General features: G+C 40.2%; 1 pseudogene; it reads left to right on the forward strand.

The window, feature by feature from the left end:
- The first annotated feature begins 5,255 nt into the window (after positions 1-5,255).
- Positions 5,256-5,368, forward strand: LOC118555305 (U4 spliceosomal RNA; annotated as a pseudogene).
- The last annotated feature ends 66,721 nt before the right edge of the window (positions 5,369-72,089 follow it).

Here is a 72,089-nt window from a genome sequence, read left to right on the forward strand (position 1 = left end):
GGCTCCCACCTCTACTTTTTCAAATGATATACAGATGAAGTTCCAAGGTGAAAGCAAGCTTCCTACATTGTAGTTCCATTATGAAGAGAGGGCTCCAGAACAATACCAGCAATGGCCTCCAGCTGAAGACCATCAGGGACACACTTGTTCAGCTTGAGTGGAACAAGGTGGGTTTATTGCGAGCTGCAGCCAGGGAGAAGGTGTACCTTGCGAAGCTGTGGGGCGTCTCAGTGAGGGGGTTAGAAAGGACTTATTAGTGAACTGGGCTTGTGTTAGGATATTTGGGAAGGAGGTAAGGAACTGGGAGCTTTGCTTTGGATTGGATGCTGCCAAGAAGAGGGGATTTTTTATGATTGGGCACTTCTTGCCAAGGAGGACACTAGAATGAGGCAAAGAAGCAGCAGTCACTCATTTGCTGGGAGAAGGACCGTTTCCTATTTTGTGGTTTGGACAGTATTCGTGTTTTGCCTGTGTTCAGGCAGGATTATAGAGTGGGTCACTTAGCGACCATGGTCACTAAAGTGGGCTTGTCTGATACTCTGTGACATTGTTTATGGTCACTAGGAGAACAGCCAGGACCAGCTGTGAAGGCCTGACCAGCTTCTGGATGTCAGAGCCTGCTTTTTTTCTTCTTTTTTCTCTACAGTTAAAATTTATTGTTTATGTTGTGCTAGGCACTGTGCTAAGTACTTTACATATGCAGATTGAATCATCTCCACCTTATGAGGTGGCATTATGATCATCCTTATTTAACAGATGTAGGAACTGGCACCTGCATTGCTAACCAGTTTGTCCAAGGTTGGGGTGTGAGTTCAGACTGATGCCAGAGTCCACGGTGTCTTAACCCCTCCTCTACAAAACCATGAGGCTGTGCCTGGGCATTAAGACTCAAGTCAGGGCCGCTTTATAAATAGCAAGGGTATTAATATATGTGGTGCCTAGCTTGAACTAGAAGCCAAGCACAAATCCGAAACAAATTATAGCAGCACACCTATACTATGAAGCCATTTAAAATTATGTTGTAGAAAGATACTTATTGACATGGAAAAACCGTTAATGATATAGGAACAACAAAAAGCATTACAAAACAATCTGGATTTCTGCTCACCTGAGGAACTTTTTTTTTTAAAGATCTTATTTTTTTAAAGATTTTATTCATTTATTTGACAGAGACACAGTGAGAGGGAACACAAGCAGGGGAGTGGGAGAGGGAGAAACAGGCTTCCCGCTGAGCAGGGAGCCCAACTCGGGGCTGATCCCAGGACCCTGGGATCATGACCTGAGCCGAAGGCAGACACTTAATGACTGAGCCACCCAGGTGCCCCCTGAGGAACTTTTTTTTTTATTTTTTTTTATTTATTTTTTATTTTTTTAAAGATTTTTTATTTATTTATTTGAGAGAGAGAGAATGAGAGAGAGCAAGCACATGAGAGGGGGAGGGTCAGAGGGAGAAGCAGGCTCCCCGCCGAGCAGGGAGCCCGATGCGGGACTCGATCCAGGGACTCCAGGATCATGACCTGAGCCGAAGGCAGTCGCTTAACCAACTGAGCCACCCAGGCGCCCCCCCTGAGGAACTTTTTAAACCTGAAGTTTAGACCCACTGAGACAAAATATTGACGGTGGGGCTCCAGCATCTGTATACCCAGGAATTTGAACTCTTCTCGTACAGGCTAAGCCTAGCATTTTGAGGGGCAAACTGAGGCAGATGCTCGTCAGACTTTACTGTTGTATGATCAAGAACATTAATGGTTCTCAGAAATTCAGAACTGTGGGACACGGCTGTTTAACATTCTTTCTGGACATTTTACTTAGCGAGGGTCTGCTGGTGCGCTTGAAGATGCTCCAGGTGATTATTTACATCCGTGGGCAAGTTTGAGTAAAGCCACTATTTGCATTAGATCTGCCCCTAGTGATAAGTACAAAAAATAACTTTTGGTTCTCAACCAAAATTAATATTAAGTGTTCAAAGCTGAGGCTTTCTCCTTGTAACAGAACCAAATAATAATAGTAACTATTTATGAAGTTACATGGCCACATACCAGGGTTTTCATTCATCTTTTTATTTATTGCCACAAACAGCCCTCTGGTGTAGCTATTATTACCTCCACTTAAAACAAGAAAACTAAGGCACAGGGACAGTGAGGGACTTGGCCAAGGAGGCATGTCAATAAATGTGTCACTCTGAGTCCAGTTCCCAGGTCCTGCTACTTTCTCAGTTTACTTGTTAACATCCCAGCAAGTTTTACAAGCTTTGAAAAGGCATGCAAAAGTCTAAAGAGATTTTAAATGTCTATGTCTTTATACTACTCTGTAATCTCTGCTTTCTGCACCTGTGATATATCAAATTAGCCCTAGCACAGAGAATTCATTTGCATGACAAGAGGACACTAAGTTTACAGTCATAGAATCTTTTCAGTCTTCAGGATATTGAGAGTCAGATCAGCTACAATAGCCAGATTAAAAGTCTCCTTAGAGTTGGAATTCCAGAGAAATTTACAGAAAATAGTTTTATACAAGGTCCAAAATATCAAATCAGTTTTGGGGCGCCTGGGTGGCTCAGTCGTTAAGCGTCTGCCTTTGGCTCAGGTCATGATCCCAGGGTCCTGGGATCGAGCCCCTCAGCGGGAAGCCTGCTTCTCCCTCTCCCACTCCCCCTGCTTGTGTTCCCTCTCTCGCTGTCAAATAAATAAAATAAAATCTTTAAAAAAAAAAACCAAATCAGTTTTTTAAAAATTTGACTTACATGATAGAGTCCAAATGCCAAGGCCTCTGGAGTATTAAAGCCTAATTGAAGTTTGGTGCAGTAATTTTAAAGGGAGCACCGAATGTCTTATTCATGTCAAATTTGCTTAAGACTCAGATAACAATTCTAAGTAAAATGACTATATTTTTGGCTAATTTTACATAAAAATGACTTTGTATTTTGAAAAATAAAACTACTTTAATTGTATATTTTGAATTATTGGTGAACCTTGACTGGGGAACAAATTCACATAAACTACATTTTGTTTTTAAACATATTCTGAAATTTATTAGTTTCTTGATCATTTAAGCATTCACATTTTGGTTAGTGAATCTTGCAAACAGTGTTGTTTGGTTTTATCATATTTGAAAAATGACTTTTTGGTCCCTATAATTAATTTTTTTTTAATTTTTGGTTTTTGAAGAAGGACTGATAAAGAGAATTGAGCTACAGTAAATGTTTATTATTAGCTTTCAGTTCTCCCAGGAATCATGGCTAGAGGTATACTTCCTCTTTTTTTTTTAAGATTTTATTTAATTATTTGACAGAGAGAGACACAGCCAGAGAGGGAACACAAGCAGGGGGAGTGGGAGAGGGAGAAGCAGGCCTCCCGCCGAGCAGGGAGCCCGATGCGGGGCTCAATCCCAGGACCCTGGGATCACGACCTGAGCCGAAGGCAGACACTTAACGACTGACCCACCCAGGCGCCCCGAGGTATACTTCCTCTTTACTCACATCTGTAATTAATGTTTATGTCATGGTGATGTTGTTTTTAAAAAACAGAAGCTCACGGGGCGCCTGGGTGGCTCAGTTGGTTAAGCCTCTGCCTTCGGCACAGGTCATGATCCCAGGGTCCTGGGATCAAGCCCCACATCGGGCTCCTTGCTCAATGGGGAGCCTGCTTCTCCCTGTGTGTGCTCTCTCATCTCTCTCTCACACTGTCTGACAAATAAATAAGATCTTTAAAAAAAAATAAAAAAATAAAAAACAAGCTCATGAAAAGAATACCATATGAGTATGTGATTAATGGATCATGAAAAAGATTAGCTCAATCACCAAATTAAAAGTTACTGATTTAGATTTTTCTTTATTATACTTGTATTGCATGTAGTAAAACCTAGACTAAAGATGGCAAATTTGAGGGACGCCTGGGTGGCTTAGTCGGTTAAGCGTCTGCCTTCTGCACAGGTCATGATCCCAGGGTTCTGGGATCAAGTCCCGCATCAGGCTCCTTGCTCAGCTGGGGGCCTGCTTTCCTTTGGCCTGCCGCTCCCCCGCTTGTGCTTTCTCTCTCTCTCTGACAAATAAATAAATCTTTAAAAAAAAGTAAAGATGGCAAATTTGAGTTCAAAAGTAACTGAAAATGATTTTTACATCCTATTTTTTGAGATTAACATTTACTACAAATATGATATTTTAGGGATGTTCAGTGACATACAGACTTCTGTCCCCAATCTTATTCTGTCTACATTCACAATACTCCCCAATGAGAATTAGCATTCACAAGAATGATTCTGAGGTATTGTCACAGGTTTTTTCCATGCCACCCAAAAGATAAGATTTTCGGCATCACCGTTGTGTTGATTGTATGGTAATGATTGGATTGTATGGTAATGATTTTATTTGGTAGATCCCAAAAGATTTGCCATATTCTTTATTGTGATAGCAGATCTCTCCCTCTGGCCCAGGCCTGACCCGGTGAAATATCTCATCTCCCCACCAAACAGAATCATTCCTTGTTCTTGCTACTTGGACATGGGGAAAGAGCAACGTGAGTGGAAAGGAAGCAGCCAAACTCTGACTGGGGTGACATGTTTCCCACCCCACGGAGAGGATGATATATAATAACAATGTATGAAACTAACTCATAAAGAGAAGCAGAAACAAGTTGAAATCCCAATGGGTAAGGTGTATTGGTTGTGGTCTTCCCTGATTTCTCAGATTCTGCAGCTTTTTCTTAGATTCAGTCAGTGAGCTACCTAAGCTATCAAAGGCAATATGTTCTTTTTTCTTTAAGTTGCTTTCAGGTGGGTGTCACTTGCAACCAAGAGTCCTAAAGAATGTAATAGTCAACATACTGAGTACCTGCTGATATGGCCACTATTTTGTATGTAGCAAAAGCAGGAAAGTGAGCCAAGTTATTTTAGACACACTTAAAAAAAAAAAAGATCGATTTATTTATTTTTTAGAGAGAGAGAGTGTGTGCGGGGAAGGGAGGGGCAGAGAGAGAGAGAGAATCTCAAGCAGACTCCCCACTGAGCATGGAGTCTGATGCGGGGTTCCTTCCACAACCCTGAGATCAGGGCCTGAGCCTAAATCAAGAGTCAGTCGCCCAATCAACTGAACCACCCATGTGCCCCAGACACATTTTTTTTTTATATCAAGTGCCCTTTTTAATGCTCATCACCCACTTACCCCATCCCCCCCCCACCTCCTCTCCAGCAACCCTCAGTTTTTTTCCTGTAGTGCCCCTAGGCACACTTTTACCAAGGTTTGAAATATAAAGGATTATAGCTTTGTGCAGTGACAGTATTGTAGCCAATGAGGTTTATCCAAGGTGCAATTATTGCTAATTGAAAACTTTCCCCAGTACCCTGCCGTGATAACTTGAAATATAAAGATTGTACCAGAGGTGGTATTAGAGTGGTACAAGGCTCTCCACAAGCCTTATACCAAATTTAATTTTTCATTCTCTTGGCATGAAATTAAAGTTTAATAATGAAAAAATAAATATTAGGTATAACGATAAATCATATCCCAGGTTTGCAAATGGTTTTCTGAGAATGGTACACACAAGCCTGGCTTGTGCATATTGTTTCACAAATATTGGTTTGTTGCAGTAAGAGGCTAGAAGGATGGAGAAAGACGAGTTCTCATATAGGAACAGAAAGTTTGCAAAAGAGGCTGAAATGTTAAATTCTTCTGCTTTTCTTTACTCAACACTTCATTTCCTTTGGAGGAAAATAGTGAATCTGATTCTCAGTCAACCCTTCCTGGGTTATAATTAAACCTGGGGAGGTTACACAGACAAGATATGATTTACTTAGGGGTTAGCGTGTGGCTGAAAGAAGGTTGGGTTCTAATTAACATAAGAGATGGGGAGACCTGCAACCCTAATTCTTTATGGTAGTACTTACCCAGAGTCCCATCTCCACCCCACCAATGGGGCCAACTATAAACTGCAAAATCATGAATCCCACTCCTTTGTCTCTACTCCACACACACTCTACTACGTTGTCAGAACTCTTGTCTCTAAACTACCTGCTTGTCTTGTACCCATGGAGTACTCAAAGTATCTCAAATGCAATGAGTCCAAAATGAAACTCATCACATTTCTTCCTAAACTTCCTGCTGTGTCTCAGTGAATTTCTGTGGCTAAATCATTATGCACTCTATTGTTCAAGGCATGTGTCTGGATACCACCCGTTCACTTTTCTGCCTCACTTTCAACATTCAATCAGTTTTTCCTAAATAGCTCTTAAAATTTGTAGTCATCCTTGACACCCCCTTTCTCTCTGCCCTCTCAGTAATCCTGCACCAAGTCCTAGCACCTAAATACCTGTCCAACTCATTTATCTTTTACTCTATCTCTGCTGCTGCTACTGTGGTCTGAGCCACTGTCCCCTCTCTCCGGGATCAGCATGGTAATCTCCTAACTGGATTCCTTGTTTCCATTCTGGACTCTGTACAATCTTTTCTCCATGGTGCAGTGGGATGGGCTGTTTAATATGTAGATCTGCCATGATACCCCATTGCTTTCGATCTTTCAGGGGCTTCCCTTTGCTCTTAGAAAGAAGGCATTGTGTAGTCTGGACGTGGCATTTCTCATGGCACTCTCCTCCCTTTTTTTACATTATCTATGCTGATCTTGTCTCAGGTCCTTTAACATCCTACCAGAATGTTCTTTCATCCCCCTCACTTTTTTTTTTATTGAAGTATAATTAAGATACAGTGTTATATTAGTTTTAGGTGTACAGTGTAACGATCCCACAATTCTGTACATTACTTGATAAGGGATTAATATCCGGAATATATAAGGAACTTACACAGCTCAACATCAGGGGAAAAAAAAATCCAATTAAATTTCCAAAGAAGACATCCAGGTGGCCAACAGACACATGAAAAGATGCTCATCATCATTCATCATCAGGAAAATGCAAATCAAAACTACAGTGAGATCACCTCACACCTGTCAAAACGGCTACAATCAACAGCACAAGAAACAAGTGTTGGCGAGGATGTGGAGGGAAAGGAACCCTTGTGCGCTGCTGGTGGGAATGCAAGCTGGTGCAGCCACTGTGGAAAACAGTATGGAGGGTCCTCAAAAAATTAAAAATACAACTACCCTATGATGCAGTGATTCCACTACTGAGTATTTGCCCAAAGAAAATGAAAATACTACTTCCTTCATCCCTTTGCCTAGTTGCCAAATTAGTCTTTCCAGACCTCAAGGGTAGGCTCATTATATGTCCACTGGTCCTTTCATTTTATCTTAGCACTCATCTCAGATTATCATTATGCGTTCATTTGTATAGTTATTTGTCTCTCACTAAATTGTAACTCCTAGGAGATGCAGGTCTGTGTTTTCTTTTACAGTGTATCCCAAGAGCCTTACATTTTTCCATTCACTTGACATAATGGTGATTCAGTATATTTGAAATAGGACTATTCATGCTTTACACCATGTGCATTATGCATTAAGTAGGCTTTGGGGGCCAGAGGGTAAACCTAACCACCATTTATAATATAGTTTCATGTAGAAGCTATTGTTTAAGAACAACCAAACTAAATGAATTTCTGAGACCTCCCACTAAAAAGTTAGAAACTCTTAAATTATAGTTATTTAATATACATATTATTAACTTTTGTCTTAGTAATATAGCAATGTGCAGACTATATTACCAGAAAGTGTTTAGAAGTTAATGGATATTTAGGGGCGCCTGGTGGCTCGGTTGGTTAAGCGTCTGCTCAGGTCATGATCCCAGGGTCCTGGGATTGAGCCCCATGTTGGGCTCTCTGCTCAGCGGGGAGCCTACTTCTCCCTCTCCCTCTGCCTGCCAATCTACCTGCTTGTGCTCTCTCTGTCAAATAAATAAATTAAATCTTTAAAAAAAGTTAATGGAGGGGCGCCTGGGTGGCTCAGTCGTTAAGCGTCTGCCTTCGGCTCAGGTCACGATCCCAGAGTCCTGGGATCGAGTCCCACATCGGGCTCCCTGCTCCGCGGGAAGCCTGCTTCTCCCTCTGCCGCTCCCTGCCACTCTGCCTGCTTGTGATTCCTCTCTCTCTCTCTCTGTGTCAAATAAATAAATAAAATCTTTAAAAAAAAAATAAAAAAAATAAATAAAAAAAGTTAATGGATATTTAGACAAAAGGTCTTATGTGTCATAAATGCCTCTTCTCCTTTATGTTAGAGCTACTCAGGAGAGCAGGGACTATATCGATTTTTACTTATCAGTACCTTGTGCCTAATACAACGTCTGTGACATAGGAAAACCTCAGTAAATTTTTGTGGAATGAATGAATGATGCTGTTTAGTTTGCTTACTTTTAGCCCTTTACTCCTGATGCCATATTTCTACGTCTATTCCCCTTTTACTTAATTAACTTATATTTCTCTTTTAAGCTTCAGTTCAGGCATCACCTCTTGTGCCAAGTCTTCGCAGATGCCAACTGCCCTTCTGTGTATGATCACGTGCGTGTGTATGTCACTGAGCTTCCCATCCTCTATGACCGGTGTCTGGGTTTCAGTCTCCCCCTGTGTACTGGGACCTCTTTGAGGAGAACTCTATATCTCCAGTGCAAGGCCCAGGTGGACCATAATTTCTCAAAAAAATACTTAAGTGAAATAATTAGTTAATTAATGAATGTTCAGTCTTCAAAGTTCCTGGAGCATAGCATCATTCTTGGTACATTGTAGTTGCTCTAAAATTGCTTCTTAAATGAAAGAAATGAATCAGTGGATCTTTAGCCTTCAAAATTTATCTTGATCTCAATTTATTTTATTTTTTTTAAAGATTTTATTTATTTATTTGACAGAGGGAGACACAGCAAGAGAAGGAACACAAGCAGGGGGAGTGGGAGAGGGAGACGCAGACTTCCCGCTGAGCAGGGAGCCCGATGCGGGGCTCCATCCCAGGACACTGGGATCATGACCTGAGCCGAAGGCAGACGCTTAACGACTGAGCCACCCAGCACCCCTCTTGATCTCAATTTAAATTAAAAAACGTAGTGGGGCACCTGGGTGGCTCAGATGGTTAAGCGTCTGCCTTTGGCTCGGGCCATAATCTCAGGGTCCTGGGATCGAGCCCCATGTTGGGCTCCCGGCTCAGTGGGGACTCTGCTCCTCCCTCTGCCTCTGCCTCTCCCCCTGCTTGTGCTCTCTCTCTGTCTCTCTTTCAAATGAATAAATAACAAGCAAGGAAGCAAGCAAGCTCGCCTCCCAGTGGGTTGCGATGCACATTGAGGGTTGAGAACTGGAGCCCTGCGGTATTAAAAAAAAAAATGTAGATAAGAGGAGCACTTGGGTGATTCAGCCAGTTAAATGTCCAACTCTTGATTTTGGCTCAGATCATGATCTCAGGGTCATGAGCTCGAGCCCCGTGTTGGGCTCCGCACTCAGCAGGGAGGCTGCTTCGGATTCTCTCCCTGTCCCTCTGCCCCTCCCCCCTTCCCCCTCTTTAAAAAATGTAAGTGACCTGAATATCTTTGCTATAAATCCAAATCTATGTATTTTTATTTTTATTTTATTTCACAAAATGCAATAAAGAGATAATATCCAAACAACAACAACAAAAAATAGAGACAGATCCCTTAACAGGTTTTAGTGAAAGCTACATTGAGACCCAAAATGGAAATCATATGCCAGAAATTTATCAAGTGTTGACCTTTAAAAAAAAAACCCAAGGGTGCCTGGGTGGCTCAGTCAGTTAAACATCCAACTCTTGATTTCAGCTCAGGTCATAATCTCATGGTTGAGAGATCGAGCCCCACATTGGGCTCCTTGCTGGGCCTGAAGCCTGCTTAAGATTCTCTTCCTCCCTCTGTCTCTGCCCCTCCCTCTGCTCACGCTCTCTCTCAAAATCAATCAATCAAAATAAAACCCAAGGTTACCTTTTATATATATAAAAAAGAGAGAGTCTTAAATGCAGCAAACTACCCATGTAATGAATATTAAAGATCTAGGGATAAAAAGTCATTGCTGGAAAAAAAGTCACTGTGGAACATTGCAGCAGTGAATTATGGAAAGCTTTTTCCCTTGAGATTGGGGAATGAGATAAGGATGCCCACTGTACCTCAGTCCTATTCAATACTGAGGTCCTAGCCAGAGCAAGAAGGCAAGTAAATGTGAAGGGCAAATGATTCAAGGGCAGGAAATGAAATTATCATTATTCTCAAATGACATCATTGTCTATGAAAAAAAAACCCAAAGCTCTATCTGTAAACTATGAGAATTAATAAGTTCATTTAGGAAGGTTCTTTCATACAGAGATAGTTGTATTTCTATATGCCAGCAATAAGCAAGTAGAAAATGAAATTTGTAATACCATTTACAATAGCATCAAAAATGTCAGATACCTAGAATAAATTTAATAAAAGATGCAAAAATGCACCATTATTGAGAGAAATTAAAAAGACCTAAGTAAATGGAGGAATAGCTCATGTTTATGGATTGGGAGATTCAGTGTTGTAATGATACCAGTTCTCAAACTGATCTACAGATTCATTAATACAGTGTAATCCTGGGAGTTTTAAAAAAATTGACAAGCAGATTCTAAATTTTGTATGGAAATAAAAAGGGTCATCAATTGTCAGGAATACTTTGAAGAGCAAGAACAAACCTAGAGGACTTATATCAAGACTTATTATAAAGCTGCAGTATTTAAGATGCTGTGGTATTAACATAAGAATAGAAAGGTAGACAAATTGAACAGAATAGAGAGTCCAGAAATAGACACACACATGTCACTTGAATTATGAGAAAGGGGTTGCTTCATTGTGGTTAGGCAAGGAGGGTCTTTTTAATAAGTGATGCTGAGTCAACTTCATGTCCATATGAAAAAGGTATCTTGACCCCCTAACTCAACCATATACAAAAATCAATCTCAGATGGATTGTAGCTGTATATGTGAAAGGTAAAAACAATAAAACATTTAGGAGAAGGCATTGGAGAATGTCTTCATGATTTTGGAGATAGCAAAATATTGCTACCTAAAAGCACTAATTATATATATATATTTTTAATTTAATTTTATTGTTGTTAGTCATCATACATTACATCATTAGGTTTTTTTTTTTTTTTTGATTTTATTTATTTATTTGACAGAGACACAGCTAGAGAGGGAACACAAGCAGGTTCCTGCGGAGCAGGGAGCCCCATGTGGGGCTTGATCCCAGGACCTTGAGATCATGACCTGAGCCGAAGGCAGACGCTTAACAACTGAGCCACCCAGGCGCCCCACATCATTAGTTTTTGATGTAGTGTTCCATGATTCATTGTTTGCGTATAACACCCAGTGCTCCATTCAATATGTGCCTTCTTTAATACCCATCACCAGGCTAACCCATCCCCCCACCCCCCTCCCCTCTAAAACCCTCAGTTTGTTTCTCAGAGTCCATAGTCCCTCATGGTTCGTCTCCCCCTCCGATTTCCCCCTTCATTTTTCCCTTCCTACTGTCATCATCATCATCATCTTTTTTTTTTTTTTTTTTTTTTAACATATAATGTATTATTTGTTTCAGAGGTACCGGTCTGTGATTCATAAGTCTTACACAATTCACAGGGCTCACCATAGCACATACCCTCCCCAATGTCCATCACCCAGCCACCCCATCCCTCCCACGCCCCACCACTCCAGCAACCCTCAGTTTGTTTCCCGAGATTAAGAATTCCTCATATCAGGTGCCTGGGTGGCTCAGTTGGTTGGGCGACTGCCTTTGGCTCAGGTCATGATCCTGGAGTCCCAGGATCGAGTCCCACATCGGGCTCCCTGCTCAGCAGGGAGTCTGCTTCTCCCTCTGACCCTCCCCCCTCTCATGCTCTCTCTCTCTCATTCTGTCTCTCACATAAATAAATAAAATCTTTAAAAAAAAATTCTTCATATCAGTGAGATCATATGATACTTGTCTTTCTCTGACTTATTTCGCTTAGCATAATACCCTCTAGTTCCATCCATGTCGTTGCAAATGGCAAGATTTTGTTTTGTTTTGTTTTTAAAGATTTTATTTATTCATGAGAGACAGAGAGAGAGAGGCAGAGGGAGAACCAGGCTCCCAAGGAGCAGGGAGCCCGATGTGGGACTCGATCCCAGGACGCTGGGATCATGACCTGAGCCGAAGGCAGACGCTTAACCATCTGAGCCACCCAGGCACCCCAATTTCGTTTTTTGTTTTTTGTTTTTTGATGGCTGCATAATATTCCATTGTATATATATACACCACATCTTCTTTATCCATTCATCTGTTGATGGACATCTTGGCTCTTTCCATAGTTTGGCTGTTGTGGACATTGCTGTAAAAGCGCTAATTAAAAAGAAAAAGTGGGGCACCTGGGTGGCTCAGTTGGTTAAGTGTCTGCCTTCGGCTCAGGTCATGATCCCCGGGTCCTGGGATCGAGTCCCGCATTGGGCTCCCTGCTCAGCGGGGAGTCTGCTTCTCCCTCTGTCTGCCGCTCCCCTACTTGTGCTCTCTCTGTGTCAAATAAATAAATATTTAAAAAAAGAAAAAGTGTACTACATTGAAATTAAGAACTTGTGTTCATCAAAGAGCAGCATAAAAATAGTGAAAAAGCAAGTCACAGTGTGGGAGAGGATATTTGAAAAGTGATGGACTTCAGCAGGGAGATGCACATTGCGAAGATACCATTTTATGCTCACCAGAATGCCTTAAATGGAAAAGACCAATAATACCGAGTTTTGGTGAGGCTGTGGAACAACTGGAACTCTCATACCCTGCAGATGGGAGTATACATTGAAGGAACTCTTTTTGAAAATTGGGAGGCTCTACTAAAGTTGAACATAAAATACCCTATGACCCAGCTGCTGTATTCTAGCTATGTGCCCTGTAGAAATGCATAGGTAAGTTTACCAAAAGACATGTACAAGAATGCTCATGGTAGCACTCTTGGCAATAGCTCCTAGACTGTCCGCTATCCCAATAGCCATCAACTGTAGACTGGATACATAAATTGTAACATATTAATACAATAGAACACAATATATCAGAGAACAAACATAGATGAGTCTCTCAATATTACTGAATGGAAGAAGCCACACACTAGGCAGTAAATACTGGGTAATTCTATTTACATAAAGTTCAAAACCAAGCAAAAATAATGCATAGTATTAGGAATTGAGATAGTGTATACCCTTGTGAGAAGGAACAAAAGAGGATATTCTGGGTGCCGTTAATGTCCTACTATGTGATGTGGCCATTGGTTACCTTTGTGAAAATGTACTGACCTGTGTACTTATGATTTGTGTACTTTTCTGTGTGTATATGTCAATTAAAAAAATTACCTGGTGGCTCAGTCAGTTAAGCGCCTGCCTTCAGCTCAGGTCATGATCTCAGGGTCCTGGGATTGAGCCCCTCCTTGGGCTCCCTGTTCAGCAAGGAGTCTGCTTCTCCCTCTGCCCCTCCCCCCTGCTTGTGCTCCCTCCTTCCCTCTCTCTCAAATAAATAAATAAAATCTTTAAAAGAATTACCTAAGGAATTTGCTTACCAGAGAGGAAAAAGATGTCAGAGGAGAATTTTTACAGAATGCTTAGGAATTAGTAAGTAGAAGATTAATGACCTAAAAGAAAAATAGCAAACAATAAATAGGCAGTCAACATGGGAGAAAATTATAATGACAGAAACATTTGAAAACATGTATAATCTCTTTAGTGTTTAGGGTAATAGATATTCAAACAACAGTACCAATTTCATGTTCTCAAATTGGTAAACGTGTAAAAGCTAGATAGTGCAAAGTTCTGGTAAAGATTAGAGGGGAGGGGGGTGGGGGGGTTGGGTTAGCCCAGTGATGGGTATTAAGGAGGGCACGTACTGCATGGAGCACTGGGTGTTACACGCAAACAGTGGATCATGGAACACTACATCAAAAACTAATGATGTAATATATGGTGACTAACATAATAAAATAAAATTAAAAAAAATATTAATTGGGGAGAATTCTTATATGCTGTTAGTGGGAGTGCAAATGGGCAAACCCAGTTTGGAGAACAATTTGGCCATAGATGGTAAAGTTGAAGATGCACTACCCTTTGATTCACCAATTCCATTTTGGGAAGATATCTAGAAAGATTCTTAACCTTATGTAACAGGAGACAAGTATGAGAATGTTCTTTGTAGTATTGGTTATTGCAAAACATTATGAAAATGATCTAAATACATGACAGATGGAGAATGGATAAAATATGTGTCATGTTCATACAATAGAACACTATACAGCAAATAAAATAACAGCCATTGTATTAGAGCTATAAAACATAATTTTAAAAACATGCAAAACAGGGGCGCCTGGGTGGCTCAGTCAGTGAAGCGTCTGCCTTCGGCTCAGGTCAGGATCCTAGGGTCCTGGGATGGAGCCCCACATCGGGCTCCCTGCTTAGTGGGGAGTCTGTTTCTCTCTCTCCCTCTGGCCCTCCCCCTGCTTGTGCTCTCTCTTTCTCAAATAAATAAAATCTAAAATCTTAAAAAAAAAAACGTGCAAAACAGTAGTGTCTAATGATCTATGCTATTTGTATAAAAATGCACAGAAACAATAAACAATAATCATGATGATGATTGCCCACAAGAAGGAGGACAAACGAGGAGGGAAGAGGCACATGTTGGGGAGGGGGTGTTCCACTTGCATAATTGTAGAACTAATTATTTTTTACTTAAAAATAACTGAGACAAACAGGATACAAGGTAAAGAATTGATAAAGCTGTGTAGTAAGTATGCAGATATCTGTTATATTATTCTCTTTAACTTTGTAATCTTTTACAATAAAAAAGTTTTAACAGGAATAAGAAGTGAAATGCTGTGCTGTTTTCCACAAAAGTAGAACTCCCTCAAAAAAAGAGAGCTACTTAGGCATGTGTGCCCGTGACACTTGACTGAATATATCTTACTGATGAATATCTTGTTCCTACATTCAAAAATGCATCCAAAAGCATAGGGAGTTGTCTTTAGACAATAATAGCTAACAGTTACATAATGCTTCCTTTGTCAGGCCCTTCTTTTCCCACCCTCTCCCCGTGGCTCTCTTTCTCCATCTCCCCTCCCCTTCCCTCGCTTCCTTCCTTTTCTCTTTCAGACTTCTTTTTTAATTGCAAAGTATTACATTCATGCAAGCACTGCATAGAACTTAAACATATAGCTTACAAATTATTGTAAAGTGAATGCTTTACAAATGCCCCAGACTGCGGCCGGCCAAGGAACACAGCCTGGTCAGCACCCGGGTCGCTTCTGCCGGGTTCTGTGGTAAGAGGCGCAGAGAGGCAGCACACATGTGTGCACTCACATCTCAATTTCCACATGTGGCAATTAAGAGATTCCTATCTAACTCTTAACTCCTAGGGTTGCTGCGAAGCTTAAATGAGAACATATTATAAAGTACTTAGAACAGTGTGCCTGGCAAGCAGAATTGTTTGCGTTCCTCTGGTCCTGTTTCTCCTCCTCCCTCACCCTCCCGCCTGTCAAATGTAACCCCCAGAGGTAGACACGAACACTATTTTCAGGACTTTCCTTTTCAGTAGGAACGTATAGACAGGCAAACTCACGGAAAATGTGTAAGACAAGACATGTAAACCTTCCTGATCTAATACTGAAATGAATACATAAAAGTTTACAGTGGGCACAATTCAGAAATTGAGGGTCCTCAAGAGACCTGTACCCTTTTTACCCAGCGGTACTTTTACACCAAGGAGAAAAGTTTATGTTGCAATGAATCTGTAACGTGAATTTTGCAATTTGAGAGGTGTGTCCCAGCTCCTGCAAACACAGTGGCTGAGAGGCGAGAGTAGTGAAGAGAGGATTGTGCAGTGTGGTCGTGTTGATCATTAATTCATCCAAAAAGTATTTAGTATGCCCTAGATACTAGAGGGGAGACGGTCTGAGGAGGTGACAGCACCAATGCTCGTTCCCGGCCTCAGGAAACCAGGGACTTGCCTCATGGACAAATTTACAAACACAGCAAAGAAAAAAAAATGTAATGATAAAGCATGTACAGAGCACTAAAGTTGCATCGAGAAGCAAGCAATTTTGTGTGTGAAGGTCAGGGAAGGGTTTTCTGGGGGAGATATTGTGCTGAAAGACAAGGAAGAACAGGAAAGGAAACGTTGGTTGTGGAGCTACATGGGAAAAGCACGTGCAGAGATTTAGATGTGAACAAAGCCCGCTTTGCCTGGAGTCTACACACACATCAGAGGGAGCTCCGGGAGTTGCTTAATGCCCAGCGTGGCCTTTTTGACCACAGTTGACAATGGAAAAATGTGGTCAAGGATGTCACATCAGCTCACTGCATTTCCTAAATCCTCACATTGGATTGTGGCTGATCTAAATCACCTATCTTATAAACATCTTTGGGTTTTCTCACCGAGATGGATGATTAATTGTGGTAACTTTATAGTTTACAGTATTGAATCTTTTCTACCATTTTTTCCTTGTTTATATCCCAGAGGAAAAAATACAAATAATAATGATTCATTTTATAAACAGAAAGCTCCTTGATTCCCTATAAAGACTGTGTCTCAGACCAAATAGGTTTGTGTTATCAAACTTCCCTTTTTTGGAAATCTTTTAAAATTTTCATCCAACAGTGTTTAAAAAAGTTTTTAGGATTATCATAAACTGATGTTGTAAAATAGCACTTGGGACAAGTCATGCATTCTTTACTCACTGTTTAAACTCTGTCATTTCAACTAGACCTAAATATTAATTCACTTTTATTAGCTTAATAACATTTTCTAGGCGATTTTATAATGAGAACTGGTTATTTTGCAGATTGGTCTCTTACAGACTTGAGACCAATAGACCTTCAAAAAGGGTCATGAAAACAACAGAATTTATAGTATTGTGACTTTTAACTTCTTTCATAACTGAGGAATGAAATATATGGAATGAAATCTATATTATATATATATATTTTCAACTAATATAATTTAATCTTTATGCTGTCTGACCACTGAATATCCATAGCAACATTGTTTTTTTAAATTTTTAAAAAAGATTTTATTTTAAAGTAATCTCTGTACCCAACATGGGACTTGAACCCACAACTCTGAGATTAGGAGTCACATGCTGCACTGATCGAGCCAGGCAGATAACCCTTTATCAACATTTTATTTATTTATTTATTTATTATTTATTTTTTATTTATTTATTTATTTATTTATAGTATGCCAGCAGGGGAGGGTGTGGGAGAGGGCGAGAGAATCTTAAGCAGGTTCCATGCTGAGTGCGGAGCATGATGTGGGGCTCAATCTCACAACCCTGAGATCATGACCTGAGCCGAGAGCAAGAGTTGGACGTTTAACTGACTAAGCCACCCAGGTGCCCCCATAAACATTGTTTATATTAGATTTTAAGTTACAAGGGACAAATAAACGTGGCTAATAAATTACTCTGAGCTATCTAATTATTCTGGGAGACAAATGAAGATAGTGTGTTTTAACATGAATTTAGTGAAAGAAATCAAAATAAAATAAATCTCAAAACCCATGACATCACCGTTTCCTCCTAATGACCTTTTTTTAGTCTTGAGAACACTTTAATCCTTTGAATCTCATTTTCCGTATACAAACTAAAAGTAGCCATCCATGTTACCCTCCGAATTACTAGCAATCATCAACCTCTTAAAGACTTTATAAAGACAGTAGTAAAGGACTAGGATTGTAATTTGGAGATAGGAGGCCAGATCTTACTGGATAACCAAGCTATGTCCTAGGAAGTTATATTAGCAGATATGTTCTAAAGCTCAACTGAATAACTGCTCTGCCTAAGTGACTTTATTTCACTTAGCAAGAAATATACAGACTTTTAATAACAGCAGATTATTAGTATGTATGCATTAGCAGTATGTAGGGGTCTCCAAAATGATTTCAATCTTTAGAGTCCATCTGAATTGACTCAGCATTTCAACAAGCAATACAACTTTGGAAAAAAGCACACTTGTGTCTCTTCTTTCAACCCAGTGACCTCTTTGTGTTCTTCAGAGGATGGAGTGTGCATTCCATTAAATTTTCTTTCACCAAGACCTCTGATGACCTTGTTGCTGTACCAAGTGACAAAATTCAGTTTTTCAATTTTGCTCTTGCTTTCCTTAAATACCCTACTCCCTTTGCTTCTGTGTCACTATTCTTGCCTCTTCTTCTCCAAGCTTTCTGGCACTCCTCAGCTTCCTGTCTCTGCTTCTCTTCCTTTAACTGTTGATGTTCCTTTAGGGTTTTCTTCTATGCCGCCTTTTCTTTTTACCGTACACCTTTTAAATTCTTTCTTCCATGAACTGTGTGTGTGTGTGTGTGTGTGTGTGTGTGTGTGTGTGTGTGATATTTTCAGTTGGTACAAAATCCCAAAGGTACAAAGGGTGTTGAGTGAAGACTACTTGGCTTTCTACTCCTAGCCACCTGATTTCTCTTTTTAGGGGAGCCTCCATTATGGATTTCTTGTGTGTCTTTACAGAGTCATTCTATGCATATACAGGCACACAAACATGACACTGTATAGTACTATATACAGTATTATTGTGTGTTATGCTTTTAAAAAATTTATTGAGATATAATTGATAGTTTAGGTGTACAATGTACCAATGCAACATTGTATACATTATGAAGTGGTCACTACTATGAACCTAGTTACCATCTGCCATAAAGTTAATACAATATTATTCACTATATTCCCCATGCCATACATTACATCCCTATGACATTTATTATATGACTATAAGTTTGTACTTTTTAATCCCCTTAACCCATCCCCCCCTCCACCCCCTCTGGCAACCACCAGTCTGTTCCCTGTATTTATGAGGTTGAATTTTGTTTTGTTTTTTAGGTTCCATATATAAGTTAAATCATGCACTATTTGTCTTTCTCTGTCTGACTTATTTCACTTAGTATAATACCCTCAAGGTCCATACATGTTGTTGCAAATGGCAAGATCTCATTCTTTTTACAGCTGATTAATATTACATTGTATATATATGCCACATCTTCTTCTGTATCCATTCATCTATCAATGGACACAGGTGGTTTCCATATCATGGCTATTGTAAATAATGCTGCAGGAACGTAGGGGTGCATGTATCTTTCCGAATTAATGTTTTTGCTTTCTTCAGATAGATACGCAGTAGTGGAATTCCTGGATCATATGGTGGTCCCGTTTTTTATTTTTTGAGGACACTCCATACCGTTTTCGGTGGTGGCTGCACCAACTTGCATTCCCACCAATAGTACACATTAGGGTTTCTTTTTCTGTACATCCTCTCGAACACTTTTTATTTCTTGTCTTTTTGAGTCTAGCCATTCTGACAGGTGTACGGTGATTATCTCATTGTTTTGTTTTAAAATTTTCCTCTCATTTCTTTTTTTTTTTTAAGATTTTTTATTTTTGTGAGGGGGGAGGGAGGGAGGGAGAGGGCGCACAAGCAGGGGGAGGGGCAGAAGGAGAAGCAGATTCTCGCTGAGCAGGGAGCCTGATGTGGGACTCGATCCCTGGACTCTGGGATCATGACCTGAGCTGAAGGCAGATGCTTAATAGACTGAGCCACCCAGGCACTCTCATTTCTTTTTTTTAAGTTTATTTTTTTTAGTATTCTCTACACCTGATGTGGGGCTTGAACTCACAACCCTGAGATCAAGAGTAGCATGCTCTTCTGACTGAGCCAGCCAGGTGCCCCTCTCATTGTGGTTTTGAGTTGCATTTCCCTGATGACTCGTGAGGTTGAGCATTATTTTATGTGCCTGTTGGTCATCTGTAGGTCTTCCTTGTAAAAATACCTATTCGGATCCTCTGTCCATTTTTTTAAATCAGATTTTTGTTGTTGTTATTGAGTTTTATGAGTTTTTAAAATATATTTTGGATATTAACCCCTTATCTGTTATATGATTCGCAAATATCTTCTCCCATTCGGTAGGTTGCCTTTTTGATTTGTTGATGGTTTCCTTTGCTGCACAGTTTTGTAGTTTGATGTATAGTCCCATTTATTTATTTTTGCTTCTGTTTTCCTTGCCTTTGGAGTCATAGCCAAAAAAAAATATTAATAAGGCTGATGTCAAGGAGCTTGCCACCTATTTTTTTTTTTCTAGGAGTTTTATGGTTTTGGTTCTTACATTCAATCAACTCTTTAATCCATTTTGAGTTAATTTTTGTGGATGATGTAATATAGTGGTTCAGTTTTCCCACCACCAATTTTTTTAAAGATTTTATTTATTTATTTGAGAGAGAGAGAGAGAGAGAGAGTGAGCACAAGCCAGGGGAGGAGCAGAGGGAGAAGCAGACTCCTCGCTGAGCAGGGAGCCTGACGTGGGGCTCAGTCTCAGGATCCCAGGATCGTGATCTGAGCCGAAGGCAGCCGCTTAGCTGACTGAGCCACCCAGGCACCCCTTCCCCCACCACTTATTGAAGAGACTGCTACTTTTTTTTGGAAGTAGGCTCCACACCCAATGTGGGGCTTGAACTCACAACCCCGAGATCAAGAGTTGCATGCTGTACTGACTGAGCCAGTCAGGCGCCCTCCCCATTATATATTCTTGCCACCTTTGTAGTAAATTAATTGACCAGATATATGTGGATTTATTACTGGGCTCTCTGTTCCATAGATCTGTGTGTCTGGGTTTTATGCCAATATCATGCTGTTTTGATTACTATAGCTTTGTAGTATCTTTGAAATTATGGAGCACGATACCTCCAGGTTTGTTCTTTTTCAAGATTGTTTTGGCTATTCGGGATCTTTTGTGGTTCCATACAAATTTTAAAATTATTTGTTCTAGCTCTGTGAAAAATATTGGAATTTTGATAGGATTGCAGATAGAATCTGTAGATTGCTTTGGCTAGTATGGACATTTTAACAATATTAACAAATTTAACGATATTCTTCCAAACCATGAGCACAGAATATCTTTCCATTTATTTGCATTTTCTTCAATTTCTTTCATCAGTGTCTTATAGTTTTCAGTGTATAGGTCTTTCACCTCTGTGGTTAAATTTATTTCTAGGTATTTTATTCTTTTTGACGCAATATAAATGGGATTGTTTTCTTAATTTCTCTTTCTGATAGTTTGTTACTAGTGTATAGAAATGCAACAGGTTTTTGTCTATTAATTTTGTATCCTGTGACTTTACTGAATTCATTTATTCTAACAGTTTTTTGGTGGAGTCTTTAGGGTTTTCCGTATATATTATCATGTCATCTGCAAATAGTGACAGTTTTCCTTCTTCTTTTGCAAGTTGTATGCTTTTTATTTCTATTTTTTGCCTAATTGCTGTGGCTAGGACGTCTAATACTATGTTGAATAAAAGTAGGGATAGTAAGCATCCTTGTCTTGTTCCTGATCTTAGAGGAAAAGCTTTCAGCATTTCATCACTGAGTATGATATTAGCTGTGGGTTTGTCATACGTGGCCTTCATTATGTTGAGGTATGTTCCCTCTGTACTCACTTTGTTGAGAGTTTTTATCATAAATGGATGTTGAATTTTGTCAAATACTTTTTCTGCATCTATTGAGATCACCATATGATTTTTATCTTTTATTGTGGTGTGTCATGTTGATTGATTTGTGGATGTTGAACCATCCTTGCATCCCTGGACTAAATCCCACTTGATCATGGTGTATGAGCCTTTTAATGTATTGTTGAATTAGGTTTGCTAATATTTTGTTGAGGATTTTTACATCTGTGTTCATCAGGGATATTGGCTTGTAATTTTCTTTTTTTGTGGCATCCTTGTCCGGTTTTGGTATTGGAGTAATGCTGGCCTCATAAAATGAGTTTGGAAGCTTTCCCTTCTCTTCAGTTTTTTGGAAGAGTTTGAGAAGGATTAGCCATAATTCTTGTTTAAATGTTTGGTAGAATTCTCCAGTGAAACCATCTGGTCCTGGGCTTTTCTGTGTTGGGGGATTTTTGATTACTGATTCAATTTCCTTACTAGTAATTGGCCTATTTATATCTTCGATTTCTTCATCATTCAGTCTTGGAAGATTGTAAATTTCTAGGAATGTATTCCTTTCTTCTAGATTGTCTAATTTGTTGGTGTATAATTGCTCATAGTAGTTTCCTATGATCCTTTGTACTTCTGTGGTATCAGTTGTAACTTTTCATTTCTGATTTGTATATTTGAGCCCTCATTTTTTTCTTGTATCTAGCTAAAGGTTTGTCAATTTTTATCTTTTCAAAGAACAAGCTCTTAGTTTCATTGATATTTTTTATTGTCTTTTTAGTCTCTGTATTATTTATTTCCACTCTGATCGTCATTATTTCCTTCCTCGTATTAACTTTGAGCTTCATTTTTTAAAAAAAAAATTATTTGAGAGAGAAAGAACACGCATGAGCAGGGGGAGGGGCAGAGGGAGAGGGAGAAACAGACTCCCCGCTGAGCGTAGAACCCAATGTGGGGCTCGATCCCAGGACCCTGAGGTCATGACCTGAGCCAAAGTCAGATGCTTAACCAACTGAGCCACCCAGGCACCCCAGGCTTCATTTTTTTAAAAATAGCTCCTTTAGGTGCAAAGTTAAATTGTTAGAGATTTCTCTTGTTTTTTGAGGTAGGCCTGTATGGCTGTGAACTTCCCTCTTAGATCTGCTTTTGCCGCATTGCACAGATTTTGGTATGTTGTATTTTTTTTTATTTGTCTCTTGGTATTTTTTTATTTCTCCTTTGATTTCTTCTATTACCCAGTGTTTTTTCAGTAACATGTTTAATTTTCATGTATTTATAGTTTTCCCAGTTTTTTTCTTACAATTGATTTCTAGTTTCATACTGTTGTGGTTAGAAAAGGTGCTTGATATGTTTTCAGTCTGATTGAATTTATTGAGACTTGTTTTGTGGCCTAACATGTGATCCATCCTGGGGAATGTTCCATGTGCATTTGACAAGAATGTGTATTCTGCTGCTTTTGGGTGGAATGTTCTGTATATATCTGTTAAGTCCATCTAGCCTGATGTGTTATTTAAGGCTGATGTTTTCTTATTGACGTTTCTGTTTGAATGATCTATCCATTGATGTAAGTGGGGTGTTAAAATCCCCTGTTAATATTGTATTGCTGTGTCCTGATCTTGGACTTCCAGCCCCCAGAACTGTGAGAAACAAATTTATATTGTTTTTAAGCTATCCAGTTTATGGTATTTTGTTATAGCATCCCAAATAGACTAAGACAGTTGTTTAATGATATATCATGTAGCTTGTTCCATATATGAACATACAGAGCTGCATCTTTTTTTTCCTTTGGTGGATGTAGAGTATGCCAACATACGGATATACCATAATTAATTTAACCAGCCCTCTTGTATCAGTCAGAATTTAATGCAGAAAGGAGAAATTCACCCTATTTATGGCATAAGTGAAGTTCAGTAAAGGGCTTTAGGTGATAATGAAGTAATTGAAAGGGACGAAGGAGTGAAAGTCATTCTGTTGCCACTGGAATGCTGATTTCAAAGTTACACAATCATAGCCGTGGTACAGAGGTCCAGAAGCTGCTGTTGCCATAGCCACAAGTTATCACTGCTGTCTCATACCCATGAAGCTGGAGAGTATACCTTGGAAGATGGAGGCCAGCAGCCACATACACTCACGCCTCTTTGTTTGTAGCCTGCACAGTATCAGAGAGATGGCCCTTGTCTCACTTTTACTTGGCTACTTTCCAGCTTGGATTCACTTTCTTGTCTAAGAGCAACTCATAGCAGAACCTAAGTAAAATAGAAAGGGAAGTGGAAATGGATACCAAGGGCGGATTGGTCAACACTGTCCACCCTTTTAGCTCTTTAGCGTAAATACCCAGCCTTCCACCTGTCCCTAAATTGCAGCAACATGGTCGTGACTTAAATAATGTAATTTTACCTTATGCAAGTGAAAATATATTCGCCCTTCCTCCATAAAACAGAGAACCAATTCCATCAGTTGCAGAATCCATCCCTGGGTAATTTTAATAGTCTCAATATTAGGTGTGTTGGAACTTTTCTATCCTATAACCCAAGGACTAAGTTATAAAAACAACCACTATTTACATGTCTTGGTATGAAATTAGAGTAGAAAGGAGAAAGTAGAAAAGAATTTGGCTAATATCTAAAGGTATATACATAAAATGGCAAGGAAAAACATATATGTAGTTGTTCCTCAATTTGACAACTGATCATGATGTTGTACTTGGTATTTACAAATGTTTTTCTTCATTTAGCATTCCATGTTCCTTTGGCCTTTGAATAGTGTTTCAGCTGGGTAGGGTGATTTCTACAGCGGGGTGCTGTAAGCTGTCACTGCCTCAAACACCAACCTGGTGACATGTCTAATCCCACTTCTCCGTCTTGGGACCAGATACTGTTGTAGTCGGAGTTACATGCAGAAGAAAACCAGTCCAACACTCTAGATAATTTCAAGTAGAAAGGGATTTACTACAGAAAATTAGGTGCTTGAAAACTCATGGGAAGCAAGTCAGGAATTAAATTCAAGGGTAAGCACTGGGCTGATGGTTTAAAGGTCACACCATACTTGCCGTGATTACCCAGTCAGGCAGCTGCTCCTCCTGCTGTCATGGCTGCCACCACAGCCGAGCCGCTCACGCGCAGAGCTAGCGAGGAGACCCCAGGGTGTAGCGGGGTCCAGCCTCTGCAAGTTCTCATGTCTTGTCAGACTTCCCTTTTCAGACTCCAAAGCATCATCAGGAAGATGTCTCATTTTGATTTTCACTTACATACACAAACAGCTCATTGATGAAATCTAAATCATGTCGCAAATCCTAGCTGCATGAGAGTCTGGTAAGTGCAGTGTTTAGTTTCTTTAAGCCTGGTGGATGCAAAGTTGGAACAAAGAAGGGGTGGGAAAGAAAGCTCTGTGCTAGCACACTTAGGATGACAGACGTTTCTGTTGTTTACTGTTTTTTGTTATTATACCCAGTTTCACAAGGAATATCTGTGTGCACGCACCTTTCCTACATATGCAGGAAAATAAGTAGGATGAATTCCTAGAGATTGTATTGTTAGTTTAAGAGATAAGTGCACTGAAAATTTTTTAAAGTTTTACCACATCACTAGGTCTTATAACACAGAGTGTGATCTGTGGACAGCAGTGTTGGCCTCACCTGGGAGCTGGTTAGAAATACAAAATCTCAGGCCTAACCCTTAAGCCACCGAACCATAATCTGCATTTTCATAAGATCCTCAAGTGATCTGGGTGCACATTTCAGTTTGATAAGCCCTGAGCTAGAGGTTGTAGGTATTGCATTCCCAGTAGCAGTTATCTGTATGATATTCTCTCTGTACCTTCACCAACACTGTACTCTGTCTTCTTGATATTTTACAATTTAATATTTGAAAATGCATTTCTTTATTATAAAACTGAGCATCTTTTCAGATATTAGAATGATTTTTTATCAATTTCTGTGAACTTTTCATATCTATTGAATTATTGGTTTTATCAACTTAAGAATGTGTTTAATACTGAGAAAATTAGCCCTTTTTGATGTGAGTTGCAAATATTCCTTATTTTTTGTCATTTGCCTTGTGATTTTGCTTATGGTTTAATTTCCACACAATACACACGTCTTCCTATGTGGTTGAATTTATCAGTCTTTTCTTTCATGGGTTGGAGATTTTTGTCTTATGTTTAGAAAGACCTTTATCACCTTGATATTATTTTTATTTTTATTTATTTATTTATTTAAAGATTTTATTTATTTATTTGACAGAGAGATAGAGAGAGAGCACAGATAGAGTGGCAGGCAGAGGGAGAGGGAGAAGCAGGCTCTCCGCTGAGCAGTGAGCCCAGTGCGGGGCTCAATTCCAGGGTCCTGGGATCATGACCGGAGCTGAAGGCAGACCCTTAACCGACTGAGCCACTCAGGCGCCCCACCTTGATATTATTTTTAAAACTCTCTCATGTTTTCTTTTCTTTTCTTTTTTTTAAAGATTTTTATTTATTTATTTGACAGAGAGAGACACAGCGAGAGAGGGAACACAAGCAGGGGGAGTGGGAGAGGGAGAAGCAGACTTCCTGTGGAGCAGGGAGCCCAATGCGGGGCTCGATCCCACCTGAGCCGAAGGCAGACGCTCAATGACTGAGCCACCCAGGCGCCCCTCTCTCATGTTTTCTTTTGTGATGATCAAATCTTTGATCCATCAGAATGTGTTTTGGTGAGAGGTGTGAAGAAAGGATCCAACTGAATAGTTATCCTAGATGACTATACACCAAGGGTTCCTAACCTGACATTCATGAATGCTTATAGAGCCCTTAAACCCCTGAAATTGCAGAAATTACATGTGAAGTAGTATATTAATCTTAATTTTTCTGAAGCAAAGATCTGTAGGGTCCATTAGATTCTCCAAGAGGATTAAGGGTCATTGCCCTATGCAATGTTCTGTCATCCAGTATGGCTTCACTTGCTTTCTGTATCTTCAGTACTCCCAAGTGTCCAGTCAGATCCCTCTCTTGACCGCCAGATTTGGGCATACCAGAGTGGATGGACCCAATGTAATTAGAAGGATCCTTGTAAGAGAGAGGCAAGAAGGGCAAAGAAGGAGATGGAATGACAGAAGCAGAGGTTGGAGTAATGCACTTTGAAAATGGAGGAAGGGGCCAGCATAGGAATACAGATGGCCTCTGGAAGCTGGAAGAAGCAGGGAAATGGGTTCTCCCCTGGAGCCTACAGAACGAATTGCCAAAGGGGCTTTTATTTTAGCCCCTTAAGATTCATTTAGGACTTTTGACTTCTAGAACTGTAAGAGAATACATTTGTCTTATTTTAAGCCACTAAAGTTTTGGTAATTTGTTAGAGTAGCAACAGGAAACAAATACGTGGTATACCATGGAGAAGGCAGCAACAGTGTAGCTCCAGGAATTTAACAAATTTACTGGTCTTAAAAGTGCTGGTATCACAGGTCCAGACAGTACAATATCCAAGCCCATCTTAATAGGATACATTTTATAAAGTTTTATAAAGTTAAAAAAAAGAGAATGCCTGGCTGGCTCAGTTGGAAGAGCATATGACTCTTGATCTTGCGGTTGTGAGCTGGAGCCCCACGTTAGGTGTAGAGATTACTAAAAAAATAAGAAATAAAAATAAATAAAGTTGAAAAGAAAAGAAACCCATGACGTACTTGCAGACCAGCCCTCTTCTATTACCTTTTTTTTTTTTTTTTTTAAGATTTTATTTATTTGAGAGAGAGAATGAGAGAGAGAGAGAGCACAAGACGGGGGAGGATCAGAGGGAGAAGCAGACTCCCTGCTAAGCAGGGAGCCCGATGTGGGACTCGATCCTGGGACTCCAGGATCATGACCTGAGCCGAAGGCAGTTGCGTAACCATCTGAGCCACCCAGGCGCCCAGCCCTCTTCTATTACCTTAAAACTGCATCTTATTGCAAGTGACTAGAGCATTATTGGAAGAGGTGGAAGAAACAGGCCTGCCAGTAGAACCTTGGCGGGAAGAGGTGAAACCTCTTGCTCTTTTCCAGGCTAGAATGTGAGGAAGAATGCTATGTCCAGGAGGGTGCAAGAGTACCCTAGTGGAGGAAGGTATGCAGGGGGGGGCAACAGGAAGAGGCTGAGCAGCTAGCCAACCTGGTGTTACAAAGGGACATAGCATAGTGACCAACTAGGTGATTGCCTTTCCATATTCATAGAGCTGAAGAGCAGTATTTCCTAAGATTTAGTGTACATAGAAATCAGCTGGGGACCTTGTTGAGATGCAGATTCTGATTCTGTAGGTCTGCAGTAGAGCCCTGATTCTGCATTTCTAACAAGTTCATAGATGTTGCTGACATTGCTGGTCCAAGGATCACATTTTGAGTAGTGATGGTGAAGAGTTACTTAATGAGAATTAAAACTTGTATGTCGGGCACGGGACTCTGTGCTTTTCCTCTGTGTTGTAGAGAGAGACTGGAGTAGGAGCCAAAACACCCAAGTTCAAATTTGAGTCTGCCACCTATTTTGTGACTTCAGTCTTTTGAGGCCTGTTTCCTTATTTGTTGAATAGGAACAAAAGCACATACTTTATAGGATGTTCATGTGGATTGAATAGTTATTGTATGTGTGATATTTGGTAAGGGCTCAATAATTGTTAGTTAACTCTGAACCAGCCACAGTTGCTAGTATTCCAAGAAGACTCTGAAGTTCTGGCTACATACCACCAAACTATCTAGAAGAAAAATTTTATCAGCCTTCCAGATGGCTGTCGACATGATGCCAAGCATCCAAATGTTTGGACTGCATTCAAAACGTATTCGACAAGCATCTTTCTCCCTTTCGGATGGGTGTTTTGGCCTCAAGAAGACCGAGTGAGGGGGTTTTATGTAGAAAGATGTTATCTATCTAACTTCACTGGCTCTTTTGTATACTTTGGAGCAGCTTACAGACACATTGGAAAACAGTAATGCATACAACATGGATAATCTCAATTTTCAGAAAGCCTTTGATACTGTTCCATCTAGTGGGCTGCTTAAACCCAAGACAGCAGGGATTCTTGATGGAACCCTGGGAAAAAGGAGAAACTGGCTAGAGAACAAAACAAAAAGTTTAGAATGAGACAGAATGGAAAATAGTTAGAGGATGGGGTTACATTCAAAGAGCAGAGGAAGAGGTCCAGATGTTACTATTGTGATTGTGACATAGGTTGGTGTGCAAGTCTGAGCCTATGGGAGAAATGGCGATGAGGACTGCAGCTCCGCCATACACGAGCATCCAGCTTGATGGTGACATAAACTTTTTATGACAGTCTCTTAACATTAGAAGGGCTATGTGTGAGGCTAGAAAGACTGTTAAGGACACTCAAAAGGATATGAAACCAACTAGTTCTGATTTAAGAATAAAAATATCCAGCTGCAGCACAAGACTTTAAGTAGAAATTTTTATATTTTCAATTATATTTATTGCAACTCTGGGGAAATAAGAAATACATATTCCTTTAAAGCAGCGGTTCTTGGGGCGCCTGGGTGGCTCAGTTGGTTAAGCATCTGCCTTCAGCTCAGGTCATGATCCCAGGGTCCTGCTCAGCGGGGAGCCTGCTTCTCCCTCTGCCCCTCCCCTGCTTGTTCTCGCTCTCTCTCTCCAATAAATAAATAACATCTTTAAAAAAAAAGGTTCTTAACTGGAGACAATTTTTTGCCCCCTAGGGGATATTTGGTGATGTCTGGAGACATTTTTGGTTGTCACATCTTGTGGGGGGAGGCGATGTGACTGGCATCTAATGGGAAGACGCCAGGGATGCTGCTAAATGTCCTACAGTGCATAGGACAGCCCATGACCAGAGTTTGGCAGCCCCAAATGTCAACACTGCCAAAGTTGAGAAACCCTGTTCTAAATCATTATACCCTGAAGTGTGAACAGGAGGGAAAACTTCATAAGGTAAGAATGTTCTATAGAAAGCATTTGTCTGAAAAAAATAACTATCATTTGTGGAATGAAGTATTCATTATCACTAAACTATAATATGGTGATCTAAAACTAGAAACAGGAGCAAGGAGGAGAGGCAGGAGAACAACAGAAATTTGAGCAGAAAACAAGACCAGAGGACCAAGACATTTAACCTCTGCTGTGAACTTTTGTGTCCCCCTCAACCCCCTTTCCTCATGGGTCTTCTGCTCAATTCACTTCAAATGAATTGGCCTGAAGCTTGCTACAGAACAGGATCCATAAACAACATCTGTTCCAGTCTGGCACCCAGATGTTTGAGTCTGTATATGCCAGCTAGTCAGTTTTCAGACATCATTTTCTTTTAGAGAAAAAAAGTAGGTCCAATGAGAGAATGAGGGCTGGTGGTTGGAACAAAGAAAGAATTCCAAAACTTTAAAAAATGTATGAAATTGCTTATCTTCTTTTTCTCCCTGAAAGTCAGAGAAGAAAGTAATACTTCTAACTGGATTTTCCTAAAGGTACATTAAAAATAAAAGCAGTCTAGCTTTTGGTAACTACATTCTAGGAAGTTATGGTGTACATGGTATCATTTCAGGGGTTCTGGAGAGGCCCCCAAGTCCTGTTGTCCACCCTACTTCTTGTCATTTCACAGTAATAGCTACTTTCTTCAGAAGTTTAGCCTCCTATTATGGCACAAACTTTCTATTCAAGGTTCCCTTTTTTTTTTTTTTTAAAGATTTTTTTTTATTTGAGAGAGAGCACAAGTGGGGGAAAGGGGCAGAGGGAGAGGGAGAAGCAGACTCCCCACTGAGTGGGGAGCCTGACATGGGGCTCGATCCCAGGACCCCGGGATCATGACCTGAGCTGAAGGCAGATGCTTGACCGACTGAGCCACCCAGGCGCCCCTCAAGGTTCCTTCGTAGGCGACTTAGCTAACTTTATTTATTAGTGTATATGGAAGATGAACCAGAACGGAACACAGCTCGGAAATTGAAGAATCCCAAGGAGAAAAGAAATCTGGCTGAGATTGGATAGCAGTAAAAGCTGCCTTAGTTTGCATTTTCCTCAAAATTGAGCCTTGTTTGTAGGAAGGCAGGGCTGTGAGTCATTCAGAATTCCCTCTAATTTAATGGAAAGGAAAACATACCTGTGACAGGTCCTTGGCTATCAAAATGGCACTTACTGACCTCTGGCTAATTCCACTCAGGAGATTGTAATATACAGCCCAGGAACCTGGTCTGGTCTCCTAAAATGAAAGGATTCATCAGGAAATTGATGAGTTACGTTGAATAATGTCATACCAGAGTTGGGGACCCTTGAAGCAACTTGAACAGGACTCTGCAACTAAGCCCATTTATATGCACAAATATTCACACAGATGGTATTGAGTTTCAGCACCATTGCCAACATTCTTAGTTGGATTGTTTACAAAGATTAATTGATAGCACTCTGTAAATTAATCAGTTTAGTTTTTGAATTGGTTTGTGAGATATGTGTGTGTGGTAACATACACATGCACACGCTACATATGTGAACAGAGGAATTTGAGCACATTTTCATCTTTTTGTTCATATTTCTATTTTACAGTTTGTGAGGGTGTTAATGAATTTAAAGATCTGTATTTGATATCAGGTAGGGCCAGGTATATCCTTTTTCCAGTCCTTACCTGTAGATCCCAGCTCATCATTGAAAAATCCCTGTCTTTGTTCACAAATGGAAAGAAGCAAGAAGACAATGGTGAATCAGTGCCACTGCTTGCCCTCAACTGATCCCTTGGTGATAGGGGTCAGTAAAAGCACCTCTGTACAAAGAGGGGAGGACATTTTATGGATATTTAACATATCAGAAATGGTTCTCAAAGGAGATAGATGGTCAGCATGAGTTTCTAACATTGAGCAGCCAGTTGTTTATCTAGGTGCTAGTCTATCTTGTAACTGTTTATCTAGGTGCTAGTCTGTCTTATAACTGCTGCATGTAGTTTTATCAAAATGGTAGAAGTGAGATTGTGGTGTCCTGAGTATAATGACAGTTCCTCACTGGCTTTCCAAATGCCAGTGGTTTGTTCAGAGATCAATTTTGCATATGCACATGGTTTGGGGCCATTTTCAATTACCTCTAAGACTCTATTTACTTGTGAATGCTTAAAGGGGTAATGAGTAACATTGATAATATGGAAACATCACAAATAGAAGCTGCTCAGTTTGCACATGTGATTGTCATGTTACATTTCAGTGATACATCGTCATCACCATAAAGCATCATATAAGTTTCATTATGTGAAGACAACAATTAACTTTCCACATATAAGGGATTGACTCATGATTTAGAGCCAACTATTCAAAGGAAATATAGAATATAGAGAAAACACACAGGAATGAAGAAGAATTATAGATTTCAAGCAGCTTAATAAGGAAGATTAAACCTTTTTTGGAAGATTAAATATCTCATGCCCTGTTCTTTACCTCCAATAGTAATTTTGTAAATGTGCTATTATCTCTAACCCTTAGAAATTTTTTTGAAGTTGACTTATTTCGCTTTGTGTAATACCCTCTAGCTCAGTCAGAGAAAGACAATTATATGATTTCACTCATATGTGGAATTTAAGAAACAAAACAGAGGATCATAGGGGAAAGGAGGGAAAAATAAAATCAGACAAAATGAAAGAGGGAGACAAACCATAAGAGACTCTTAACTATGAGGGACAAACTGAGGGTTGCTGGAGGGGAGGTGGGTGGGGGAATGCAGTAACTGGGGGATGGGCATTAAGGAGGGCACTTGATGTAATGAGAACTGGGTGTCATATGCAATTGATGGATTACTAAATTCTACCTCTGAAATTAATAATACATTATGTGTTAATTGAATTAAAATTAAAAAAAATTTTTTTGAAATTGATGCATATGTTTTATGGAGGAAAATAAATCAGGGACCTATACCTGGATCATCCTCTAACATAGTGTACTCTTAGATAAAATCAAATTTGATGCATCAGTATTACCAAGCAACTACCATGCATGAAATTCTGACATTGGAGGACACAAAGGTGCCTAAGGAAGAGTCTCTACCCTCAAGGAAACTACATTAATAATGATGGCAAGAAGACATAGATTTGGATAAGTTAGATGGCAAAAAATGTTTTACTTATACACCAAGAAATTAGTGGAAGTTGTGTCATCAGTGACAGGTACAGCCAGTACTGTTGTGCTAGGCAGAATAATGGCTCCCCAAAGATGTCTCCATCCTAATCCCTGGAACCTGTGAATATGGTTCCTTGCATGGCAAATCACACTTGGTGAGTGTGATTATGTTAAAGCTCTTGAGATGGAGAGATTATCTTGGATTATCTGGGTGGCTCTAATGTCACAAGAGTCTTTTTTTTTTTTTTTTGAAAGATTTATTTATTTTAGGGAGAGAGAGCGTGTGTGTGGGTGGGTTGGGGATAGAGGGAGAGAGAGAATCTCAAGCAGACTCCCTGCTGAGCACAGAGCCAGATGCGGGGCTCCATCCCACGACCCTGAGATCATGACCTGAGTGGAAACCAAGACTTGGATGCTCAACTGACTGAGCCACCCAGGTGCTCCACAAGGGTCTTTCTAAGATGGAGGCAGGAGGATCAGAAGCAGAAAAGGAGATAGGAGGGGGGAAGCTGATCAGAGTAAGGCAGGGCCACAAACCAAGAAACTCAGATGGCTTCTAGAACCTGGAAGAGGCAAATAAGTTCTCCCCTAGAGCCTCCAGAAAGAAGGAGGGCAGTCCTGCTGACCCATTTTGGACTTCTGATCTCCACAACTGTAAGATAAATTTGTGTTATGTCACTGAATTTGTGGTAATTTGTGATAGCAGTCATGGGAAGCTAATGCACTTGCTATCATAATCTACCTCATTTCAGTGGACCCTAAAGTCTATAGCTGTCAAAGGGGGGAAATGAGACTAAATCCGTATTTTGCCATCCCAAATCATACCCTTCACTAATGAAATATCTAAATATTCTGTCTTCAGAGAAGAAGACAGGAACAGAGGAAAAGTAGCAGAAGTGCAGAGGGGATGACATGGGAGATGCTGCTCAGTCTGGGCCTCTCCTGGAACAAAGATGGTAGGATTTTCAGGTCTTCTCCAGTTAACTCTGTATGAGGTGAAGTGAAGCCAAGGAGGATTGTCACCAAGTCTACCAAAGCCATAGATTCTACCAAAGCTGGTTTGATTGGTTTGATTCTCAATAATGAGCAAAAGTTTTTACCGGTTTCAGTTTTACCAAAACTGATGTCCCCATTCTCAGCTAAAATTGGGTCTCATGGCACAGATATTTTTTCTAATTATCATTCTATGAAAATTTAGTTGATTTTTGTCTTTTTTGCAGAAGAATAGTATCAATTTATAGAAGACATTGGCATTGAGGTGGGGGTGAACATGAAGGATCAAAGTAGAAGTGCTGATCTAGGAACAATGGCGCAGTGAGGGCAGCAAGTTCCTCCCTGTGAATTAAGCATCTTTTTTTTTCTTTCTGAAATCCACGAGAACAAGATAGAATGGTTATTATCCTAAGCTCTATGAAAAGAAAATAAATAGGAAAGTCCCTTAAGAGTGTGAAACCACTTGGTGTTCAAAGAAATCTATTTTTATTTTTAATTGCTGTCCCAGGGATGGCTAAGTGACATGGGCTTCTCATTTCTTAGAGGTCCCAGGAGGCTCTAACTTCAAGACAGAAAGATAAATAAAAAGAACTCTATGCACACATGAAATTCCAGATATCCTAGTGGTGTTGGAAGATCCAAATGGAATACCTCCATAATGACACGGGGACAGTTTTCACCAGGGAAACTGGCTGTGATGGGGATTCTGTGTGAGATGACAGGGAAAGTAAAAAGAACAAAAGATACCCCCCCTCCTCTGCAAAGAGAGAGAAATTAGAACAAAAATGATTTATGTAGGAACTTTGTGGAAGAGAAGAATACCACCTCAAGAACTGAAGTGAGGTAATCCAAGGTGCCACCTTAGTTCCCAAATCAATTCCACACTGTAGCTGAGATCTTTCATGTGCTTCCCAGTTACAGTAATGGTAACTGCTAACAAAAGCCAGTCCCTGTTGTAAGTCTCCCGTGTATTAGTTGTCACGGTCTTCCTGTGGAAGGTAGATCACAGATGAGAAGATCAAGGCTCAAGCTAGGTGCTCAAGATCTCCAGTTGACCACAGAATCATGATCAACCCCAAATCTGTCTGGTTGCAAAGTCCATGTTTTCAAGCCCCCCACTATACAAAAATTAAACTTACACATGCCTACAAGATTATTTCCTGGAAATATCTCTGCCATTATCCCTACAAGTATTGTCGCCTCTCCTCTCCATCCTTCCAGCTATAATTTCTATTAATTGTATGTTAGAGCTCACCATTTCGTCTGTTTCCTAGCTCCTATTGAGCAACTGTGCATATCTTTGCTCTTCTGAAGTATGATTTGGTCTTTTCTTTAGATCTCTCTTCTAGTTTACAGCTCTTGTTCAGCTGTGTCTACTGTTCAACTCATTGACAGAATCCTTTATTTTAACGATCAAATCAGATTCAGCTGTCTATCCTTGTTATTTCTCATGGCATTTGATTTCCTCACATGCTTTGTAAATTTTGTCTGTGAGCTCATCTTTAGAGAAAATGATCTTCTATAGGGATCCATTACTCAGCCTATTATTTGCTTTTCATGGTTGTCTTTGTTGGGGCTCTACAGGGTTTGAGGTTTCAAGATGGAACATTAGTTTCAGAGCCCCACTTTTCTTTACTATGTGGAGACACAAACAGAAGATACCCAGCACACACATGCAGTGGATATCCTTCACAATCTTCTGAAGGAAGGCCATGAATAAGGGCAGATTGCAGGCTAGACCAGAAGTCTGAAAACTATGGTCAATGGGCCAAATCCTGCCTGCTGCTTGTTTTCACAAGGTCCATGAGCTAAGAATGGTTGTGGCATTTTTAAATGGTTGAAAAAATACAAATAGGGATGCCTGGGTGGCTTAGTCATTAAGCGTTTACCTTCGGCTCAGGTCATGATCCCAGGGTCCTGGGATCGAGCCCCACATTGGGCTCCTTGCTCGGCGGGGAGTCTGCTTCTCTCCCTGTCTGCCGCTCCCCCTGCTTGTGCTCTCTCTCTGACAAGTAAATAAATAAAATCTTTAAAGAAAGAAAAAAAATACAAATAATATTTCATGATGTGAAAATGACATGAAATTCAAATTTCGGTGTCCATAAAGGAAGATTTATTGGAACATACCATGCCCGTTTGTGTACATATTGTCTGTGGCTGCTCTCATCCTATAGCGGCAGAGTTGAGTAATTGCAGCACAGACCATATGGCCCACAAAACCTAAAATATTTATTATCTGACCCTTTACAGAAAAAGTTTGCTGGCCTAGATCATCTAATTGAAATCATTTCTGTTTGAAAGTGAAAGTACACTCCACAGCTGTGTGTCAAAATTCTTCGCTGATATAAAGAAAAGCTCCGAGCACACAAGATAAAAAAGGAGTGGTTGTCCGTCCATTAAGATATCAAGGAAATACTTAAAACTCCTCTAGTTTTAATAGAAGCCACAGCATAGGGAATATAGTCAGTAGTACCATAATAGCGCTGTGTGCTGACAGATGGTAGCTGTACTTGCGGCGAGCACAGCATAGCATAGAAGTTGGATCACCGTGTTGTACACCTGAAACTAATGTCGCATTGTGTGTCAGCTATACTAAAAAAAAAAAGAAAATACAAAACCCAGTTTTACAAATTTGCCTATCATTTTCGTCTCAGGAAAACGTGCCACTCCCTACTGTGACCACCAGATGGCGAGTCCACTGATGGTTCAAAGGTTCCTCAACATTTACTTACAGAGATACCTTATGTGTGATGTAAAAACATGAACACTGGGGCCCCTGGGTGGCTCAGTTGTTAAGCGTCTGCCTTCGGCTCAGGTCATGATCCTGGGGTCCTGGGATCCAGCCCTGCATCGGGCTCCCTGATCAGCCGGAAGCCTGCTTCTCCATCTCCCTCTGCTGCTACCCCTGCTTATGCTCTCTCTCTCTCTGTCAGATAAATAAATAAAGTACTAAAAAAAAGATGAACCTTGTGAACAGTCTGTATTTAGATACCAGCTGAATCATGCCAAACTCAGGATAGTCTCTTTGGGGAAACAGGCTGAGACCCAAATCTTAGCTTTTGGGGTGGTAGGGGTACCCCAGGAGTAAGTAATATATGCTTGACCTAAGGCAGTGGTCACAAACTGTAATGTACAAAAAATAATCTAGAATACTTGCTAAAAGCTATCCTTTACCCTCAAGCCACACTGTTAGTGATTCTCCCTCAACAATTTGAAGAGCCTGCTTTTATTTATTTATTTATTTATTTATTTATTTATTTTTTGATTTTAATTTTAATTTTTAATTTTTTAATTTTATTTTATTATGTTAGTTACCATACAGTACATATTTAGTTTTTGATGTAGTGATCCATGCTTCATTGTTTTCGTATAACACTAGCACTACATTTATTTCTGATGCAGGTGGTCTGAGGACAACAGATTTAAAGATCCCAGTTTTGGGAGATTGTCCCTAGGCCTGACGAGAAGGGTGGCTGGTTGTCCAAATTAAAAGGTCCAATGGGGAACAAGAACCTTGTGGCCTACTTCAGGGCAGGGGTTCAAATGGGCAGGATGGGCATGTTGTTTGATCTCTCTTTGCCTCAGTTTCCTTAGCTAAAATGGGGATATTAATGGCATCCACCTCAGAGTGTTGTTAACATTAAATGAGTTAATATATGTGAAGTGTTTAGAAGACTGCCTGCTTCTTAGAAAGTTCTCTGTAAGAGTTAGCGATTAGTACGAGCCAGTTGCTCCCATTACGTAGCCTCCAACCTAGCGCATGAAAGTTTCAGGCTCTGCTTCCATGCCTTTACTCACGTTGAGCAACCATGCCACTTCAAAAGATAAAATGATGTGCATCAGGAATAAGTAATTAAGATGGAGGAAAGACTAACAGAGCATATATTGGGTCTGTGTCAGACATGTCAGATGTATCAACCAGCAAAGTGCAGAGTTGCTTTCTAGTTGGCCACAGCCCATACACAGCACCCTGATGGAGAAACAGTGATGGCCTGTTCTTAGCTCAGGGGTAGCCCAAGAGCAAAGCACAGAGTCTCCACAGGCTGGAGAGTCCCCCAAGATGACCTGGTGCAAAGGCTTTGCCTAATAGGGCTGCGGGAACTAGCTAAGCTGATGAGACTAGCTCCGGGTGAAATCTGGGTGGGAAAATACAGTGAGCACGGACTGGTCAAGACATGGAGAATAATGGAGCATTTGGAAGGAGGCAGAGGGGTCTATGGCCATACCACCCTGAATGCGCCCGATCTTATCTGGAAGGAGGCAGAGGTGCCGTGAGGGAGGTGCCATAGAAACCATGGGGAGACCAGAAAGAGAAGCAGGTCCTGGAAGCAGTCTGGGGGCCTTGCAGGGATGAATAGTTCCTGTTCTAGTATTTTTTATTGCCTCTTATAGTAACTCCTCCTTTTCCAAAGGAGCCCTTCTTAGAATCCCAAGGCTAAATATGGAGGATCACTTTTAAGAAGTTCAAGGAACAGAGATGGAGAAGGACATGCACTGAGATGGAACTGCTTCTCAGAAAGAGTTTGGATGAGGTCAATGAAATCATGACCAAAGGGCTCTTTTTCTCCAACCAGCTCCCCTCCCCTTTCCTCCACCATCAGCCATGCTTCCTTCAGCAAATATAAAGCAGAGATACTTAAGAGTCAAAGGTAGACAACTTGTGGGCCCAGGGAGTTTTCCCATGACTATTGTATACTACATAGTTCTAGAGGTCAGAAGTCTGAAATCAAGGTGTCTGCAGGGCCCCCCTCCCTCTGAAGATTCTAGGGGAGGATCCTTCCTTGCCTCTTCTAGCTTCTGGTGTTGTCAGCAATCCTTGGTGTGCCTTGGCTTGTAGATGTATCACTCCAATCACCGCCTCTGTCATCACATAGCTGTCTTCTTTCTGTGTCTCTCCTCCTTCCATACGGACACCAGTCATATTGGATTAAGGGCCCACTCTACTCTAGTAAGACCTCATCTTAACTCATTATATCTGTAATGACATTACTTCTAAATAAGGTTATGTTCTGAGGCCCTGGGGCTAGAACTTCATCATATCTTTGGGGGGACAAAATTCAATCAGTAACAATTACTAGGTCTTTTTTTTTTTTTTTTTCCCTCAAACTGCTTTGAGTTAAAGAAGTGTATTCATTATGGCAGGATGCTAGCTGTCCACCAACAGTTGTGCTCCCCTTCGGTCATGTGGTGTGACCACCGAAAGGCAGCTTCCCAGCCCAGCACTATGTTTTCCAGGTGCCCTTGCTTCTGATGTGATCATGCCACTAGTTGTCACCAATGAAATGTGGATCCAATTGAGTTTGTCAGTTCGGATGGGTCTTGAAAGACTGGTACCCTTCTTATTCTCTTTACCTGAGGCCTCAGGGAATGGCAGGTCCCCATGGAGGAAAACTGCCTGCCCAGTGACCAGAAATATCCAGACTGGTCTGTTACAGGAGTGAGAACTAAACTTTGGTCCTGTTTAGCGTAGCTGTTCAGTTTGAGTGGTTTTTTACAGCAGCCAATTTGCTCAAAAGGCACAATTGGCTTTCCTTTCCTTGTATTCTCACAGAATTTGATATTCTGCTAAATACACCTTTAAGGTGTATTAGGGAAGAAAGTGAAAAAATATATATTATCCCAACTGTAGATATGCTATAGGAATAGATACTATATACTGTTTCCTCCAAAGTAAAAAGTTGGAATGTATTCCAGATATATTAGTTATATTAGTAATTTTTTTTTAAAGATTTTATTTATTTATTTGACAGAGAGAGACACAGCAAGAGAGGGAACACAAGCAGGGGGAGTGGGAAAGGAAGAAGCAGGCTTCCCATGGAGCAGGGAGCCCGATGTGGGGCCCGAACCCAAGACGCGGGGATCATGACCTGTGCCGAAGGCAGACGCTTAAAGACTGAGCCACCCAGGCGCCCCTATATTAGTAATTTAAAACTATTTTTTTTGGCTTTTATATTGCTACTAATAGTGAAGTAGCTCACAGCCTTTATATTGCACAGGTAAGGAGAATATTAAGGAGATGGAGGAGACAGTGGGTATTTTATCTTCATGGGTGTTTTCTTTTCATTCATCACTCCAGCATCATGTGGTGCTGTCCTGGTTTTTGGATGAGAATGAAAGGATGTTTTAGTTTCCAAATGCATAGACTTTCAGCCAGATATCTTCATTATGTGCCTCTTTGTTCAATCCTATTGGCTCAGACGTTTCTGGTGACTGGTTCTGGCACCATCCACATTTTGAGATCTCAAGGACATGAGGAAGCTTAAGAGACTTCTCAGGAGAAAACGCAATCTCACCTTATATATACATTTTAAAATAAAACACTCATGCTGAAGGGAGAAGGTCTTTATAAAGGAATATTTTTGGTTCAGACCTAGAGGAGTTTTTCCACCTTGGGCAGTTCTGCCTGCCAGGGGGAAGTTGACAGACATGTTTGGTTGTAACAACTGTCAGTGGGCGGGGTGGGGGGGGCGGGGTGGTGAGTGCCACTGGCATTTAGTAGGTAGAGATCAGGGATGCTCCTAAACGTTCTACAACATATAGGTCAATCCCCTGATAGAAAATTATCCAGTTCTGGGTGCCTGGGTGGCTCAGTCGGTTAAGCGGCTGCCTTCAGCTCAGGTCATGATCCCAGGGTCCTGGGATCGAGCCCCGCATCGGGCTCCCTGCTCAGTGGGGAGCCTGCTTCTCCCTCTCCCTCTGTCTGCTGCTCTGCCTATCTGTGCTATGTCTCTGTCAAATAAATAAATAAAATCTTTTTTAAAAAAAAGAAAATTACCCAGTTCTAAATTTCAGTTATGCTGGGGTTGAGAAACCCTGACCTATAGTAACACATGTGAAAATAATTAATATTTAGGCTCTCCTTTTATGAAATTTGCTTTATTCTCAAAGCTGAAGTTTCGAGTAGAATAATCGCAAGAAGTCTAAGAATAATACTGACTTTCATTGAAATCTGACAAAGTGCCAAGCACTGTGATAACTGCTTTCCATAAGCAGGAGAGATTTACATCAGTGGTACATTGCAAGGAGTGATTCATAAATTCCCAAATCTGTTATGTTTTTGATACAGAAAATAAAGATGAGACTCTAAGAAATAAAAATTAGAGGCTTTTTAAAATAGTAAATTTAGAACTTAATTTAAAAATCGTAGAAACACTTTGGGTGGCTCAGTCAGTTAAGCATCCAACTCTTGATTTAGCCTCAGGTCATGATCTCAGGGTCGTGAAATCCAGCCCCGCATCAGGCTCCACACTGGGTGTGGAGCCTGCTTTAGATTCTCTCTCTCCCCCACCCCTGCTCACATGCACTCTCCCTCTCTAAAAAAATGCACCAACACTGTTTTTAAAAATAATAAATCATCAAATAAGCTTAATTCTGTGAGTGCTAATACTTTTAGGAAAAAAGAATGAATACAAGTAAGCATAATATTCCAACATGAACAGGTTGAGAATATTTTATTTTTTAAAAGGTTTATTTATTTATTTGAGAGAGAGATACAGAGAGACAGACAGAGAAAGAGAGCATGTGCAAGAGAGGCATAGGGAGAGGGAGAGAGAAGCCCAAGCAGACTCCATGCACAGAGCCCAGGACCCCGAGATCACAACCCGAGTGGAAATCAAGAGCCGGGCACTCAACTGATTGTGCCACCCAGGCACCCCACAAATACTTTATCTGTTTGAAGAATATTTAGTCCTAGGAGAACATGTGCACGATATAATGTTCAATAAAAGATTCAGCTATAAAACTTAAAGCATGGTCTCAAGTCATACCTATGCTTTTTTGACAGATGAATACGTTGACAAACATAGGTAGAGAAAACATGCTATAATAAATGAAATACCCTAGAATATTGTCTGGATTTTGAGATTAGCTGCCTTATTTTGGTTATTTTGTAAGTTTTTCACACTTAGCGTGTATTATGCACTATAAAGAGAGGAAGGGAGGAAAAATAAGAGGAAGACACCACATCTCCTTGGACAGAAGCTACTTTAACATCATCAGTGAATAGAGACATGCTTTTGATTGAACTATTTATGACTTAATATTAGCTTCATTAATTGTATGGAATTAGTTAATTTATGGAATATTCATTAATTGTGTGGGATAGCTCTGATGGAATAAATGATCCTCTTTATATATTTAAGGAAATTTAAGCAAAATTAGTTATTAGTTCACCTAACAATATGTGCTTTGGAAGCCTTCATTTTCTTTGTGCTGGATTTATTTTTGTTGGGTTTTCTCTTGAAAGCATATGAAAAAGAGAGAAACATTTCACATATTAGCTACAGGTATTTCAAATATTCTAAGGCAGTTGGCTAAATAGAGAAATGATTCTTATATCTTTAGTATTTGTATTTAATGTTTCCTTTACTAATGAGTCCAAAAACTGTTGAGAGAAACTATTTTCTACTTTCACCTATCTTTTTTTTTTTTTTAAAGAATTCCAATTTGAGAGCTTTCACAACTCAGATGTCTTAGAACTCTGGCTTCAACCACAAAAGCCTAAGATAAATAGTATGGAGCAGTTAAAAAACATAGCTCAGTATTTTGAGCTTTGTACTTGGGAATGCAGAAAGGCACACTCAGATTCAGGAATCTTCCCTCTTCAGTTACAAGCATAGATGAAAAGACTCTGGCCCAAATATGGGAATGGTCTCCTCAAAGATGAGAAACTTTTTTTTTTTTTCCAAAATGAGGCTGACAGGATTTTGAAAACCAGTTACAAATTTCATGTTGAGTTAGCAGAGAGGCTAGTCCAGTTAGGGATAGTAAGAATAAGAGGCTCATTTCTCATTTTTCTTTATCATTATCAAGAACATTTAATTAACATTGTGCTCATGTGGTGGTCGACCAGTGGTTCTCAACCAGGGTGATTTTGGCCCTTAGGGGACATTTGGCAAAGTCTGGAGACATTTTTTCAGTTGTCCCAACTTGGGCCTGGGGGCACTACTGGTATCTTGTGGGTAGAGGCCAGAGATGCTAACTTTGAAATGTGTGTTTCAGTGGATACACATCTCGTTGATATCGACCCGATTTCCAAATTGGATTTAGACTTTTTAAGACTTCCCTTACTGAGAATTAATTGACAGGAACCCTGAAATCATGAATCCAGGACATTAACACACAAGCTATGTGACTTATAATTGTAAAAGCCGATAGATTTTAGAGTTTTAATTTGCATACATTTGTTTTCTTTTTTTTTTCTTTTTAAGATTTTATTTCTTTTTTGACAGAGAGAGACACAGTGAGAGAAGGAACACAAGCAGGGGGAGCAGGAGAGGGAGAAGCAGTCTTCCCGCGGAGCAGGGAGCCCGATGTGGGGCTCGATCCCGGGACTCTGGGATCATGACCTGAGCCGAAGGCAGACGCTTAACGACTGAGCCACCCAGGCGCCCCTACATACATTTGTTTTCTTAAATATGAACCTAGGCAGTACTAAGTTAGGGAATATGCTGATCATTAAGCTCTTGTCTCTCAACCCAAACCCGTTCTCCTGTACTCTTCTCTCAGATGTTGTCACTGAGAGTCTGCAAACTGGCTCCCTTTTGTGGCCGGACAATGGGTCGGGGCGGCACCGTCCTCATTGCACTGGCACAGAGATACCAGCATCAGCCCATCAGTGCCCCCTCTTCAGGGGCCTGGGTTCCAGTTCGATACAGCTCCTCCTCTGATAACCCCAAACTCTCTCCATGATTTCCTCAGCCCTGGGGTGCTAGCTACTTCTTGCAGTTACTGTGTCTGTCCTTTGTGGGCCCATTGTGTCTCTTCAGTACTCTCAGACCTGTTTAAATCAATTCCTTAGGTCACGTCCTCTGTTAAAATACCTGGTGTGATTTTCCTTTTCCTGACTGGACCCTGATTGAAAAGTTAAACCTTTCACAAAATATTACCACAGTATAGTTGTTTGTCCTCATCTGAATTATGAAGAAATATAAAAAACAATTTTTAACTGTGCTTGAATTTTATTAAAAAACAAGACTACTAAATGCTGTTGTAAAAAAAAAAACTACTGGAAAATTAATCAGAAAGTAAGCAAAGCTACGGGCATCGTTATTTATGGTCTGCTATTTTATACCTGCTTTCTTTAGGCTGACTTAAAATAATGCCACGTGTGTGGAATTACATTCTGTTTGACCGGTGAAAACCTTTGGACAGACTTCCTTTGGACTGTGCGAACCATTGGACAGTTTTTGGTGGCATTCTCCACTTCCTTTCAGACTTACAAACGCTCCCTGTGGTTCATAAAAGATAGGCAGCCATAATTATTTTATCCTACATCCCTAGGTGCCCAGCCATTCTTCCCTATTATCTAGAGCAACCAGATATAAAATAAAAACTTGTTATCCTCAGGGCATAGCCCAACACTGCTCCTGAACATCAGGACTTTAGAGAGAGATACCTAATAAATTCTGTGAGCGTCTTGAATCCTTCAAAAAGGGTTTCATCTGTGATGGTGGCATGTTTCTACCAAAGCAGGCATTGGAGATAAGATATCATTTGAGTTGGGTCTTAGGGGATGAGAGGAAGTGTTTTAGGTGGGACAGGGAACAGTGTGAAGAAGAGGCCAGAGGGTTGAACGTGGGGAACTGTATGACCTTTTGGGGGAATGCTCTGTGGGAAACTAGTTGTATGGGCAGCCCCAGACCCAGGTAAGGGAGTGTATGTGATTGCTCATGCTAGAGACGTGGGCTATGGCCACTCCTCAACAGGAGTAGGGGTCATTCTTTTTCTCTTCTTTCCTTTTTCTCCCATATTTTTCTTTCTTTCTTTTTTTTTTTTGAAATTCACTTTGACATTCTAATTAAAATGCAAACAGCAAAACCCAATAGACTGCAGAGTTTTAGGTGTTTATTCTAACGAATGTGCAAATTCCCCAGTATGCATGCCATTAGCAGAAGACACTATGAGAAGAGCTTAGTGGTGAAGGCGCAGTGGGAGTGGGCAGGTCTGGTGACAGTGTGTGAATGGGAGCATGGTGCTTCTGTGGCACCTGAAGGGCTCTCAAAGTAATAATAATAATAATATAATGATAAAGGAGAAAAAGTAGGCGTTTGGAAGTAGAAGTAGATACTGAGCTTAATAGTAGACTGAAATCTGCTAGAAATCACATTGTGGATATTGTTCACAAGTGCTGCTCTAACAAGTGCTATTTAAAAATCATTTTTGCTTGGAATTTATGTTTTGCTTGAATATTTTGTCATAATAATGAACTGGGGGAATGGGGAGTGACTGCTAATACACATGGTTACTCCATGGGGGGTAATGAAAAAGTTCTGGAATTAGTGTGATGGTTGCACAATTTGTGTGTAATATACTAAAAACCACTGAATTGTAAACAAAGAAATTTGAACAGTAGCTTTAGCTCCTGTTTCACTTGTCATCTTATCTTAGCCAAATCAGAACACTGTTTCACTTGATTTTTTACAAAATATTGTATTTATTTATTTGAGAGACACAGAGAGAGCGTGCATGAGCATGAGTGGGGGGAGGGGCGGAGGGAGAGGGACAGGCAGACTCCCTGCTGAGTGCAGAGCCCGATGGAGGGCTCGATCCCAGGACCCTGGGATCATGACCTGAGCCAAAGGCAGACGCTTAACTGACTGAGCCACCCAGGTGCCCTGATTTTTTTTTTTTTAAGTAGGCTCCATGCCCAACGTGGGGCTTGAACTCATGACCCTGAGATCAAAAGTCGCATGCTCTACCGACTGAGCCAGCCAAGTGCCCCATGTCTCACTTGATTTTGAATAGATCTTATTTTATTTCATTTTATTATATTTGAAGAGCTCATAGATTTACTTGGTTCAAAAGGCAAAATACATGAAACACTATTCCTTGAGAAGTTTTACTCCTATGAATATTTATTCGTATTTTCCACCTTTTCTTCACAAAAGGTACTGTTCTGTATATATAGTGTTATATGCCATATTTTTCAATCAAAGTGTAACCTGGGCATCTTCCCACATTGGAACATGTGAACTTCCTGACCCTGGGATTTACAGTTGCCTAGTATCCATTAGTGGAACCAAGAGGATTTATTTAAGCAGGCCCCCGTTTCATCTGATTTTTTTAAAATATGAAGATACCATTAAACAGAAATTCAAAATGTCAGTGGATGAAGAACACACATACATAGCTCACACAGACATATGGTTTCAAATATTTTGACCTACAGAATGAACAGAGAAAAGAAACTTCTTATTTATAGGTTCCAAAATAATCATTTATAGAGAATATCCTATAGAAAACTCATTTGGGGGGTGCCTAGGTGGCTCAGTGGGTTAAGCCTCTGACTCCTGATTTTGGCTCAGGTCATGATCTCAGGGTCGTGAGATCCAGCCCAGAGTAGGTCTCTGTGCTGGGTGTAGAGCCTGCTTAAGATTCTCTCTCTCCCTCTGCTCCTCCTGACCACCCCCACCACCCCTACCCCCTCTCATGCATGCATACTCTCTCTCTCTCTCAAAAAAAACCTCATTTGGAATCAAAACACTCATCAGTTACAGAAAAGAAAAACATCAGTGTGCATAGAGCAATTATTTTTCAATATTTTAAACGAGGATACATTTCTTTTTAAAGTTTATTAAAAGTTCATATAATGGAGCTAATTCTGTAATTTCACATTTGATAGTAAAAAAACCAAAAACCTTTTGTGATAGAGAATTTATTTTTTGAAGTCATTATTCACAGTCATCCTGGGTTTATGTCGAAATTTTGAAAGCACAGGCAACATGCTTTCATAGATTGCAGCAAAGCAGAAATATTCAACATCAGATTAAAGTTCAAGTCATGCGAAAGGAGCTAATTTTTTAATTTCACATTTAATAGGAAAACAACAACCTTTTTTTTTTTGAGAGAGAGAGAACATGCATGTATCGGGGGGTGGGGGGGCAGGGGCAGAGGGAGAGAGAATCCCAAGGAGGCTCCACGCCCACTGCAGAGCCCAACATGGGGCTCAGTCTCACGACCCTGAGATCATGACCTGAGCCGAAATCAAGAGTCTGATGCTTAACCAACTGAGTCACCCACACACCCCAAATAAAAACCTTTTATGATAGTAAATTTAAATTTTGAAATCTTATTCAAAGGAATTCTAGATTAATCCTAGATTTTAAAAATCCAAAACGGTTTTGCAAACATTCAAAAGCTGAGATATAAATGTTAACATTTGCAAGTACACCAAGAGTTAGTAAGTCAGAACATTCTTTTTCTATTCATCTTGATAAAAAGGACTGACTTTGTATTCTTTATACATTTAGAAATTATATCCTGCTGTGTAGGAGATAACAAAATGTGGGGAGCGATCATTAAATTAGATGACATGCCAGAAAGAACAGTTGGTTCAGATATTTGTTAGGTAGCTATTAATGATTTGACCAAGCTAACTCTGGGTTTTGAGAACTATTATCTGTAATAAAATATATTTCCCAACAAGCGAATGGGTGAGATGATCAAAAGTAAATCTTTCACAATTCCATTGTCTGTTGTTTTCCATGCATTATACACTGGGATGTCTTAAGGGCCAACCATGGCATGTATGACTTTTGAAATCTGATAATCACCAAAAACAGTCCCATTTAAAAACAAGCATGAGTTTTCAATGCAGTCGATTTTGCTGCTTCTAGCAAAATGGCATAGAAAGTCGCTTTTTAAAATTTGTTCGTTTATTTTAGTAATCTCTACACCCAACGTGGGGCTCGAACTCACGACACGGAGATCAAGAGTTGTATGTTCTGGGGTGCCTGATGGTTCAGTCCGTTGAGTGTCTGACTCTTGATTGCAGCCCAGGTCATGATCTCAGGGTGATGGGATTGAGCCCTGCCTCAGGCTCTGTGCTCGGTGGGGAGTCTGCTTGGGATTCTCTCTCTCTCCCTCTGCTGCTGCTCCTTCCACTCGGGGTCTCTCTCTCTCTCTCTCTCTCTCTCTCTCAAGTAAATAAGTAAATCTTAAAAAAAAAAAAAAAAAAAAAAGAGTTACATGTTCTTCCCACTGAGTCAGCCAGGCACCCTGAGAAGTTGCTTTTTGAAAGTTGTTTTTCAATGTGGCCTTTGAATGAAAATTTATTTTCTCTTCCTGGTCTATAGGGTAATAGCAGTCAGAAGACAGTTGCTCCTTTATTGCTCTCAACATTCCCCATATCACAAGAAGCTTCCTCAGATCCTTATAACTGTACATTTTCAGTGTTAATTAGCTAATTCAATTTATTCAATTAATATCTTTTTAAAAAGTCTCCTATATGAAAAGCCCTATGCTACTTGCTATTTGAGAAGTAAAGTGAAAAAATGTAGTTGCCTAGTATACATGTAGTGTAACAAAATAGAAACACATGAAAATGTAAGTAGCAATACATGAAGCAGATACTATGAAGTATAGCAGAATGAGAGGAGAAGCAGAACGCAGGCAGAACATACATGATTGTCTGGTACCTGGTTTGAATAGACACCATACGGATGCAGAGAAGAGCACGGTGTGTATGGGCAGAAGCAGTTTGAGTGGCTTCACAAAGAAGGAAAGACATCGGCAGGCCATGGATAGAATTTGGGTGAGCAGAGCTTAGGGAAGGTCAGTAGGTGTGGGGGCACTCAGTAAGAAACCTGGGTCAGGCAGAAGGCTTCCTATTTGGAAGCCAATGACAGGGCCAGTGTGGCTGGGATCAAAAGTGAAAGGAGGGAAAGAGCAAGCCTGGGAAGGTGAGGTCAGAGTCAGGACAGGTTTTGAATGTGAAAATAGAGATGAGTCTGGAGTTTATCTTTTCTGTAGTGGACATGATGAATTTCTGCAAGTATTTATAGAGTGCCAGGCACCATCCCAGGAGCTGATCATGCAGTGATGACTAAGATGCTCAGAGTTTCTGCTGCCCTGGAGTCTTCACTGTAGAAGGGGAAGGCAGTAGGAAGCCAGAAAACAAATTAAGAAGATCATTTAGGATAACAACAATCGTGGTGAAAATAAAACAAGAAGGTGAGAAAGATGATAACTGAGGACTGGGGACACATTTGGATCATATTTTTTTTTTTTAAAGATTTCATTTATTTGTCAGAGAGAGAGAGAGAGAGAGCACAAGCAGGGGGAGCGGCAGGCAGAGGGAGAGGGAGAACTCCCTACTGAGCAGGGAGCCTGATGCGGGACTTGATCCCAGGACCTGGGGATTATGACCTGAGCCAAAGGCAGACGCTTAACCGACTGAGCCACCCAGGCGTCCCCATATATATATATATATTTTTAAGATTTGTCAGAGAGAGACACCCCCATTTTTTTTTTTTAAGCAAGGAAATAACACTATCAAAATCACATCTTAGGACGTTCCATTTACCTTGGCTTAGTAAACGCTCATGCCCTAATGGGAAAGAGGAGTCTCCTGGCCTTCTCTCCTCTTCTGAGCTTTATAACACATTTACTGCATTTACTGAGTGGAACTTTTCTGGGGACATTTCATCAGTTTTACTCTCTAAGTTAAATAGGAGTATCTCTAATGATAGAGATTTTGATCCAAGTAGAAAAGTGATGAATTCAAGGCAAGTTATCACCTTCCCCGTATGGGTCAACAGGAAGTTTCTTTTTTGGCTTTTATTAATGATGATGTTGCTGAAGGAGCCATGACTTTTTGGGAAAAGAGCCTCCCTGATCCATACAGTGTCAGCGACTGTCCACGTTCCCTCATGGTCATTTCTACTGAACATAATCATTCTTAAGGAAAAAGAAATATGCCCTAAAGCTTGTTGGATTCAGTCTGTGTTTTCATAGGTTATGTGAATCAGCACCATTTTAGGCAGTTCAGATTTGCCCAGATGAGGCCCCTGACCAGATGTGCTATGCTAAGCCAACAACATAGTCAGCAGAACTGCCTATGAATGTGAGCAAAAATAAGTGTTTCAGATAAGAAATGATCTCCTGGACTTCATGCCAGAAAACAACTGGGTGTGAGTTAGAATTCTGGCTGAGGATTTTTGAAGCAAGTCGGTTTCATAACATTGGTTACTTCTTTATCCTTAACATCTTTAGTTTTTCTTCTGAATTAAGTGTGTGCCTGTCATTTGCCATTCACAATGTAAACTCCGTTCTCCCCTGTATTTCCCCATCTTGTTCTCTTTTCCTCCAGGAGCCTTTGATCTCTCTAATCTCTCAAATTCTGCCCAGAGATGCAGACCCTCGAAGTTCATTCTATTGGTCCCTCACCATTAAAGCACATCTTCCCCCCCTTCAAAAGTTTTATTCATTTTCCACCTCTTTTTAACCTATAGCCAGAAATTCAGTATAGTATAGCAGAAAGGGATGGGGGCTTTGAAGTCAGGAAGACCTATTCAAAAAGCAACTCTGGATGGTTCTAGAGGTCATTACACTTTTTAAAGCCGTATTTCCTCATCTATAACATGCGGATCGATGACTACCATATCTGAGGTTTAAGTAATATAGTGAATATAAACTGCAGTGTGTGTATAAATAAACAAATAAAATGCTTGGCACATAAAAGGTGATATGCAGACAAGTGTTTGAAACTAAGCCCCCCGCTCCTCCTTTTCCCCTGTAATTCCTTGTTTGGAAAAAATTATTATATTTTATATATGTACACAGAGTATATTTTTCTCTCTGTTTCCCTAACATCTTAGAACCATGATTTTCAAACTTTAATGTGCATACAAATCACTTGAAGCTCTTCTTAAAATATAGATTCTGATTCAGAGAGTTTGAGGTGAGGCTGAGATTCTGCATTTCTTTTTTTTTTTTTTTAAAGATTTTATTTATATATTTGACAGACAGAGACATAGCGAGAGAGGAAACACAAGCAGGGGGAGTGGGAGAGGGAGAAACAGGCCTCCTGCCGAGCAGGGAGCCCGATGCGGGGCTGTATCCCAGGACCCTGGGATCATGACCTGAGCTGAAGGCAGACACTTAACAACTGAGCCACCCAGGTGCCCCTGCATTTCTTTTTTTTTTTTTTTTTAAAGATTTTATTTATTAGAGAGCATGCTCACATGAGCACAAGTGGGGGGAGGGGCAGACGGAGAAGGAGAAGCAGACTCCCCGCTGAACAGGGACCCCCCCCCCCCAGGGCGGGGCTTGATCCCAAGACCCCAAGGTCAGGACTGGAGCTGAAGGCAGACGCTTTACGGACTGAACCACCCAAGTGTCCTGAGATTCTGCATTTTTAACAAGCTCTCAGGTGATACTTAGGCTGCTGGTTCATGGACCACCCTTTGAGTGGCAAATTCTTAGAAGGGAGGTTCACAAGTGTGGTGTTTGGAATGCATTTAGTTGCGTATAACACAACAGCTAAGAGTGTCTCATCAGGATTTGTTCTCACACCTCAAGAAATCTAGAGATGGCAGGTGGCCGTTAGTATTGGTTTTGTGGCTCCATGATACCAAGCCCAGAATGGCTTGGATTCTCTTGCTTTGTCCTCATACTTGTTGGTAAATGGCCACAGAGTGGATGCTGCAGTTTCACACTTCATATTTATGTTCAAGGCTGTAAGAAGGGAGAAGGCCCATGCCAGCTGTTTTCTGTAATCATGAGCGCAGAAGCTTTTTCAGAACCCTCTGAAAGCTTTGGCTTATGTTACACATATCATCTTGGTGTCACATGGCCAACACTTGCTCCAAGACAGACTGGGAGAATGAGTCTTCTGGGAAGAATGGAGAGATTGGTTATTGAGTAGGCAGCTAGCAGAGTCTGCTCTATCTAGGCTCATCCTACCTTTGTTGAATAATTTCTATATAGCTTTCCTCTGATACCTAACCTCTTAATATGTACTTAAAAATACTTAGTAACTGCTGTAGAGTGACTGTGTACCCCCCAAGTTCTTAAGTTCAAAGCTCACCCCCAAAGTGATGGTATTTGGAGGTGTGGGGCCTTTGGGAGGTGCTTAGGTCATGAGGACAGAGCTCTTCTAAATGAAATTAGTGTTCCTATAAAAGAGACTCCAGAGAGCTTGCCTGTCCAATCCACAGTGTGAGGATACAACAAGAAGACAGCTGTTTATGAACCAGGAAGCAGGCTCTCACCAGACACTGAACCTGCTGGTGCCTTAATCTTGGACTTCCAGTCCCCAGACCTGTGAGAAATAAATGTCTGTTGTTTGTAAGCCACCTAGTATGTGGCATTCTGCTATAGTAACCTAAAAGAACTGAGACAGTAACTCTTTGAAAATTTATGTAGCTGCTCCAATGGGTCAGTTGCTTTTTAGAGCTTTTATATCACACAAGACTAATATGATCTTCAATATTACATAAAACATAACTGTGGGTAAATAAAAGTCAGCTTTATTATATTATATAACCCAGTTATTTAAGAAAACGTTCAAATTCTTACTGAACACAGATCCCATAATTCCACTTAAGTAATTTGGACTCTTAAATACTTTAATTTACATTTAATTAAGTTTTAGCAAAGGAATTAGCTGTTGGGAATAATAGGTCAAAGGGAACATGGGAATGTTAATCCCCTGGCTATAAATAGAAGACTAGTGATACACAGTAAACACAGATCAAAATTAAGTTCAAAAGGCATGTCTGAAATAGACTTTTGCAAATGGGGCTTCTAAGGAGAAATTATTTTAGTAAAAATAACTCTAGCTCCTATTTTAAGAAATCATGCATGTTACAGTAATTAACTAGTGGCAAGTAAATTAGTCGATGTCTAATAAAATTGCATGAAAGATAATTCTTGACATGATAAAGACAAGCAAATTTACTTTGTAAAAAGGTGAACAAACTCTTTGGAAATAGGAAAGAAACAAACTTCATATCAATATTAAATTTTGATTAATATTAAATATCAATAAAATCAGATTTCAATTATTCAAGTCTATATTGACATTTTTACCAACTTTAATGAATCAGTCAATATGCATGGGATCTTTCCTTTTCCTTCAAATTTTTATTTAAATTCTAGTTAGCACACAGTGCAATATTGCTTTCAGGAGTAGAGCATGGGATCTTTAAATAGCCTATTAGAGGCTGTAAACTAATATTTTAAGTCAACATAATTACCCCCATGTCCTATGATGGCATGAACCAAAAAAAAATCCATTTCTGCAAAGACATGGCTTTGGGTTTAAAACCTGCATCTACCACCTTCAGCTGTCCGACCTCAGATTATTTCCACATCCTACTGCCAGGGGTGACCACATAGGATTGTTCTGAGGGTTAAAAGAAAGGATGTAGGTAAGGTATGAAGCATGCAGTAGGCCCTCAAAAACATTCTTTCCTCCATACCTTTCCAAGGATATGCACTTGGCTTTCTGTTATTGCTTGGTTTTCTGATACTAGAAAGGTGCTTTGAGGGAAAGCATAGTAGGGAAAACCATGAGATCCTAACAGGTTGATTCCATTGTTTTAAAGTATTTTAAGTCCTTCAGGACATCTGAGATAAAGAATAAAATAATATCTAAAAGCAAATGTAAATTAAATTAGGAAAATTTTAAATTAAATTTAAAAAATTAAAAATAAAATACTCTTTGATCATGGAAATCTCCACCTTTAGCAAACTTTGACATAGTCAAATAATTAAGAGCTGATGAATTCCAGAGACTAGATTAGGCTCTTTTTAAAATTCATATCAATTAGCATCTGAGTTTAAGGAGTCCTACTGCAGAGAGAACTTGGGCAGCAAAGATCATTTCTAAAGAAAGTGGGTATCCCCTGGCCAGACTTATCAAAAAGAAAAGAGAAAGGACCCAAATAAATAAAATCATGAATGAAAGAGGAAAGATCACAGCCAACACCGAAGAAATACAAACCAAAGAACATATCATGAGGAACTATATGCCAACAAATTAGGCAATGTGGAAGAAGTGGATGCATTCCTAGAGATGTATAAACTACCAAAACTGAACCAGGAAGAAATAGAAAACCTGAACAGACCCATAACCAGCAAGGAAATTGAAGCAGTAATCAAAAATCTCACAACAGACAAGAGCCCAGGGCCAGATGGCTTCCCAGGGGAATTCTACCAAACATTTAAAGAAGAATTAATACCTATTCTTCGGAAGCTGTTTCAGAAAATCAAAATGGAAGGAAAACTTCCAAACTCTTTTTATGAGGTCAGCATTACCTTGATCCCAAAACCAGACAAAGACCCCACCAAAAAGGAGAAAAACAGACCAATATCCCTGATGAACATGGATGCAGAAATTCTCACCAAAATACTAGCCAATAGGATCCAACAGTACATTAAAAGGATTATTCACCACGACCAAGTGGGATTTATTCCTGGGCTGCAGGGTTGGTTTAACATCCACAAATCAATCAATGTGATACACGACATAAATAAAAGAAAGGACAAGAACCATATGATCCTCTCAATAGATGCAGAAAAAGCATTTGACAAAGTACAGCATCGTTTCTTGATTAAAACTCTTCACAGTGTGGGGATAAAGGGTACATACGTCAATATCATAAAAGCCATCTATGAAAAACCCACAGAGAACATCATTCTCAATGGGGAAAAACTGAGAGCTTTTTCCTTAAGGTCAAGAACATGGCAGGGATGTCCACTCTCACCACCGCTGTTCAACATAGTCCTACAAGTCCTAGCCTCAGCAATCAGACAACAAAAAGAAATAAAAGGCATCCAAATCAGCAAAGAAGAAGTCAAACTCTCACTCTTTGCAGATGACATGATACTCTATGTGGAAAACCCAAAGACTCCACCCCAAAATTGCTAGAACTCATACAGGGATTCAGTAAAGTGGCAGGATATAAAATCAATGCGCAGAAATTAGTTGCATTTCTATACACCAACAGTGAAACAGAAGAAAGAGAAATTAAGGAGTTGATCCCATTTACAATTGCACCCGAAAGCATAAGATACCTAGGAATAAATCTAACCAAAGAGGCAAAGGATCTGTACTCAGAAAACTATAGAATACTCATGAAAGAAATTGAGGAAGACACAAAGAAATGGAAAAACATTCCATGCTCATGGATTGGAAGAACAAATATTGTTAAAATGTCAATGCTACCTAGAGCAATCTACACATTCATTGCAATCCCTATCAAAATAACACCAACTTTTTTCACAGAACTGGAACAAATAATTTTAAAATTTGTATGGAACCATAAAAGACCCCGAATAGCCAAAGGAATGTTGAAGAAGAAAACCAAAGGCGGTGGCATCACAGTTACGGACTTCAAGCTCTATTACAAAGCTGTAATCATCAAACAGTATGGTACTGGCACAAAAACAGGCACATAGATCAATGGAACAGAATAGAAAACCCAGAAATGGACCCTCAACTCTATGGTCAACTAATCTTCAACAAAGCAGGAAAGAATATCCAATGGAAAAGAGACAGTCTCTTCAAGAAATGGTGTTGGGAAAATTGGACAGCCACATGCAGAAGAATGAAACGGGACCATTTCCTTACACCATACACAAAAACAGACTCAAAATGGATGAAAAGCCTAAATGTGAGACAAGAATCCATCAAAATCCTAAAGGAGAACACAGGCAGCAACCTCTGTGACCTCGGCCCCAGCAACTTCTTGCTAGACACGTCTCCAAAGGCAAAGGAAACAAAGGCAAAAATGAACTATTGGGACTTCATCAAGATAAAAAGCCTTTGCATAGCAAAGGAAACAGTCAACAAAACCAAAAGACAACTGACAGAATGGGAGAAGATATTTGCAAATGACATATCAGATAAAGGGCTAGTATCCAAAGTCTATAAAGAACTTACCAAACTCTACACCCAAAGAACAAATAATCCAATCAAGAAACAGAGCAGAAGACATGAACAGACATTTCTGCAAAGAAGACATCCAAATGGCCAACAGACACATGAAAAAGTGCTCAACATCACTCAGCATCAGGGAAATACAAATCAGAACCACAATGAGATACCACCTTACACCAGTCAGAATGGCTAAAATTAACAAGTCAGGAAATGACAGATGTTGGCAAGGATGCGGAAAAAGGGGAACCCTCCTACACTGTTGCTGGGAATACAAGCTGGTGCAGCCACTGTGGAAAACAGTATGGAGGTTCCTCAAAACGTTGAAAATGGAGCTACCCTAGGACCCAGCAATTGCACTACTGGGTATTTACCCCAAAGATACAAATGTAGTGATCCATGGGGGCACCTGCACCCCAATGTTTATAGCAGCAATGTCCACAATAGCCAAACTATGGAAAACGCCAAGATGTCCATCGACAGATGAATGGATAAAGAAGATGTGGTGTGTGTACACACACGCACGCGCACACACACACACTGGATTATTACGCAGCCATCAGAAAATGAAATCTTGCCATTTGCAACAACATAGACGGAACTAGAGGGTATTATGCTAAGTGAAATAAGTCAGTCAGAGAAAGACAGTTATCATATGATCTCACTGATATGCAGAATTTAAGAAACAAAACAGAGGATCATAGGGGAGGAGAGGAACAAATGAAACAAGAAGAAACCAGAGAGGGAGACAAACCGTAAGAGACTCTTAATCTTAGGAAACAAACTGAGGGTTGCTGGGGTAACTGGGTGATGGACATTGGGGAAGGTATGTGTTGTAATGAGCACTGGGTATTGTATAATACTGATGAATCATAGACCTGTACCCCTGAAACAAATAATAGGTTATATGTTATTTTTTTTAAATTTTACTTTATTATGTTACGTTAGTCACCATACAATACATCATTAGTTTTTGATGTAGTGATCCACGATTCATTGTTTTCATATAACGCCCAGTGCTCCATGCAGTACGTGCCCTCCTTAATACCCATCACCGGGCTAACCCATCCCCCACCCTCCTCCCCTCTAAAACCCTCAGTTTGTTTCTCAGAGTCCATAGTCTCTCATGGTTCATCTCTCCCTCCGATTCCACCCCCCTTCATTTTTCCCTTCTTTCTCCTAATGTCCTCCATGCTATTCCTTATGTTCCACAAATAAGTGAAACCATATGATATTTGACTTTCTCAGCTTGACTGACTTCACTTAGCATAATCTCCTCCAGTCCCATCCATGTTGATGTAAAAGTTGGGTATTCATCCTTTCTGATGGCTGAGTAATATTCCATTGTATATATGGACCACATCTTCTTTTTTTTTTTTTTAAGATTTTATTTATTTATTTGACAGAGAGACGGCGAGAGAGGGAACACAAGCAGGGGGCGTGGGAGAGGGAGAAGCAGGCCCCCCACAGAGCAGGGAGCCTGATGCGGGGCTCGATCCCAAGACCCTGGGACCATGACCCAAGTCGAAAGAGGACACCCAACGACCGAGCCACCCAGGCGCCCCTGGACCACATCTTCTTTATCCATTCATCTGTTGAAGGGCATCTCGGCTCTTTCCACAGTTTGGCTATTGCAGACATTGCTGCTATGAACATTGGGGTGCATATGGCCCTTCTTTTCACTACATCTGTGTCTTTGGGGTAAATACCCAGGAGTGCAATTGCTGGGTCATAGGGTAGCTCTATTTTTAATTTTTTGAGACATCTCCACACTCTTTTCCAAAGTGGCTATACCAACTTGCATTCCCACCAACAGCGTAAGAGGGTTCGCCTTTCTCCACAGCCTCTCCAACATTTGTTGTTTCTTGCCTTGTCAATTTTTGCCATTCTAAATGGTGTAAGGTGGTATCTCAATGTGGTTCAAACTCTCTCTTTTCACAGATGACATGATACTTTATGTGGAAAACCCAAAAGACTCCACCCCCAAATTACTAGAACTCATACAGCAATTCGGTAATGTGGCAGGATACAAAATCAATGCACAGAAATCAGTTGCTTTCTTATACACTAACAATGCAACTGTAGAAGGAGAAATTAGAGAAATGATTCCTCTTAGAATAGCACCAAAAACCATAAGATACCTTGGAATAAACCTAACCAAAGAGGTAAAGGATCTATACTCTAGGAACTACAGAACACTCATGAAAGAAATTGAAGAAAACACAAAAAGATGGAAAAAAATTCCATGCTCATGGATCAGAAGAATAAACATTGTTAAAATGTCTGTGCTACCCAGAGCAATCTATACCTTCACTGCCATCCCGTTCAAAATTCCAATGACATTTTTCAAAGTGCTGGAACAAACAATCCTAAAATTTGTATGGAATCAGAAAAGACCCCGAATCACCAAGGAAATGTTGAAAAAGAAAAACAAAGCTGGGGGCATCACGTTGCCCGATTTCAAGCTGTATTACAAAGCAGTGATCACCAAGACAGCATGGTACTGGCACAAAAACAGACATATAGACCAATGGAACAGAATAGAGAACCCAGATATGGACCCTCAACTCTATGGTCAAATAATCTTCGACAAAGCAGGAAAAAAGATGCAATGGAAAAAAGACAGTCTCGTCAATAAATGGTGCTGGGAAAATTGGATAGCCACATGCAGAAGAATGAAACTTGACCATTCTCTAACACCCTACACAAAGATAAACTCAAAATGGATGAAAGACCTCAATGTGAGACAGGAATCCATCAAAATCCTAGAGGAGAACATAGGCAGTAACCTCTTTGACATCGGCCACAGCAACTTCTTTTAAGATACGTCTCCAAAGGCTAGTCAGACAAAAGCAAAAATGAACTTTTGGGACTTCATCAAGATAAAAAGCTTCTGCACAGCAAAGGAAACAGTCAACAAAACAAAGAGGCAACCCACAGAATGGGAGAAGATATTTACAAATTACACTACAGATAAAGGGCTGGTATCCAAGATCTATAAAGGACTTCTCAAACTCAACACCCAAAAAGCAAATAATCAAGTCAAAAAATGGGCAGGAGACATGAACAGACACTTCTCCGAAGAAGACATACAAATGGCTAACAGACACATGAAAAAATGTTCATCATCATTAGCCATCAGGGAAATTCAAAACATTATATGTTATTTAAAAAATTAAAAAAAAAAAAATAAAGTGGGTGTACCAGTACTGCAGAAGTGAGAAGCAACTTCGTACTTGATGTTTTGGAGCAAAATGGGCACATTGACGTTGACTATTACAGCAAATCATGCAGACTGGTTTCTTCTGTGATACAGTGATCATCATACCCAATTGTTTCAAAGGTCATAAAAATGATTGATTGTATTCTTTTTTATTGAGGTATAATTGACATATATTAGTTTCAGGTGTACAGCATAATGATTTGCTATTTGTATACACTGTGATCACCACAATAATTGTAGTTACCATCTGATTGATCATATTCTTGATACAGGATTAAAGCAGGCAGGGGAAGAGGTAGGGCCAATTTATTCATCATATCTTATGAGCATATGATTAAGGCTTTGGAGCTTTTCAGGGATTTAAAAAATATTCAAGACTTGAAATTGAATTTATGGACTCAAAAGTACAAAGTGAAAACTGTAAAATAGAAATGAATAAATGTTTAATTAAATGTCCACAAAGCCTAACATTATGTCAGTTTCAATAATTAATGTATCTAGTACCCATAAACATTTCGTTACATTTGAAAACCATCAGTAAGTTATATTTTTTTTATTTTGTGAGAGTTGATGTATATGTATGATGACTGCTGAGAAATTATAACCAACTCTTAAATCAGAAGTTACTTGTAGCTAAATATCATAAAACATAATTATAAAATCCTTAACTGTTTTTTTACAGCAATGAATTATGCTTCCGATGGGATATGGGTTTGTTTCAATGTTTCATATAATGTAGTACGGAGACTACAAAAGTAAGAAAGTATATTTAGGCCAGCCCTGGTGGTAAAGACTTGGTTGTATATAAAAAAAAGTATGAGTTGCTGAGTACCTATCTTATAGAAATCCCATAACAGGAATATGATTAGTATTTGATATGCAATTATGGCAGTTACTGGTGGAAGAAATCTGTTTTATGCTCTCATGAAAAATGTATCTTTAGAATTCTCATCACCCTTGTCTTCTGTCCAAAGTCCTTAATGATTCCACATTTTAAGACTTTTTAAATATAAAATTCTATGCTTGGTTTTCATGGAGTATTTTCATGGAGTAATTTACTCCTAATTGACCCAATTCTCTACAACTGTTAAACTAACACTTTGTCCTGCTGGCATTGCACTTTCCTATTGCCCTTCTCAGTAATCCTTTACTGGAATGATGCCCCTTCTCCTTCATTCTCATTCATTTATGAGTTCATTTAGCATTTATTGAGCTTACTGTGTGCCATGCATGTGCTAGGTTTGGGGAATGCGAAGATGAACGAAACATGGTCCCTGCCTCAGAGAGCTAATAATCCATCACCTTGCCATTCAAAGGGTGGTCTTTGGAACAGCAGGGTCAACATCACCATCACTTTATAGAAATGCAAATCTCGGGTCCCAGACATAGTGAACCAGAATCTGCCCTTTAACAAGACTCCCAGGTGATTCATATTCTGAGAAACACTTCAGAGTAAACGATGATAGAGAAATGGCTAACTATTAAAAGAATGGTACATTTTGCAATAGATAAATGTGCTATGCGAGTGCTACTCATTGGGCTCAGCTTCTACCTCTCCTGTGAAGCCATTCCTGACCACTCTAGCTCACACTCATTTCTGAATGTCTGTAGTTACGGCCTTCTACCACACAGCTTAGCCCTTAATCATAGACCTTTCTCTTGTCTGCTGATGTTTTTAGCATGGACTGCTCTTTTTCCCAAGTGGAGTTTCCATTTGCCAAGAGCAGGCATAGGGATTTACATTTCTGGACCACATGAAAGCAACCAACACTTGCTGAGCTATGTAATTAGCAAATACTTCTGCTTCATCAGTTTAGTAAACTAAGATAAAGTAGGCTTCATCTGAGAAATATAGAGAATATACCAGCTGATAGCATTCATGGTAGCTGAAATATCCTCAAAAGAGAGATTTAGATTGGGCCTACTTATCCATCTGAATGAAAATGAAGTCAGATATTTCTCCAACTATCTGAATTGCTGTTATGCAAACACGAGCAGCTATCCAAGCAAATATACCCCAGGCCTGCTGGAGAACTGTTCATTGTGGGAAAACTCAAGGAAACAGAAGCAGTAACCAGCATGCAGATCTCTAGGGCAGTGTACAGCAATCTGGCAGGACCAGATATTCTCTAGGAGAGGGGAAAAATAAGGCAGAGAGGAAATTTAATCCAATGGACAGCAGGATTAGAGAAAAGAAAGATTGGGACAAAGGAAAAGCATACACTAAGATGGAAATGAATCCAAATGGTTTATAGTCACAATAATTTTAACTCTTAAGTTAAAAAGCAATGACCAGCAGATTGATTTAAAAAAGAACTTTTTTCCCAAAGTTATATATATATATATTTTTAGATTTTAAGTACTCTCTACATCCTATGTGGGACTCGAACTTACAACCCCAAGATCAAGAGTTGCATGCTCTACCGACCGAGCCAGCCAGGTGTCCCACTAAGTTATATTGTTTATAAGAAATATATCTAAAACAAAAACAGTATAGAAATGTTGAAAATAAGATGATTGGAAAGGTTATATCAGAAAAAAAATATATATATATTTTTTGGTGGGCAGCAAAGCAAGGTTTATTGAGCGATAGCAAAGTGTTAATACAGAGCTCCCGAAGAGGGAGGGGACCTGAGAGGGTTGCCTGTATCAGACAGATAGTAAGCAAGAGAAGGTTGGTATATCCGTGGTAATATCCGACAAAATAGGCTTTAAGGGGAAATAGATCACTAAGAGGGCCATTAAATATTAATAAAAGGTTTAGTGCATGAGAAATTTTTTCTTTTTTTTAAGTTTTTATTTAAATTCCAGTTAGTTAACATACAGTGTAATATTTGTTTCATGTGTACAATCTAGTGATTCATAATGGATGAGAAATTTTGACAATTTTGAACTTAGATTGTCTAATAACATAACTTCAAAATCTGTAAAACAGATATTGATGGGATTATAAGGAGATATAGCAAACTTACAATCATGGGGATCATTTTCACCTTTCCTTCTCAGTAATTCATAGATGAAGGAAAGCATTATGATATGGAAGATAATATAAACAAGCTTGGCCAAATGCATATGTGTTTGTAGGTAGAGACACACATGCACACTATACAGAAGTAGACAATACATATTCTTTCCAAGCATGTGTGGAACTTCACAACAGCTGACTATATACTGGAACATAAAATAATCTAAACAAATGTTGAAAAACCATTATCATCTCATCTTTTCTATCACAACTATGTTTGAAATCAAGAACAAGCAAAATAGTAGAAAACAAAACCCACACACTTTGGGAAGTGAAGAAACATTAAGATGTACATACAGTTCAAAGGAGAAATCACATTGGAAATTTGAAAATACTTATAATTTAAAGACATTAAAAATAATACAAAATTTGAGGGATGCAGCTAAGTGGTATTTAACAGGGAGTTTATAGACTCAGAGGCTTATATTGAAAAGAAGGCTAAAAATAAATGAAACCCCTAAATTAATAAGTTAGAAAAGAAACACAGAATAAGTTCAAAGAATGTAGAGGGATGAGAATAACAAAGATAAGTTAAAAGAAAGAGTGGATTAAAATAAAAGCCGTTATTTTTTAAAAAGACTAGCAGTAGTGACAACTGACAAAACTCATAAAATAGAGAAGGCACACACACGCATGTGCACAAACCAACCCCACTATTAGGAACATAAAAAGGGCTAACTACAGATGCCACAGAGATTTAAAAGCTAATGAGAACCACTGGATTAAAATGTGGGCAGCTCTTCCATAGGAGAGGTTGGAAGAAAGGGTACATGGCTTATATTTTGTGCTAAGACAATAGGAAGAAGTCTTGTGACTTTCTCAGTAAAACAGGAAGCAAGGACCTCAGATGAGAATGAGAGGGCAGATAAGGAGTTACACCTCCTTAACTATCCTGAAAATCACTGTAACCTATCTTTTTTTATGCATCCTTACCAGAATTTTCTCATGTAAGAGAAGTGAAAGTATTCCGTTTGACAAAGACTTGGGAAACATTAAACTTAGCAGTGATGATGCCTTTGCCCAGAGTACTTGGGCAACCTGTTTTATGAAATTGTGCTTAGTACAGTAGCAGTGAGTGCTTTGAGATTATATTTAATTTTTCAACTCAGATAAAAGCCACTTGGATCAACCCTGATAAGAAAGATGAGTCAAGATGAAAAACATATGTTTTGAATCAAAAGAATACATAACTTTAAAGAAACAAGTGTTATTTGATTCTAAACTGACATTGGAGACCTTTTGTATAAAGGATTTTCACATATTTTAAGCAATGACGGCATAATACGCACCACCTCCATAGGTGGTTATGCTGGAGAACTCGCTCAACTGGCGGGTTTTTAAAGAGAATTAGATTGCCTTACTCATGATAATTGTTCTTTTAATGTTTGTTGGATTGAGGAAGCCGATTAATAAACCTACTTAATTAATATGTCAGAGGTGCTCAATTAAGGATAGTTATTTTATCAATGTTTAATGTATTTTATATGTTAAAACATGGTTCCTACTCTGAAGAGTTATTTCTCAATGATCCATTAGATAGCAATAGACCAGGGTATACACCATTATCTTTAGTTTATTATTTAAGATTTGGTATCTGATATTTACAGAAATTGCATACAGCTATAATAATCATAAAAGATTCTCCATGTCCAATAGATGATTAATTCCTCTATCATTTATTATGAGCTTTTTCTGTGCTTGTATTCCCAGCTTAGGGTGACATATTGCTGATGAGTTGAATTGAATAAGCTGGGAACTGGGGATTTAGTTTTCCTTACAACTGATGGTAAGCAAGTAATTAACATCAGTGGTACTAGAGCCATCAGATTTATCTAGTTCAATTTATGTCGCTACTGTTTCTTTCCAGTACAAAGATCCCTTCTGCTGTTGGACCATGCCTGTGTAAATAGAATAGAAAGTGGCAGATTTATTAAGTTTATGACATCATGAGGCTTATGCACAGAAAAAAATGAACAGAATATCACATAACTGTACATTCAGTCTGGAAACCGATCTGTCTAAGCACTGTGTGCATGTTGGTAGGATAAACACTTCTATCTCATTTTCCTCTTTGTGTAGCCAATAGCTCACAGAGCAGTGTTTTTCCATTTGGATTCCATCATTTATTTTGTTTATCACTTCCTGGCCATTTCCCACGGGATAGGCCAAACTGATGACTCAGGTTTCAAAAAGCTGCTCAATAGGGCAAAGATAAAGTTACTTCTCTTCTCTTGCTAGCCCCCTCCTCTTTGCTTGCTTTATCATCATGTGAACAATGTTGAACTCATCACAGCACACACACACTCAATGACAAAATATGAACAAGCTCTTTTTAATTTTTTTTAAGATTTTATTTATTTATTTGTCAGAGAGCACAAATAGGGGGAGCTGCAGGCAGAGCAGGCAGAGGAAGAAGCAGGCTCCCCACTGAGCAAGCAGCCCGATGGCGGGACTCGTTCCCAGGCACCTGGGATCATGACCTGAGCCGAAGGCAGACACTTAACTGACTGAGCCACCCAGGCGTCCCATGAACAAGCTCTTTGCAACTTGTCCCTTATCTGCTGCTACAGAGGGCACCACTCTTTCATTTTAGCCCAAAGTCAGGAATTTTTCTTAAAGATTTTATTTATTTATTTGAGAGAGAACAAGAGAGGGGGAGAGAGCACAGAGGGAGAGGGAGAGGGAGAAGTAGACTCCCCCCTGAGCAGGGAGCCTGATGTGGGGCTCGATCCCAGGACCCCGGGATCATGACCTGAGCTGAAGGCAGACACTTAACTGACTGAGCCACCTAGGCACCCTTTACAATCTGTTTTAAAGTCTATTTTGTCTGCTCTAAGTATTGCTACCCTGGCTTTCTTTTCACTTCTATTTGCATGATAAGTGCTTTTCCATCCCTTCACTTTCTTTTTTTTTGTTTTTTAAAGATTTTATTTATTTATTTGACAGACAGCGAGAGCAGGAACACAAGCAGGGGGTAGTGGGAGAGGGAGAAGCAGGCTTCCTGCGGAGCAGGGAGCCCAATGTGGGGCTCGATCCCAGGACCCCGGGATCATGACCTGAGCTGAAGGCAGATGCCTAACGACTGAGCCACCCAGGCGCCCCTCTTTTTTTTTTTTTTTTTTAAAGATTTTATTTATTTATTTGATTGAGATAGAGTGCACATGAGTAGAGGGGAAGGACAGAGGGAGAGGGAGAAGCAGACTCTCCGCTGAGCAGGGAGCCCGATGTGGAGCTTGATCCCAGGACCCTGAGACCATGACCCAAGCTCAAGGCAGATGCTTAACCAACTGAGCCACCCAGGCACCCTCCATCCCTTTACTTTCAATCTGCATGTGTCTTTAGGTCTGAAATGAGTCTCTTGTAGGCGGCATATAGATGGATCTTGCATTTTTATCCATTACATCACCCTGTGTCTTTTGATTGGAGCATTTAATCCATTTATATTCAATTTAATCATTGATAGGTATATACTTATTGCCATTTTGTTACTTGTTTTATTGTTGTTTTTGTAGTTCTTCTCTGTTCCTTTCTTCTCTTGCTCTCTTCTCTCACGGCCTGTTGGTTTTCTTTAGCGATGTACTTGGATTCCTTTTTCTTTTTTTTTTTGCATATGTATTACTGGTTTTTGATTTGTGGTTACCATTAGGTTTGTATATAACATCTTCTGCATATAGCAGTCTCTATTAAGATGATGGTCACTTAAGTTTGAACCCATTCTTTACTCCTCTCCCCTCCCATGTTTTAGGAATATAGTGTCATAGTTTACATCCTTTTATTTTGTGAGTCCTTTGATTGGTTTTTATAGATATACTTATTTTTCCTGCTTTTGTGCTTCTTACTTTTCTTACTCCTACTTGTGGTCTTTCCTTTTCACTCAAAGAGTCTCCTTTAACATCTCATGTAGGGATGGTTTAGTGGTCATGAATTCCTTTAACTTTTGTTTGTCTGGGAAACTCTCTCTCTCTATTCTGAATGATAGCCTTGCTGGATAGAATATTCTTGGCTGCAGGTTTTCCTTTCAGCACTCTGAATATATCATGCCACTCTCTTCTGGCCTGCAAAGTTTCTGCTGAACAATCAGCTGATAGACTTATGGTGTTTCCCTCATATGTGACTGTTTTCTCTTGCTGCTTTTCAAATTCTCTCTTTACCACTACTTTTTGCCATTTTAGTTATTATGTGTCTTGGTGTGGATCTCCTTGGGTTGATTTTGTTTTGGGGCCCTCTCTCCCTCCTGGATCTAGATTTACATTTCCTTCCCCAGATTTGGGAAGTTTTTAGCTGTTACTTCTTCCAATAAATTTTCTGCCCCTTTTCTCTCTTTTCTTCTTCTGAGATCTGTATAATGCAAATGTTATTACTCTTTTTTTTTTTTTAATGTTTTTTAAGAAAGATTTTATATATATATTTGACAGAGAGAGACACAGCGAGAGAGGGAACACAAGCAGGGGGAGTGGGAGAGGGAGAAGCAGGCTCCCCGCTGAGCAGGGAGCCCGATGCGGGGCTCGATCCCAGGACCCTGGGATCACGACCCGAGCCGAAGGCAGACGCTTAATGACTGAGCCACCCGGGCACCCCGCAAATGTTATTACTCTTGATGGTATGACTGAATTTACTAAGTCTATATTGATTTTGTATTATTATTTTTTCTCTCTCATGTTCAGCTTGATTGCTTTCCATTTACTCTGTCCTCCATGTTGCTGGTCCATTCTGTTTTCTCTAGTCTATTTATTTTCTCTAGTGTATTTTTTTAAGTAGGCTCCACGCCCACTGTGGGGCTTGAACTCATGACCACGAGATCAAGAGTCACATTCTCTACTGACTGAGCCAGCCAGGTTTCCCTTCTCTAGTGTATTTTTTTAAAAGATTTTATTTATTTATTTGCCATAGAGAGCGAGAGAGCACAAGCAGGGGGAGCAGCAGAGGGAGAGGGAGAAGCAGGCTCCCCACCAAGCAGGGAGCCCAATGTGGGGCTTGTTCCCAGGACCCTGGGATCACAACCTGAGCCAAAGGCAGACGCTCAACCATCTGAGCCACCCAGGCGCCCCCTCTAGTATATTTTTAATTTCAGTTGTTAAGTTCTTCATCTCTGATTGGTTCCTTATTATGTTTTCTGTCTCTTTGCTAAGGGTCTCACTGAGGTCTTCTGCTCTTTTCTTTTTTTTTTTAAGATTTTATTTATTTATTTGACACAGAGAGAGAGAGAGATAGCAAGGGCAGGAACACAAGCAGAGGGAGTGGGAGAGGGAAAAGCAGGCTTCCCGCTAAGCAGGGAGCCCGATGCGGGGCTCGATCCCAGGACCCTGGGATCATGACCTGAGCCGAAGGCAGATGCTTAACGACTGAGCCACCCAGGCACCCCTTCTGCTCTTTTCTTAAGTCCAGTATCTTTATAACTGTTAATTTAAAGTCTCTGTTAGGCATATTACTTTATCTCTGTTTCATTCAGGTCTCTTGTGATTTTGTCCTCTTCTTTCATTTGGGGACATATTCCTCTTTCTCCTCATTTTGTCTAACTCTCCATGTCTGTTTCTCTGTGTTAGAAAAGTGAGCTACATCTCCTGATCTTGAAAGTAGTAGTTTTATGAAGAAGAGGCTCTCTACTGCACTGCAGTGCAATGTCCTCTGTTCACCAGAACCTGGCCCTTCAGAGGTGTTTCCTATGTGTGTTGTGTGCACCCTGCTGTTGTGGCTGAGCCGGTTTTTCCTTCAGTCCAGTTGTCTTCAATGCCTCTCTTTGCCTGTTGTGGGCAGGGTTTGGCCCCTGTGTTGTTAGTGGGCCAGACTGAGTGCACCTTGGGCTTGAGTTGAGTCAGGCCAGGCATTTGCCAGAGATGTGGTAGTACCAAGCTGCAGGGTGCTTTCCCTGTGTTGTCCCCTGAGAAGCTTTCATTGGTAGGTGGGGCCTGCCGTTAGACCAGCTGTCTGCCCCCAGCCCATTCCTGGGGCATCTGTAGGACTGGTATGTGTGTTTATCTTCCCTTCTCCCCAGGGCAGGAGTCACTTTGGAGTGGTGCTGATCCCTGTTGGGGCTGCTTATACTTCGCCGGTTCAAATGGGCTCTGGTCGGGCGCCTGGGTGGCTCAGTTGGTTAAGCAACTGCCTTCGGCTCAGGTCATGATCCTGGAGTCCCGGGATCGAGTCCCACATCGGGCTTCCTGCTCAGCTGGGGGTCTGCTTCTCCCTCTGACCCTCTTCCGTCTCGTGCTCTCTGTCTCTCATTCTCTCTCTCTCAAATAAATAAATCTTTAAAAAAACAAACAAACAAACAAATGGGCTCTGGTCAAGAGCATATGGGAGTGGGCAAGACCACAGGGGAACATGGGGGTAGGGCATGTGGTGTTAGCAAGGTTTGTGCTGGTCTGCTGCAGGAGGGGACCTGCGCCAGCTGGATTGGATGGGGCCCATCTGCAGAAGTGAGCAGGGTGAGATGCATGTGTTAGCAAGTTAGTGTCATCAACGTGCTGGTTTCTGCAGGTGTCCATGTATTTATGCTGGGGGGCCGGGGAGGGAAATGGCACCTGTCAGCTCCTTTTTTTCTGGAGAGGTTGCCCAATGATCCATACCCCTCCAGCACACACTCTGAGATTAGTAAATGAATCTCTGTCCCATATACCCGATGCATTTTCCAAACTGCTGCTTCTGTGTTCTGTCTCTGTGGGGCTGTTTGTTGTGCTGTCACTTTAAGGGTGCAGACTGTTTCCTCTCACCCTCCTGGCTCTCCCAGAGCCAAGCCTGCTGAGTTTTAAAGTTTCAGGTGTTAAGTCCTGCTGATCATAAGAAGAACTTGTGAAATTTGGCCCCTCTAGTTTTAAACGCCAAAGTTACATGGATTCATCCTCCCCTTGTGGGCTCCCTGGTGTGAGAGTCTGTTTCTCTCCTCTCTTCCTGCCTATGACATCCCTTCCTCCCTCCCACAGACAGCCCTGTGGGTCTTTTTAGCTCCCCACCACACCTCCACCCTTCCTACCCTCTTTGATGTGGCCCCTTTTTTACATTTTACTGTGGAGTTGTGTTCTGCCAGTCTTCATGTCATTTTCTGGGTTATTTACACTGATGTGGGTGTTATCTAGTTGTATCCATGGGATGAGGTGAGCTTAGGGTCTTCCTACTCTACCATTTTCCCTGGAAGTCAAGATCAATCCACGTTTCTAAGATCAAGTCAGAGGCTTGAGTTCTAGGCCCACTCTTAGACTATAAGTCTTGTGAGTAACTTCAACAGTCAATGTTCTCTTTCCTTCAAGACTTTTCCCACTGGTCACTCACCTGTCTGACAGCATGTTATACAGCTATGTAAGGTATGGTGTGAAAACAGTGCCACGTTCCCAGGAAAAAACTACAGAATAGGCCATAGGCAGTGTTAGCTCATGAAAAGACTTTAAGTTGTCTTCAGTTTACCTCTGGAAGAGTTCATGTCTTTAACACAGCAGATTCAATTATTAATGGTTAAAAAATTATTCTTCTTTTTGTCTGAATATAAGTAATTTGGGGATTCTCTTAAAAATTAATTTCCCACATTTTATAAATATTTGCCTTCAGTCTAAATTGTAAGACATTCTAACTATAAATTGTGTCAAAAGAACAATAACAATATTTAATAAACCCAGATGGGCTGTTTTGTATGAAAGAACAAGGATTTTCCTTGTTTATGTTGGCAGATGAATGAAACAGGTGAACTTTGCATTTGGTCCTACAAGTGCAGTTAATGGTTTCTATTTAATCAAAACAGGAAGGAAATTTTGAGGTCAGTCCTCTTGCATGGGAACTGCCTTGTCCTCAGGTCCCTGAAATGTAGGCCTCAAGCTGTTATCATGTGACCTCCATCTAACCCTGTTCTTCAGAGATGAAATGGGGGCAAGCGTATCCCAATAGTTGAGGTCTGGGTCATATTGGTAGGTGGGGCCATAGATCCCTAGAATCTGGATGATCCCCCAAAGACACACAGATGGCTAAGTGATGCTCAACAGATTCCAAGACACGAGCTAACAGACAACAGTTAGGTGGGTTCAATGGTTGGGCCACTTCTGTTCCTTAGCACTTACCCTCCCTCCTGAATTTCGATACAATGGCCGCAGGCTTCTGACAGTGGGGAGCAGGCATTGTCCACCTGGGAACTGGAGTCCCCTCTGTTTGTTTAATGTCTTTAATATCTGGAGGGAAATGAGTCATTTGTAAGGTGCAGTCCCTTCTGCTTGCTGTCTCGCACCCTCTCTGGCGAGGCATGGGTATTGTTATCTGTGTCATTCTGATAAGGAAGCAGGCCCAGGAATAGTGGGTGGCCTGTTGGGATCACCTAGCAAGTCCCAGACACAGCAGGACTTGAATCTTCTGTCAGATCCTGGCCTGTTCTATATCACTGCTTTCAGAAAGTAGCCACCAGCTGATTTTCAGATGCCAGAATGTGACGTCGCACCTTGAAGAAGTTGCTCTGCTGTCCTCAAACTTTGAATATTCTCTTGCATTGTGTAAGATTTTAATTTCATTATTTAGACTTTAGATCCACAACTGAATTACTTATATTGCTCAGTGCATAATAGACTATCCTCTACATTACCCATGTAAAAATTTTTATTTTTCCCCTCTATTTTCCTCTCACACTGCAACACTTTAATAGGTTCAGTCTCCAGTTGACCTTTGAACAGTGGAGGGGTTAGGGCTCTGACCCCTCTACGTAGTAAAAACTGGAACTCCTGATAGCTTGCTGTTGACTAGAAGCCTTAATGATAACACAAACAGTCGATTAACACATATTTTGTATGTACATGTATTATATACTGTACTAAGAAAATCATAAGGAAGAGAGATATTTACAGTACTGTATTGAAAAAAAAATCCCTGTATAAGTGGACCCACGCAGTTCAAACCTGTGTTGTTCAAGCGCCAACAGCGTCTTTACATTGAAAAAGAAATCCTCTCTCAGAGCCCACTATTATCATTTCAGGCAGTGTCTTTCTTCTGTCTTATTTTGTAATTTTCTTCTTCATTCTGTACTCTGCCTTACGCATATACCCAACCATGGTTAATATATGTCTTTGGAAAAGAAAGTATCCTGGGAAAATATTCATTGTTGTTTTGTATTTTTATATTTATGATTTTAATTTCCAGAAGTGCTGTTGTATTCTAGGTCTGATTCTGTTTCTTATGATTTTACTTAACTATGTTTTTAAGATCTATCCATTTTTATGTACTTCTAGTTCATTGTTTCTGTTCACTACTTTGTTTTCGATGGGAGACTTTCATTTTTGGATTTTTAAAATTCATTCTGAGGTCACTTTTACACAATGATTTGAGATAGCAGTACAAATTATTTTTCTTATGGGGTCAATTTTGCCAACATTATCCAGGAAACATTGTCATTGATTTTGAATGAAATAAGTCAGGGTCCTCTCTCTTACATTATTTTCCAGAAATTTAAGTTGAAATTAATATAAAATGCTTAACACAGTACCTTAAGTATCTACCTACTCAGAGCTAAGTATTGTGCTAAGTAGTAGAAAGCTGAGTTGAATTAAAGCAAGTGTTCCTTTTTACTTCACAGTCTAGTAGGAAAATCACTTCTGTTAACAACATAATGTGGAAAATGCAATAATGAAGGCACGTACTGAAGATTATGAGAACCAAGAGGGAGACTTCATAAAAGTGATGTTCAAGCTGGGCACTGATTCTTTTTTTTTTTTTTTTTTAAAGTAGGCTCCATGGGCATGGAGCCCTTCGTGCCTTCCTTTTTTTTCTTTATGGGCCTTTATTCTTGAAGCAGGTATGTTAGATATTTTTAAGAGGTTATAGGTCACATTCTAAAAAGGAAAAACCTTCTTTAAGATACCAAGGTGTGAAAAGGGAAGGCGTGTTTTAATAGCAGCCAGGCAATGTCATTAGGAGAATGGAAGGGTGTGAGGATGGAATGCTAAGTTAGGGCTAGATTATGCCTGAGTAAGACCGTACATGCTCCCGAGAGCTGGTGATGGTGATTATGGTGCTTGACTGGGAGAGTGTCCTGATAAAGTTTGAATTTTTGAGACAAAACTTTGGTGGCCCGGTGAATGCAACTGGAAGAGGAGGAGGCTGGTGTCAGGGAGAGAAGTTTAGGAGGTAACGGTCAGAGTCAAGGGTGACATGGTGAGGGCCTGGTCCACAGCAATGGCAGTGGTCTTGCAGAGGAGGGAATGGGAGATGGGTTGGAGAGGTATCCAGGAGACAAAATTAATGTGTAAACCACCCGTGTCTCTGCAAGTTGAGCAGAGGCCCTCTGGATTGATGATTTTGATGTGCCTGATTTCTATTTTGTTTAATACGGCCATGACCTAAAGAAAGAATGGTGCTGTGTTTTAAAATCGCAGTCATGTATGTATGCTAAGAGATAAACCTCGAGAAATTAACTTCTCTTTGGTTTAGGAAAACACCAAATGGGTCTTTAGGATCTGCAAAGCTCTGTGCCTGGACCTAGTCACACCTTAGGGGTTTGAGGAAGATGGAGTTGCCTGCTCTGTGTCCTGAAAGAACTAGATGTGAAGTCTTAGAACTGGGGCCAGAGGAGAGAGGCTGAGGCCTCTGGAAAGAAAGTCAGTACTAGCTTTCTCTGTGATAGCTGTAGCTGGAGGAAAGCCAGGAGAGTGTGGGTGCCCAGTGCTCAACTGGCACTAGACGGCCATTCCTCTCCCCATTTTTCCATCTTTCGTAGCCTTTGCTACACGACACACACTTCTTTGAGTCACACCTTGGCAATGAAGAGGAGACTCTGTGTATCCAACCCCGGGGCAAAGTGGTTTGAAGACAA

This window comes from Halichoerus grypus, chromosome X (genome assembly GCF_964656455.1).
Source record: "Halichoerus grypus chromosome X, mHalGry1.hap1.1, whole genome shotgun sequence".
Lineage (NCBI taxonomy): Eukaryota > Metazoa > Chordata > Mammalia > Carnivora > Phocidae > Halichoerus > Halichoerus grypus.